Source organism: Elephantulus edwardii, unplaced genomic scaffold (assembly GCF_000299155.1).
Source record: "Elephantulus edwardii isolate Elephantulus edwardi_28Jun2011 unplaced genomic scaffold, EleEdw1.0 scaffold00001, whole genome shotgun sequence".
Classification (NCBI taxonomy): domain Eukaryota; kingdom Metazoa; phylum Chordata; class Mammalia; order Macroscelidea; family Macroscelididae; genus Elephantulus; species Elephantulus edwardii.
Genome location: NW_006399751.1, coordinates 1,478,209 through 1,546,652, shown reverse-complemented (window position 1 = coordinate 1,546,652; position 68,444 = coordinate 1,478,209). Strand labels below are relative to the sequence as shown.

Genomic DNA, 68,444 nt, shown 5'->3' with positions numbered 1-68,444 from the left:
CACCACCACCACCATCGTCTTCTCTGATGTGACTCTGGTGGCACAATCTGTAGAGAGTTGTGCTGCCAGCCAACAGCTGCACTCCTCTGCCTGTTTAACTGGACTTGTGGCTCTGTAGGAAAAAGATAGCTAGTACACTCCCCTGTGATTTGCAGCCGTAGAAAACCCACTGAGGGTCCACTAAGAGTCAGTTCCAACTTGATAGCGGTGAATGAGTGAAGCTCCTCTGACATGGAGTGGTTACCTTCCCTAAATAACCATATCATTAGGATAAAGGCATTAAAGGGAACCTTGGTATCTTTTATACCTTAAAGGTTTTTCTTAAATTCCCCAGAAGACTTGTGGGCAATCTTTTATGTTAGGAAAAAAGAAGCCAGCATAGCTATTAAGTCATTAAAGAGCCATGGTGGCTAGTGGTTAAAGCACCCAGCTGCTGACCAGAAGGTTGGTTACTTGCATCCACAGCTGCTCTGGAGGACAGTATGGCAGTTTGCTTCCATAAAGTTGGTAGCCTTGGAAACCCCAGGAAACCGCTTTCTGCCCTGTTTGATCTCCATGGGTCAGAATTGACTCAGTGGCAATGGGATTGAGTCCTTGTCATCTATCAGTATTAACGCTTACTCTGGTTTTTACTTAAGATTCTTGAGCCTTCTTTCATTGTGTCTTCAGTGAACAAAGCCAATCTCAGAGCCTTGTGGAAAGTGACAGGGCCAGGTATGGTGGACCCTTTCTAAGAAGCAGATTGTCGAGTATAGGCCTTCTGGCTGCCATGCTAAGATAAGAGTGGACAGAGCTAGGATCTCCAGGGCTCTCCAGAAGCCTTTGGCTTCAAGAAAGAGGATTGCTCATCCAAGTTCAGGCAGAACAAGAAGGGTTATATTTTTGTTGTGCATGGAACTTCACCATAGTCATGTTTTAAGGTGGTGTTAAGGCTGCTTCATCTCATTCAGGGTCTCCCTCTCCTGTGCTATCTGTCTACCCTTCCGAGCATGATGTCCTTCTCTAAGGACCGATCTCTCCTGGCCATGTGCCCAAGTAAGCGATACATAGCTTCAAAATCCTAGCCTCCAACGAGAGACTTTGGGACAATGGGGTCCAGTGTGTTAGAATTAATGAGACTGTCCCAGGACAGGGAAGGGTTCAGAGCTGCTGTACGTAGGGTCGCCATATATCACAGGTGACCCAATGGCATTATTACAACAGTAACATACTATGACAGGTTTGGAAGCAGGAGTGGCATCCACTTCCTAAATGACACGCCTCCAGAAACTTTATGAACTTTGATAAAATGTCAGTAGTTGTAGAGGGGCTTCAGGCCTTTTGTTCATAGGATTGCTATGGGTTGTGCTCGACTTGAAGGCAATCAACAAAAACAATGCTGCTTAAATGTTCTACTTTCTAGTTGGTAATATGTGGAAGCCTTTTCTTTGAGTAAGTGATCTTAACACACAAGAATTTAGAAGATTTGACTTTTGTAAACCAAACTATTTTTAGTTTACAATATTAAACTCTTTTGAATAAAGCCTGATATCATGTGCAGTGGTGTCTTGTGACTTTCAATTGCATTTCCCTGGTTGCTAACTAATGCTATCAAGCATCTTTATTGTGTTTATTTGACATCTGTGTATCATCTTTAGTGGTCAGGGGATAAAATTTTATTGTGAGAAAAATTGTAAAAAATTTGCCACTTTAATTTTTGTATGACAGAATTCATTGACATAAGTTAAATTTTCTATATTGTGTAATCATGTCACCACTATGCAGTTCCACATGTTTCAGTACCCTTTCAGCAATGATGCCCCACTGTTGTCTCCTTCAGAGACAGACCCTTAACATTCTGAGACAAGGTTGATTTTAAAAGGGCAGCAATGAGGTCATTGTCAGAGGAAGCGGTTCATGGATTATCAATAACAGGTAGTGGCATTCCAATCCTCAGATTATCCTTGGTAGCTGGCTGAGAGGATGTGCAAGTACTCAAAAGCTTTGAGATTCCAAGTGGCTGAGGGATTTTGTTTCTATGGCAACAAAATGAATTTAAAGATTTTGGAGTCACCTGGTTTCTTCTTAGGGCCCTAGAGAGCACAAAGGGGTGGGGGGAGAATTTCAAAGCTGGTAACATACAAGTAAGAACACACATGAAAAACTAGAAAAACCCTAGTAGGGCTTTGAAGAATCTTTCATCTGTAGTGGTTGCACGCCAGGTATAGGGGAAGACTGAACCTAGGTAACAAGAGAGTTGCATATTTGAACAGCCAGGCTATTTACAAAGTACCATTTACAAAGTAAAGGTACTGACAGGGACAGAGCAGAACCCTGGGACATAAGGGAAGAACATTTGAGAAAACATGATAATGGAAGAAAATTAAACCCCCAGTTTCCTCTGAATGGTCTTTTACCCCCAAACTAGTCCCTCCTTCCATCCTGTCACATCCATTTCTCATAAACTTTTACAGTGCTGCACATTAATGGTCATCTCATTTACAAATGCCAGCCCCTACCTACAGCCCCTTTTGTGATTCCCTTACATCTACACCTTTGTAAATAGTCCCTTTAGGGCGATGGGGGTGGGGGGGAAAATAAAAAAAAAATAGTCCCTTTAAATTAATGTAAACTGTTCCATCTGTTTTCTCTTGGCATCCTAAGAGACTCCTTTTTCCCCCCTCCTTATTCATCTTCATTCAAACCTTAGCAAATAATTTTTGACTCTTCAAAATAGACCATGAATCTGATATTAAATATCAGCTCCTCTACTATTTATCTGATATATGTCATCCACACTTATAAGCTGTTGTAATGCATCAGATTCCTAATTAATTGGCCTCACTGCACCTCTTCTGTCTTCTACAGTTTGTTCCAGAATCTGGTGGTGGTTGCTAGGTGCTGCCAAGTAGAGGACAACTCATAGCGACCCTGGGAACAACGGATCTGAACTCCGTCACATCTTGTGTCAGCCTCACTATCTGACACACCAGAGCCCATTGCTGCAGTCTGGGTCGATCCATCTGGTGGAGGGTCTTCCTTTCCTTTGCTGTCCTTCTATCTTTCCAAGTATGATGTCCCTCTTCAAGGAACAACCTCTTCTAGCAAAATGCCTAAAATATGTGAGATGAAGCTTTATCATCTTTGCCTGCAAGGAACACTCTCCAAGACATATCTGTTTGTTTTTTGACAGTCCATGGGATATTTGGGCATGGTGCAAGGAGGGACTGGTCCTTGGAGAGGGACATCATGTTTGGCAGAGTGGAGGGGCGGCGAAGGAGAGGAAGACCTTCGATGAGATGGATCGATTCTGTGACTGGAGTGGTGGGAATAAGTGTGTTTGAGACGGCGAGGTTGGCACAGGATAGAACAGCGTTTGGAGCTCTTGTACATAGGGTCGCTATGAGTCGCAAACGACTCGATGGCACAGAACAACTCCAACACCACAGTTCAAAAAACATGTTATTCTTCTGAAAAATCTTTATTCATTGTCCAACTCTCGAATGTATAGCAAATGATCAGGAAGACCATGGCCTGAAATCAGTGACACCTTGTCCTCAAACTGATGTCATCGTTCCTTAGTAATTTGGAGAGGTCCTTGACTGAAGACTTTCCCAGTGCAATATGTCTCCTGATCTCCTGACTGCTACTACTAAGGGTGTTGACTGTGGATCCAAGTAAGATAAAATCGCTGGCAGTTTCAATCTTTTTTCCATCTGTCACGATGTTGCTTATCAGTCCAATTGTGAGAATTTTTGTTTTCTTGACACTGAGATGCAATCTGTATTGAAGGTTGTACTCTTTGATCTTCTGCAGCAAGCACTTCAAGTCCTCTTCACTTTCAGCAAGGCAGGTTGTGTCGTCTGCTTGATGTACATTGTTTATGAGTCTTCTTTTGATCCTGATGCCACATTCTTCTTCATAGAGTCCAACGTCTTGAATCATTTACTTAGCATATAGATTGAATAGGTTTGGAGAAAGCATACAGTCTTGACTCAAACCTTTCTTAATTTTAAACCATGTAGTGTTCCTTTGTGGTTTGTACAACAGCCTCTTTGTCTAGGTATAAGTTTCACATCAGCATAGTCAAGTGTTCTGAGATTATCATTCTTCTCAATGCTAGACATAATTTGTTATGATCCACACAGTAAAATACCTTTGTATAGTCAATAATGCGTATACAGATATTCTTCTGGTATTCTTTGCTTTCATCCAGAACCATCTGACATCAGCAGTGATATACCTGGTACCATGGCCTCTTTTAAATCCAGCTGAGTTTGGTAACAAAATGGTAACATTATTGAAAGGACCTTTTGGCCATGGGGTCTGGGCCACTCCTGGGGTGAACCTCAGAGTCTTGAATGGAGCATTCTGTGCTTCTCTCAAATATAGCTCTATGCAATTGTGCCTGGTTTTAGAAGGTGTATAAATCAAGTCTATGCTCTGGAGACAGTTGCCTTTAAGGGTCCAATTTCTTGTCTCAGTGTCGTGCTCAATTCCCTGTCAGGTCCCAAGTTTCTGTTTGGAATGAGAGATACTGCAATCCTAACCTTTGGAAGGCATGGAACCTGGGGGATTTTTCCTCTTAAGATTTCTGTTTGTAGTTCCAGGAACAGATGAGCATGGACTCCACTAGGAATTAGGTAGCAGCAAAGTATGGTGGTCGAGGGATAGAAAACGGCTACAATAATCACAGATGCCACCACGTGTTCCCAGTTACCTGGGTCCTATTCATTGGCATCGCCTCCTTAGCACAGGAGACCCTGAAGGAATCACTGATGATGGTGTCGTGATTGTGGGATCGCTCTCCTCTCTCCCTTTGTCCCAGTGAACAAAGCACTGCTACCTGCCTGTACTCAGAACAAGCTAAATGAGCCCATTCAAAGGACTGAGTCTTCTTTGGGGCATACGTCTCCCCGTCTTCTGACTGGAAGGTATGCCTAGGAGAAAGGAGTCTAAGAAACTGTACCACTTAGGGAAGGACCCAGCTCTGCCCCAGCATGAATCCCAAACCAAACCAAAGGCTCGCTCCTCACCCATCTTACCTCAGGAAGCTTTTTCTCGAAGCACAGAAAAAGCCTTGAAAGGGCAATGGTGGAGCCCAGACTGGTGGCAAGGTAGTTTTTGGTTGAAGAAGACTAAGGATGAAATGACCCCCTTGTCTCCTAGCATGTGGAAGCTCTGTTTAGTGAAGAGAGACTCTCGCCAGCTAGCCTAAGTAAGCAGCAGAGATTATTGTGAGAATTTAAGGAAATGAGCATTAGAAGTGGGTAGGGTTGTGTGGGGGCTTGGTTTCATTCAGATGTCTTCTCTGTCTTTCTGTGTATGCCTCTGTCTCTTTCACATTTAAGGTGATGTTTCGGTGTCTGCCATTCATTCTCTCTCCCCCTCCAACCCTTCCTCTCTCTTCCTCACGTACGTTCTTGATTTCTCTGCCTCTGTCATGCTCTCTATCGAGCTCCCTTTCTCCCTCTTTTCTTCTCTCCCTGTCTGCCTCCTCCTTTCTCTGATTGTAGTTTCCCATCTGTTTTTTTTCTCTGAGCATCTTCTTTACTATTATCTGACTAGCATCCATGTAAGGATCTTAGTTTCTGCTCCTCCTAGCAACAGTTCGGGCCTGGTTTTCAGTTGCCATGGTACCATTTAGCCTCCAAAGCTGTATTAACATCCAGCTTCATTGTCACATCTCTGCCCCACGATTCCAAGAATCAACCCCAAATTCCAGTAAGGAGGATCTTGTTACCTTTTTCCGGCCCAGTCAGCTATGTCACATGTTGTCTGGGCTACAGCGTCTAGGCTGTGAGCTGGGTAAGCCTCTCAAAATGAAATGTGGCCAGTGAACAAAGCTGAATCAGGTGACTAGCACTCTCATGGTCTACAACTGCAGATAGACTCCTTGATAGCAGACTCAAAACTCATGGTCATCACGTTATTACAGCTTATCGAGACCCTCTATTGGGCTTCTGAGACCTTATGTTTTTAGTGGGAGAGAGTAGTCATCTTGCTCTTGCAGATTCCAACTGCTTGAGAAGCTCAGCCTTTCTGCTAGCACCACAACCTGCTCTACACTAGGCCTCCCTGGATGTCAAACACGGGGTCTTTCCAAAGGTGATTTTGGAATCAGATGAGCCTGAATTTGAGTCTTACCCTGACAACTAAGGACTTTATTTAATGGATTTGAACCTTAACTGCTTCATCTGTAAACTAATATTTGTCTCGTAGCATTGTTGTTGGTTTAAAGGGGATAATGTAAAAGTGCATCATGTAGACAGTCAATAAATTGTAGGACTAAAACCTCCCCCCCCCAAAAAAAAAATCAGTGATCTGTCTATCAGAGGATCTCAAAGAGCTCTGTTGATCCAAAGGCTGATCGAGCTCAGAACCAAATGTCCTCTGATAGATGTGGGAGAAGTTAAGGTTGTGGTAGTCTAGAATTCCTAGCTAAGAGTCCCATAATTGCCACATGCACTGATATCCGTGCTCTGCAGGAAGGCTGATATGGGGTTCGTCTCCTGGATTTATACCCTGGCTCTTGGGTATTTATAGCTGGCTGTGGAAGTTGGAGCTCATCCTGGTTGCCACTGACCCTCAACTCAGAGTGACCTCGTGTGTGCACTGACTTGTAATTACTGACTTTTAGGAAGTAGATTGTCAGGTCTTCTGAAGCTCCTCTTGGTGGACTTGAACCTCTAAGTTAGCCATCAAGAGGGAATGAGTAAATTTAGGTAATCATTTGTACTATTAGAAGCTCATGCTAGAGTTCTTCAGTCTCCATTCTCCTTATCTGTACAGAGGAGACAATTGAACATTGAAGCCCTTTTCTCAAAGAAGTCATAGAGATGCCCCAATGTAAACAGTTCACCATAGTAATTGAAACTTAACTTTGAATGAATTGGTAAGTGTTGCTAAAGTCTTGGAAATGTAGAAAGAAACACAGGTGAAGGACGTTTAACTTTACATGGGACTCAGGTTGGTGAAGAACCAGCAGTGAATGTGGGGTAAAAGCCACAAAGCCTAGGGGTCTTCTGCTTCCCTTCTAGTGACTGTACCCCAGTTGAGTGGTCTTGACTGCCTCTCTCACCCACATAAGGATAGGCCCCTTCTTTGTCAGGAGCTATTAACTGAAGAGAGAAGTTGACAGGCACTGGGTGAGCTTTCACAGCAGAACTTTTTCATTTTATTTATTGTCTGTAAACTCATATTTGGTAAACAAGAAGACAAGAAACCAAAAGAGAGGAGGAGCACAAAGAAGGCAAGGAAAGGGCCAGTGCCCTCCACTGACAGGAGCTCTGAGATGACAGCCACACCATTAGCAAAGTGGTCGCTGAAACTGGGAAGTCCGGGGTGAGTGGTGGTCTAGGGGGAGGGCTGAGGGGAGTACAAGGGAAGGGTTCACTCTGTTGGACAAAGAAGCCTAAATAATACAGCGAATGAGCTCATGCATCACAGCGAAGAAGGCAGGGAACCTCTACTCGAGCCCCACGCCCTCCCATGCAGTTGGTGATCCAGGCTGCAGTCTGAGCAGTATCTGCCAGGTTCAGGTTAAAGGGCCTCAGAGGAAGCCCGCCAAGTGGCCCGTCCTCCATCTCTCCTTCCCGGCTCTGCTGGCTGGTGTGTGCAGGTTGCAGGGGCGGGCAGGGCACTTACGATTTCTGGTGTGAATACAGTGTCAGGGCAGCAGGGGCGGGGTCTGAGGGAGGGGAGAAGCAACCCCTGTCCCCCTTTACACAGGGGGCTCACTGCAGAGCACAATCTCCAGGTCCTTTCGGTAGAGCTTCCCTGCCTCTGCCAAGGACATGACGCTCTTCCTGTAGTTGGTGAGCTGTTGGATGTTCATTTCCTAGGAGACACAGGGAGAGGTGAGCCGCTTGGTGGACGGCCCCAGCAGTGCATTCACACACGTGCTTGAGTCGGTCTCTCTTCCCATCTTGTTTAGTGGTACAAGGCATGGGCCTTGGAATCAGACACCTGCATTAAACCTGCTAACCGCATTGCAAAGTCGTTGCTCTTTCTGAGACTCAGAAGCCTAACCTGTAAAATGGACACACAAATAGCACCTACCTCCTCAAGGTGTTAAAAGGAGTAGATGAGGGAATGAATGAAACAGCACTCAATACCTAACACGCAACAAGCACTTAAAAAATGGTCGCTTCTGTCAAGATAGCATACTGTGTGTCAATTTTTCTGCCTCATTTGGTCACAATCTAGTGAAAGCCAATTTGGGCCCCTGCTGGTGATGATGAAGACCACGGAGGCTCCCTGGTCTTGTCTCCAGGCTCATACGCCTCATCTGTTTAAATAAGGAATTCTAAACCCTGCTGCCTCTGGCAGCACAGCTCACCAGGCTGCTTCTGCTGCCTGTCTTCCTGAGGCCCATCAGAGGGAGGATTAGATGCTCTCACATGACCTGGGAGTAGGATGCCTGTGTCTCCATTTACAATGGATGCAATATTAAAACGCCATCAACATCCAATATGCCTTATGTTAAGTATATGCTTTATAGTAATTGCTTTGAATGCACATAGTAAGTCCTAAATAGAGCAAAGTCATCATCACCAGGAAATTATTTCAATAACTATGTCCACCTCCTTTCTTTCATATTTTTAATTCTTTCAGCCTCCTTCTCTTTCTGTATTGAAAATGGATAGATCATAAACACAGTGTCTAAGGGGTCAGTTTTAAAAACATTTCTTCTTCCACGGCGAGGAGTCATTATCCTCATTCTAATACTTTTAAAAACAGGAGGTATAAAGAGGTCTGTTCACTGAAGGAGTGGTCCAACTCACAGCCATAAACATCTCTAGTTGTCCAAGTAGTGAAGTATGTCTAATCACCTGCCTGGTTTGCCTGTCCCTAGTGATCTCTTTTTCTGTGTGTAAAGATTCATTCCCCCCCCCCCGCCCCCGTGCTATGAAACATTGTCTCATACTACACTTACTTCTCACCATCTCATAATCCAACAGTTTACATTTATGACTATACAAAACCACTTACTCTCAGACTGTCTTATGCGTTTATGACAGGCAGTAATGAATGCTGAGGTATGAGGCAGGAGTAACGCTAGCTGTGATGGTTAAGGTTATATGTCCACTTGACTGATCCATGACTCTCTGGGTTTGCAGTTATGCAATGCTGTAGCTGTCCTTTCTTTTTCTTTTTTTATTATTAATTTTAATGAAACTTTACAGAGACTTTGCCTTTCCATTCATTCATTGTTGCACTTTTCTCCCTACCCAATCTGCCCCTGTCCCTTTATTTCTTGATACGATGTAGTCATTCTCCCTATTGTGATTGGATGTACTCTTCCATTTTTGCATGACATCAATTTTCATACACATCTGGTCTTTGGAATCTAGCCATGTAAATAAATGAGGGATGAGTGTCCTAACTTCTAGCTTTGTGCCACCAGCCAGTGTAAGGACATTTTGTAAACATTCTTTGGGAGTATCGTCCATAAAGTCATGAACTAACACTAACGTGGGCCTGAGCTTTCTGCAAGTCATTTAGCACAGTTTTTTTCCCAGTTTCGCCCGAACCTGTTAGGATTCAAGAAAGGGACCCCAGGTATCAACGTGAAGCTTGTGAAAATTACCCACAGTATAGTCAGGCAGCGAGAGGTTTAGCAACTTGGAGATAGGGGGCTGCTTGCTTTCTCTGAATGTTTTCCTTGAAGCTAGGGAAAGCCTTAGGGATTTGCAGTTGCCATAGGAGTGCTAAGAAATAGTGAAAGCCTGGCTTTGCAGGGGCACCAAACATTAATCTGCTGCAAAAATCTTCTCACAGTCCATGCAGACACCATACAAATGGAATGTGCATCTCTCTTTGCATTAATCGCCAATGGCCTTTCCATTCTCAATACAGGCGTTTGTTCACAGACATGCAACTTTCTCCTGATCCATCACCTCAATTCCCAGGTGCCAGATTTAGAACCTGGGTCAAGTAGGGGCCTCCCAGGTAAACAAGCTTTATTAAATCCTGTTCGCGAACCTTCATAATTGCTTCTGGATTCCAGGATCAGAACCATCACTTTTATTTACATATATGAAGCCAACCTTTGCAGCTCTAGGAGCTGTCCTTTGTGTTAAATAAGGATGAGCTTAGTTAGTTGGTGACCATGTATTTCAGGTCACTCCAGAGATTATTAAGTACACTCCTTCAGGAATTATTGGCCTCAGGTGGAAGCAGGGTCATAAAAAGACAAATTATGCCTCCTTAATGCAATTATAGTTAAAGACGTTCTTTATTATGGTGCCTGATCTTCCTTGGACGTATAAGAATACATGAATAACTTTCTCCTAGAATTATGTACACAGAAAAATTTTGCCAAGTTCAAACACTGCAGCAACTACTTCCTTCTTCCCAGGAAGTGTTTATTTACTAATAGTTTATTTTCTGTCCCTTTCAGAAAATCAATTTTAGTAGCATGAAGAAAAAAGAAATTTAGGATAAAATAAATGAAGGATGATACTTAGGATAAAGACATGAGAAAGCTCTTGGAAAAGGAGACAGATAGACCTGGAGGCTGCGATGAATTTATTTCTGAAATTGAGCATTAAATTTAGCTCTTGCCTGGCATACAAGGCAATTAGGCAATGCAAGGAATTACAGAGCTTTCATGGTCTAATTAAAGAAGCAGACAGAACCATTTGCTGACACATTCTCCAGAGTCAAAGAAGTTGGCAGCAAAGCCTTGTTTCATGGTTCCTGTCCCACCTCTTCCCCTCCCATGAGTGCACCCAGATGAGCCTGGTGAGGGTCTGCTGGGGGATCAGAGGCAATATGAGAGGCAAAGTGATGAAGTTCGGCACTCCACCTGTTCCTGAGGGGAACAAACATCCATGGTTCCTCTTAGCCATTCTCTAACTCCACATTCTGCCGTTAACCAGTTTAGAATAGCCCTTTCCTCTCACTGGCCTCCAGCTCTACAAAATTCCCTTCTTGTACAGAAAGTCTTTTCTGTTGTCACTTTAGCTGCTGATTCCATGAAATAGCCCTTGTCAAAGCTGATCAGAGTGGGGAGCCCACAGCAGCACCAGCACTCTCCTCTCCACTTCCTCCCTTCAAGCCTGGAGTGTCACCCAGACCCTGAGGCCAAGTTGCTCACCTTCTTGTTTTTCTCATACAGGTCCTTCAGAAGGGCATCCAGTTCATTCTCATCAATGTAGCCACTCCCATCCTAGTCACAAGGAATATGGAGAATGAGCACAGAGCTCTGAGACTCAGACCCAGCGACCCTGACACTGCTTCTTGATAGAATCTGCCCATCCCAGGAGAGTCCAGATAGCCAGCCTCCCTTTTACTAGATAAAAAAGGTGCTATCAGACTGTGCAGTGTCAGATTAACACACTAGTCGGCAAAAGCGCAGGACAAGGAGTCTTCTGGTAGCCTCTAGTTCCAGTGTCTTTCACTTGTATTGAAAATGCAAATGAGATCTAAGAAGTATTCTGCTAACTCCTTGAATGCCAGATCAGAAGTAAGATATTACAGAGAGCATGGCACGTGAAAGTCCTCCTCCAGACCTTGGGTGGTAAAGAACCACAGGAATGGGCAAGAGAAGGGTGAAAGGGTAGGCAATGGGGTCAGCTTACTTCTGACTTCCTAGAAAAAGAACTTGCGCTGGTGCCAAAGTGCGACCAGAGGAGCAGTGGCATTGAACGTCTCCTTCTGTCCCAAACAATGAATGTGATCACACTCGGGCTCTAAGCATAATTCTCTTCTTCTACCAACTTTTGCTGCATTTTTCAGAAACCCAAATCATGAATGACGTTTCTCTTCTTACATAGACCTAGGTACTTCGGGGCCTTCCTGGAGGAAGGAATCAGGTAAGCTGGAGCTGCCCATCTAACCTCCTTAATGAAGAAGCTGACCCTTTCTCTCTGGGGGCTCCCTTGTCCTGCAGCCTTCAGAATTTTCAGTCTGCAGTGTCCTCTCTATTACCTTGTCGTAATATGTGAAGATTGCGTTGAACTCCTCTGAGGTCAGCTTCATGCCCTGTAAGGACCACGATAGGGAAGAGAGAAGGAAAAGACACTGAGTGGGTCTGTTGTGATGATGCCGGAGGGAGGGAAGAGGGAGAAGAAAGCAAAGGGATATTTTACCTGGAATTTAAGCAGGAAGTTTTCCTGAACAGGCAGGAGTCTGAAAAGGAAACCACAGAATAGATATAAGGGGGCAGAGAGCAGGCCAGGGTAGCTCAGACCTGGAGGGGTGCAGAGATAGCCTCTGAAGTTATACAAAGTGAGCACTTAATAATCAGGAGTTCACAGAAAGTTGAAAAAAGAGAAAGAAAAAGGCAAATTGAGCTATTGAAGTCCACAATTCCATCTGACTTTGTCTTGAGGTTCTGGACAACTGATCGGTCCCTCCTCCCAGCCAATGACCTCAGAGCTAGAGACAGGAACACAAGAATGACAGCAGGAATCTTGTTAAGAGATAATCTAGGGGTTTGTGGAAATGTGCTTACCGAGACATCTCAGAGAGACCCAGTTTGCCATCCCCATTCAAGTCAAACATCCTTAGCTGTTGGGGACAGAGAGAGATGTCTGGATTATTTGCTTTGATCTTGCAGTGAAGGCTCTTAGGGGGAGGAGAGGAAGGAGGGCAGAGGTTGGGGGGATCTTTTGTGGTCTCTTCAGGTCATCTGGGGACCAGGGACAATTGTAGTCTTAAGTGCCTGCTTGGAGAGGTAGTTGGACTTGGTTACTGCAACTCTCCCCAGTTCCCAGGGAGAGGAGGAACAGAGGCCAGCACCAAAGGTTCAGCCTCTCCAAGGTTATCTTTCTGGAGTTAGAGGTTGTAATGGAAACATGCTCCATAATTTCAGCTCAGTGGAGATCTCAGGGAGAGGAGGTATGGGGCCATCACTGAGCTCTTTGCTCGGTGCTACCATGGGGCACCTGCCCCCAGTCCACTCACTATGGTCTGGGTGTACTCATGGAGCTTGGGTTCATCATATGGCCGGTTTGCCTTCTTCAGGAGGTCTGACAGAAATCCCTGGAACACAAAAGACGGCTTTCATTTACTCATTCACTTATTTTCTGAGCCTTGCTGCCAATATAGAGCATGATTTTCTAAGCCCCTGGCCTTTATGTCATGACCTTGAAGCCCCAGAGGTGGCTCTGGGTTCAACTTCACCTACTGGAGAGGCAGTAGGGACCAGTTCTGCCTATTCAGAAGGGCAAAACATGGGGTTAGGGCTAAGCAGTGTCTGAGGATTAATGATTGGCTAGAGAAATTTGAGGGGAGAAGTACAAGCTTGAAGGCTAGCAACCTACAATTAGCTGGACATGCCTTAAGCATGCCTGTCCTCTGGACTGACGTGCCAGAGTGTGGTTGGGGTGAACTCTATGGCCCTAAAGCTCTGTGTCACTGATTTCATATGGCTTCCCTGAAGACGTTCACTTTAGAGCCAGGCATGCGTGTTCCTCAGGAGACCACAAACCTCTGTTTCTCATCTGCCTACTCTTAACTCCTCAAGTTCCTTAAAATCTGCCACTATGACTCCCCATTTCTTATGCGTTCCTTAAAATCTGCCACTATGACTCTCCATTTTCCATGCCTTCTGTGCAGACTACAAACCTTTATTTTCTCACCCAACTTCTTTCTCTTCTCCAGATTCCTTAAACCCACTGTCACTCAAGATTCCTTCCATTTTCCAAGCCCTCCACACCCCCCCAAGGCTCATCCTACCTTGAGCTCATTGGCTTCAATGTAGCCACTTCTGTCTGTGTCATACTTCCTCCAAGCCTGCAATGGAAAAGCCAGTCATTTTGCAAAGACATATTAAAATCTATACATCCTACATCTCATGTTGTTCTGGGGCAGGCCTTGATTTTCCAGAATTAGAGAGGTTGGGAAATGTAGAGATGACCTAATGCTTTAATGTAACAGATAAAGATTAAGTCTTGGTTAAGGTCACATAGAGAAGGAGAAAGACTGCTGAGACTCGGATCAAGGCCCTCTCTTGCTTTAATTTAATCCAGGTCTGGGTCTCATTTGGATCAACTTGTAATCAGAGGTGAAGTTTTCAAAGGTGTTAACCAGTTTCTACCAAGGCTAGGATGAGGATCTTGTGGGTTTTTCCCCCTGTGAGTAAATGAAGGTATCTTTTCATTGTTCTGGGAGCTTGTTACTCCAGACGAGGCAAGAGGAGGAACCCTCTGGAAATGGAAGGAATGGGCTTTGGTTACTCTTCACTGTCCTCCCCAGTGCATCCCATTGCATATGGCAGCCACATATGGTGCTGAGGCAGAATTGATAGTGTTATAAGGTTTTTAGATGCCCCAAAGCCACTCCTCTACCTTTAGAATAATAATAATAGCAAAAAAAAACCCACCCCAAATTCTAAGCTCCCACTCTCCATCTAATGGTCTCAAGGCAGAGCTGAGCCATCTCGAGAGACAGACCAATCAGATGTCTTCCTGGACCCCACCCATACTGGTTCTAGGCGCTAATCAGAGTCCTGGTTACTAGATGCATACGTGTCATCTCTGAGGAGCCAGGGCACAGTCTGCTGACTGTAACATCAGGAAGCTCAAATAGAAGTCAAGTTTCAGCAGATGATACGTTTCTTACTGCCTCCTTCCTATCTTTCCTCTATATCTGAGTCAGAACAGACATTACACAGGAGAAACAAGGAAAAATACGCTTTATCCAGTACTCCTGTCAAAAGTGTCTAATGTAATTTGCCTTTCTTTGAATGAGGGCTGAGTGTAATGAATCATTTCTAATGAATGGCAAATGTCACTGTGTGACTTGTGAGTTGAAGTCATACATGGCATTGCAGCTTCCTTCACGTTTTCCATGGATCACCTACTGTGGAGAAACCCAACAGCCACGTTGGAAGAATGTTCACACAGCCTATGGAGAGGATTATGGGTGAGCAACTGGGCTTTTCTGCCAACACCTGTGTGATTGAGTCATCTTGGGAGTAGAGCTTCCAGCCCAGTCAAGCCTTCAGATGACTGCAGCTCATCTAAGCTGATCCTAAACTGCTGATTCACGGAAACGATGGAAAATGAGTGTGCACTGTCCTCAGCTGCTAGACTTGCATGCATTTATACATTAATGAAAGGATCTTAGTGCAGAGGCACTGTCCTCTATTTAACAACTTGGAAATATAAGCTTTTTTTCACCCAGAAGGCCCAGGGAACCTCATTCCCCCAATCTTTGGTCTATTTTAGTGTTGGGTCTTATTTATTACAAGAGTAATTGTCTCCCCACTGTATCCATGTTTTATCGTCAGGGATTTGAGAGCTCATGGCCATTTTAGGATCTTGATTCCACACACGTGAACTAGACTGCAGAATGCTCTTGGTAGGGCAGCGTCAAAACCCACTGCATTAAGTCTGTTTTGATTTATGGCGACCACATCAGGTTTCTGAGGTTGTGAATCTGGAGACTGCCCATCTTTCTCCTGAGAAGCAGCTGGTGGATTCAAACTACCAACCTTTCAGTTAGCAGTGTAACACATAGTGCACCTCACCTCTAAGGTTCCTTAGAGAAGTGTCAAGGCCCAGACTTTTTTAGTTATGAAACAAGAGAAAGTTCCAGCAAAAGGGAAAGCAAACTCCAAATATAGCTAGTATTGGATTAGAGGAGTATCTTTTCCTCAGTGAAAATAAAAATGTCTTGGGTTCCATCACAATACTCCTTTCCTGGCCCAGAAAGCACAACCTTGGAAAGGTACCAGGAGTTGAGAGAGAGAGAGATGTGCAGGTCTCTAAATCTACCTTCACTAACCACCTGCGTGAACCTAGTGCATTAGGATTTTATTCAGCAAAGCTGAGGCTTGGTTTGACAAGAAGACAAGACCCCCTAAGTTGCCTAAAAGCAGGAGGATAAAGTGGATCCCAGTCCAGTGGCTGCCTCTCAGAGGAGACTGCGCCCCACCCCTGAACCCACCCCATTCCTCCTGCGTGCTGGCTCCTGCCCTGGAGAGCTCTACACCTCCAGCACTTTGTGCTCAGCCCCCACTGGGTCATTATTCTCTCCACATTCAAGGAAAAGGGTTCAGGAGGCTGGGCTTTTTGAAATCCCAAGGCAATCCTGAGGCCTCCCTAAAATTAGAAATTAAGATGTTGGACTGAGCAGTGGGGTGGGAGAAATCTGAGAGCACAGGGCTTTGGGGGCTACTGAGGGACCGTTTCATCTTTTCTGCTGATACAAAGAGGACACATGGACTGTAGGAGGGATGGCACTGCAGGGGCGTTTGGTCCCGGGGAACTTGGAGGGGAGGAGTCTTTGGCTCTGTAGATAACACTGAAAAAGGTCAGGCACATATGAATAAGGAACCATGTCAGCCGCACACAGAACACCTGCGAATGTTGAGAGAGGAGAGTAGATAAAGGAGGGACAGAGGAGAAGGGAGGGAGGACCTGGGAGGAGGGAGGAAGAAGAAGGGACAGTCTAAAGATTGATGCTGGTAGGGAGAGGAAGGAAGGAAGAAGGGAGGGAGGAGAGAAGGGTCAACTTAGTGTGTGATTGAGATGAGGAGGGGAGGGAAGGGAACTGAGGGGGAAAGGAGAACCAGGGGAGAGGGAAAAAAAGTGTGGGGGCAGAGAGACGGAGAGGGCTGTCCTTTGCTTCTCTTTAAGCATTTTGCCCCTATGGGCTCTGGTCACCCCTACTTTCCAGCCCAGCTATGGAGCAGATGTCAGCCTTTGGCTGCCACCCTGTCAGGAAAGAAGAGGTCAGACATGGCCAGAGAAGCAGGCACCATAGATAGCACCCTGATAAATGGTAATTATCTGCAGGATCTACCTCCACCCCCAACCGACTCCCACCCCAGGGAGAGAAGAGAAGAACCACAGTGAGATTCAGAATATCAATTACCAACTTATGGCGTCTTTCCACCCTGTGAAAAACTGGAGAAAATCCTTTAAAGCACCATAAAATGAAATCCATATCTGATGCTCAGCTGCCATTTGAGAAACGGGCCCTTCCTGTCCTGAGAAATGGTTCTTTCCAAAGGACTTTGTGTCAATGAGGGAGCACTCACTGCCCGATGGGTTTCTAGGCTGGCTCTTCAGTCGCTTTAGGCAGTGAGTCACGGAGAAGGGATTACCGGTAGCTGAGAAGGGATTTAACAAGAAGGAATGGCAATATCGGTGGGTCATTATTTACATGGGGCCATATGTGTGATGATGGGTTGGGTTGAGTTTCACTCTGAAGGACTCTCTTTTTTTCTCTCAGCTCTCCTCCCTCTCTCCTCTCTCTTCTTTCTCCTCCCTCTCTCTGAATAGCCAAGTTGAAGAGCCCAGAAAAACAGCAAGAAATAATTGGTAGTTTGCTTAACATCAAGATTGACTTACTTTGAGCCATATAAAATTGCCATGAGTCCAAAATGATTGAACAAAAGTGATTCCATATAGTTCTATCTAGTACTGATTTAAGTACGACATGGTGAAGAAATATTACTCAAAAGACACTTGAATTTGGATATCATATTTCATTCACATAAGCATCTTGGAGAATGTGTTTTGCAAAGTTGGTCATGCTCATTGTAAAGGGAACACTGAAGCCCGAACTACTTTCAAAGATCAAGCCTGGAAGGTACTGGGAACTGAGAGGCTCATGGGTCATTTGTTGTTTCTATGTGGCGTTGAGTAGAGTGTAACTTGTAGGGACCCTGTGGACAACAGAGCTGATCCTTGCCCTACCCTGCACCATCCTCTCATTTCCCAACATGCCTGAGCCTGTTACAGTCACTGCTGTAGTCACTGTTACAGCCTGTTAGAGTCACTGTGCCACTCTGTCTTGTTGAGAGTTTTCCTCTCTTTCTCTGACATTCCATCATTTCTAGGGAATAGCATTCTGTCTTTTCCCAAGGACTAGCCCCTCCTGACAACACACCGAAAGCATGTGAGATGACGTTTCACCACCCTTGCCTCTAAGGAGCGCTCTGGTTGTATTTCTTCCAAGATAAGCTTGTTTGTTCTGTTTGTCATAGGACGGTACGTTTTTCCGTCTTTGTTATGTGGTCAAGGAGAAGGAGGTGGGTATTGGTAGAATTCTTGTTCCATCTGGGAACTCTTTGAGGAGCAGACAGTTTAGACATGTTATCGGGAAAGAGATGTCCCTGAAGAAGGATATCATGCTTGGTAAAGCAGATGGTCAGTGAAAAAGATGTGAGGATGTCACAGGACCAGGCTGTGTTTTGTTCTTGTTGGGACCAACTCAGTGGTACCTAACAACAGTGTTATTGAAGAGTCTCAAGGTGGTGCATTTGAGTAATACAATAGGCTAGTTAATATATTTGGCTGTTAACTGAAAGGTCTTCCCAAAGGTGTCTTGGAAGAAAGTCCTGGTGATCAACTACTAAACCCCCTGCCACTGAACACTCTATAGAGCCCAGTCTCACTCCTATACACATGGCTATTCAACTGACTGAATAGCAACTGGTAATCTACACTTTGGAAGGAAGCATGGCAGTTACTGGAGCCAAACCAAGTGAAACAGATTTCTTTACTGCAGGATTTCAGAGGCTGGAACATACAAGTGTCTACAAAAAAATCTCCCAAAGAGAGAGGGTGTGTGTAGACACTCCACGTGCATGGGCCTCAAGCTTCCTCCTCACTTTCCTCCCTACACTTTAATGTGTACACCAGTCCCTGGGCTCTTGCTGAAATGCAGGTTCTGAATACTGGCTGGGAATTCTGTATTCCTAACAAGCTCCCAGCAGATGCTGATGCTACTGGTCCACGGTCCAGCCATGGACCACATGTGAGGAGCTGAATTCTGAGGGTCAGTGTCTCCCAGAGACCATTGTTAGTCATTAGGGTGAGGCTGGCTGCGACATGGGCGGAAGGTAGGTCCCACATGCAGAGAGAGGGCTGTGCCTTGGCCTCACCTCCATGAACTCGGCGCTGGAGCCCACGTGCTGCCTGAAGCACAGAAGGAAGTTCTCCTCGGTCGGCAGGATCTGCGCCAGCTGTGGGGACAGAGACACTTGTATTACCTTCCAGGGAGCAGTGGAGTGTCCTGTAGGAAGGATGGCAACAGGACAGGGAGACAGCGTGGGAATCCCATTTTCTTTGTCATGTGTGTCACATGTATGTAGACAGATGCCCATGCCTCATTTTATTGCACTTTGTAGATATTTTTTAAATTTTATTTTATTTCATTATTTTTTGCCTGTACCGTCAAATCATATCTGACTGGTACAGAAGGATATTGTTCCTCCTTCTCCAGCAGAGCATCTGGTGGATTCGAACCATGCACCTCTGAGATTGCAGTGCAGTTTCTTGCCACTAGGCCACCAGAGCTTGCCTGTAGATATTTTTTAATTTTAGTTGTGTGTGTGTGTGTGTGTGTGTGTGTGTGTGTGTGTGTGTTTTAACCAATTGAAAGATTCTGGCATCCAGTGTCAAGCACTTCTGTGGGAGGACCATTTTCCCAGTAACATGTCCCACTCCATGTTTCTCTGTTATGTTTTGGTCATTCTCACAGCATTTCAGGCTTTTTCATGGTGGCATTGCATATATATGGGCTCCAGTAGAGTGTAGATGTAACTTACATGCACTAAGAAAAAAATTAATATTGGGGTGACATGGAACCAAACTGCAAGGCACGCCTGTGTGATATATGTGTGCATGTTCTTAAAAGGACTCATGGCACCTTTAGAGTACCTGTTGCATCCTGAAGACATTTTCACTCTCCAGCTGTTCTAAGAGATTATCATTTGCTTCCTTGCCCCTTTGAGGTGGTGGTGGGGTACCCTTGAGTTGGAACCGAATCAGAACTGGTTCTTCAAAGGCTTTCAATCACATGGGAGGAGATTGCCTATTTTTCTCCCACAGATCAGCTGGTGGATTCAGACTGCACACCTTAGAGTTGACAGTGCAACTTCTTACCACTATACCACCAACCTCCCACCAGAGCTTCCTGGGGAAAGTAAATTTCATTTTCCACGTGATATACAGGAAAAGACCCCCCCTTGCTTCAATGCTAGTAGACAGGAGGAAAGAGCAGTTTTTTAAGAACCTCTCTATTTCCCCTCCTCAACCCTTGGGTAACTACTAATCTGTTGTTTAAATTTTTGATTGATTTACCAATCCTAGAAATTTCAATAAACGGAGTCATATTGGTTTTGACCTTTAGTGTCTGTCTTATTTCACTTAGCATAATATTAATTCATGTGGTGGCATGTACCAGAACTTGATGTATCTTTTAGATGCTTAACTTTCTGTTTGTAAGGATATAGCATTTTTTTAATCCATCCATCTCGAGAGACACTTGTATTATTTCTTTGGCTATTGTGAATAATCTTGCAGTGAATGTTGGTGTACGTGGGCTAGTTTGAGCTGCTGTTTTCTATTCTTCTGGGTATATATTTAGGAAAGAGCATTTTAAGCCCTTCTTGGACCCTCTGGAAGGATGCCTGGGGTCTGCGAGAGGCACAGGAGTGGAGGAGCCCTTCGTACAGAGCTCTTGACCAGGACAGCCGGACTTACCTCTGCCATCTCGATTTTCCCATCTGAGTTCTTGTCATACTTCTGCATGAACTCCTTCATCTTCTCCCCAAAGTTGTCACTCTTTGACACCTGCAACAGGACAAAGGGTGCATATTTTACATCTGGATCCCCGTGAGTCATGGGTCTCACACCCCATCCCTGTGATGATGGCAGGGAGAATTTTGTGTCCTGAGTCCGTGGCCATGGAGCCAGACTGAGCTGAAGCTCATCTTGTTTCCATCCGAGACCACATCAAATCCCAGCCATCACTTCTTCAAGACTAAGCACATAATTTTCAAAGGGGGACAGGTGTAGAGGCAGAGTGTTTACCAGGCATTGAACCTGCTCCGCTGCCTTTGAAATGGATTAACCCACCTCTCAATCAGAAGGCTGGGCACTTAACACCCATTTCTCAGATGTGAGAATGTCACTATCGCAAGGTGAATTTGCTCCTCTTTAAAGAAGAAATTGCCATTACACAATATTTTTTTCACCCAGATTTTATGCCAGAGAAAATAAGAGTAATTCAGTTAGTCTTTTTTTAGTTATTATTGCAATTAATGAAAAGATAATAAACTTGAAAAGTACTTTTGGTTCATTGTTGACCTATCTTGAATCTAAGACTTCCCCCCCAATTTCTTTAAATTCTTTTTTTTTAATTACACTGGTTTACCAAAAAAGTTTGCATACATTGCCCCTCATACAGGCTCCCCCCTCTTTCCCACTTCCTCGTCCACCCATCAAACCATGCAACCCCATGATTATCTCCCCTTCCTCGTCCCCCCCCCTCCGCCCATCTTGAATCTAAGACTCTTGAAGTTTAAAACCTTCTCTTGGCTTGGGATTCTGCTGATTTTCATCAACAAACTCTTGTTTATCCTGAAGCAAAGATTCATCCATTGTTGACAGCTCATCACTTACCTGGTGACCCTTGAATGTGTGCTTATTCAGAGGCCATGCTTAGTCTTTTCTGCATCCATTCTATGCTTTATTGGAATTGGTCTCACTTTTGTTAGTGATTATATATCAGTATTTATTGAGTTCCAGTTCCTTAGTGCTCACAGTGGACCTAGGCATTTATCACCAATGTAGTCATCCTGTTTAATTTGAGATAGCCTCATGAAGTTATGGTCCCTTCACTGTACACACAAATGGAGACTAAAATGAAATGATCTTTTTCTAGGGTCACACAGATAGTTGAGCCAGGATTTGAACTCATGACTCGAAATTCCAAGTCTGACAAGCTTTCTGCCATATAACAGCTGCTCTGGGCATCAGTCCTAGCTGGTATTAGTTGGGATTTTCATTGATGAACTTGGAAAATAACCCCTGATGCTGCTGTCCCACGAAAGAGATGACTAAGAGAAGGGTTTTAGATTTGAAGCACTTCATGAAAACAAATTCTTGTGACTACTGATGTGATCCCAGGACCAATTTTGAAGCCTCTGTTTCTGAGATCCAGGCTTCATTATCTTGGTAATGAGGGAGTGTGAGGGGGCTGTTGATAAACACACCCATGAATCCCTTCAAAGTCCCTTAAGCCGCAGCTCCGACCTGTCTCTTGGTGAGCCATGCCTCTGAGCGTGAACCAGTGACTCACCCCTTCATTTGAGACTCATCTCCCAAACTATTAATAAGCATGAGATTGATGGACAGACACACAGCAGGGAAGAAGAGAGACCTCTAAAGGCCCCACAGGAGCTGATGGGCTGGACTGAGTCTAACTCCACATATTCCAGTATTAGGCAGGGGAGTTTCAGACCAGCTCCAATCACCTTCATTTTCCAGCATTTCAAATGCCTCCCAAAAAAGATTGTAGCAAATTTTACAGTATAAAGCTTGGTATTGGGGTAAATGCCTTCACTGCCATTAAGGGGCTGGGCTGTGTAAAGAAGAGTGATCAGAACAGCATGCCCCTCCACAGATGAGGCCAGCCAGGGCCATCAGATTCAGCCTGCTGCGCAGGTGAAGCCAGCCAGTGCCATCTGGTGCAGACACTGGCTCAGAACAACCCTGTCTCCCTTTGGGTTCTTACTGAGAATGCCCATCCTTGCTGGTCTAGAACATCATCCTCAACTAGGCATTCCCTTGGCATTTCCTGCCTGCCAGGGACATTGGCAGTGTCTGGAAACATGCTGGATTGTCACAACTTGGGTGTGTGTAACCTGTTGTCACCTAGTATGTAAAGGCCATGGTTGCTTCCAAACAGCACAAAAGATTCTCTACCCTAAACACCAATCATGCTGAGGCTGAGAAACCAGCTCAGGCCCTTGGCCTTGAGATGGGACCCTCTGAACATCTTAGGCAGGCCGTGGCCTCTTTCCTAGGACAACCCTCAATATTCATACATGCATACACATACATAAAGTTTTACACTATGTTTATGAGCATCCCCTGACGCCCATTCTTGAATATCGCCAATCCCAGGAACCTAAGATATTGAAGTAAGATACTCTTTTTAGAGACTGTTCTATTCTTTTCAAAATCCCTGTGAATCAAAGGGAAACTCCAGGTGTCCAGGACACTGATGTCAGGTCCACAGATGTGACACATATCTTGGGATAGATGGTGCCCAAAGACACAGGTCAGGGGAAGAGACAACTGTCAGCAGTGGGGAGGTGGGCTTACCATGCCAGAGCCTTTTCGTGCCTTCTCCAGCTCTTGGAAAAAGTTTTCTAGTTCTTTGCCTTCAATATACCCATTTCCTGCAAAGATAACAAAGGTGGGGGAGAAACATGAACCTCAGAGGTAATAGAGAAGGCTGATGTGGGTGAGATGAGAGGAGAGCTGGGACTGGAACAGGAGTGTCGTTCTCTGCAGTAGCATGTGGCAAGGGCAGCTCTGGACTTTGTAGTGCTAGGGATGTGGCTCCTGCTCGTGGGAGCCTGTAACCTTCCAAATCCAAGAAAACTAGTGGTGTTCTTGGAGTGTCCCCTGAGAGTCAGGATCCAGGTAGTCATCACCATCCAGGAGACACTGGCAGGCACTGAGCAGGTGGGTCTGACCCTCACCATCCAGGAAAGCAGTAAGTCTGACAGGAGACAGTAAGGCATCAGCATGGATGGAGTTTCAGCTGCAGGTGGCAAGGCCCTTTCCCAGGTGACTGCAGTCAGGGACAGAACGTGGTCCCAAGGTGGAAAGGGAAGAATGAGAAAAGAAAAGCAAGGCCTCTGTCCTACGGGGTGGGGACAGGGGTACCATGGAGACTCAGTCGTGGGTATCAGGTGACGGAAGGCAACTCCAGTGCAGGTTCCAAGCCTGGTTCCTCTGCACTCATCAGCTGTGTAACTAGAGGCCCAACTCCTGGCTGTTGTTTCTGATTCCTACCAACCCTGTAGAAGGAAAGGGAACTGCCCCATAGTGTTTCCTAGGCTGTAACCGATACAGGAACAGACTGCTACAGCCTCTTCCCATGGAGCACTTGGTAGGTTTGAACCTTCACCCTTTCAGTTAGCAGTCATGCGCTTAATGCCTGCCAGCATGGATCCTGACTCTGGGCAAGTTACTGAGCCCATCTGAGCCTCTTGTGTCCTCACTGGAAAATGCAGGGATACATATAGAAAGTAGTGGAGGTTCAGTGGTAGAATTCTTGCCTTCTGTGTGGGAGACCTGGGTTCGATTTTCAGCTGATGCGCCTCCTGTGCAGCCTTCACCAGCCTGTCTGTGGAGGCTTGAGGCATGCTGATACGGTGCTGAGCAGGTGTCAGCAGAGCTTACAGGCTAAGACTATGCAGAAAGGGCACCTCTCTAGCAGTTCAAATCTACCAGTTGCTCCTCTGGAGAAAGATAGCCAGTCTCCTCCATGTGTAAAAAACATCTCTGAAAACCTACGGGATGGTCATTTAAGAGTCAGTTCTGACTCAGAGGCAATGAGTTTGAGTTGAGTGACCCGGCTGGTCAGAGAACTGCCTATAGAATTTCCAAGGCTATAAATTTTTACAAGAACAAACTGCTTCATCTTTTTCTTGTAAAGTTCAAATCACCAACGCTTCTGGGTGTCCGTCGGTTTACCCGCTGCAACATCATGGCTCTTTTCTCTTGTACTAAAGAAACACTAAATAGGGGAGCTCTGGTGGCCTAGTGGCAAGGAACTGCAAATACAATCCCAGAGGCGCACGGTTCGAATCCACCACATGCTCTGCCGGGGAAGGAGGGACAATCTCCTCCTGTACCAGTCAGATCTGATTTGACGGTACACACACACAAAAATAAATAAATAAAAAGAAACACTAAATAAAAACATAGCCACCCTTTCCAACTTATCCACAAATCCAACTTAAAAACAGATTTAGGAACAAATCTCGTTCTTAACCTGGGACTGACAATCAATACTAAGAGCTCAAGCCTCAAGACTGGATGACCTAGAGGCCAGGGCTGAGCTGAGTCCTCGTCCAGGGGTCACTGGTCTTGACTGCAGTGGTGATGAGGCATCTGTGGGAAGGGTAACCAGGTAGGGCTTACATCAGTGCTTCTAAGTCATGGATGCACTTTGGACCTTCCTGGAGATCTTTAATACATTTGGTTCCCCCTCCCAGATATTCTGACTTTGTTAGTCTGAGGTACAGCCTAACCATCATGATTCATGATCACAGGTGATTTCAGTTGTGGCAAAATTTGGAAAGCATTATCTTGAAGTCAAATTCCAAATCTGGTCCAAAGAAGTTGAAAAAAGAATGATAATAGTGGCAGCTCTGTTTAGGCGAATTCACCATGACCACTGGTTAGGGGAGAGTCTCTTTTCTTCTTAGTCTTCTCTGAGAATTTAAATTCTGGTTAGAATACCAGCACACAAGGGACTAGCCACTGCAGCACCTTTAGAAGTTAAATTCTGAACAAATTCTGGACAAATAGCCTTGGAGGGGAGCCCTCTAGTGGTGAAGACTCCAGTATATGGAGAAAAATCACATGATAAGAAATTAAATATTTCTGTATGACTGCTCTGTTCACACAACAGCCTCTTAGTCTAAGTATAGGTTTTGCATAAGCACAATGAAGTGTTCTGGGATTCCCGTTCTTCTCAATACTAGCCATAATTTGTTACAACTCAATAGACAAATGCCTTTGCATATTCAATGAAGCACAAATAGACACTCTTCTTGTATTCTTTGCTTTCAGCTAAGATCCATCTGACATTAGTAATGATATCCCTGGTGTGATGGCCTCTTCTAAGTCCAACTTGAACTTCTGGCCGTTCTCTATGTACTGTTTTAGCCATTAGTTTGTTGTTGGGTTTTTGGCTTGCTTTTTTATGGAGAGAAGTATGTGTGAGGGTTATATCCTCTCTCTGTATCTATTCAATCTGTATCCCAAGGAAATTATTTGAGAAGCTGGACTCTGTGAAGAAGAAGGTGGCATCAGTATTGAAGAAAGACTCATCGATAACCTGCATTATGCAGAGGATACAAACTTGCTTACTGAAAGTGCGGAGGACTTACTTGAAGAACTTGTTGCAGAAGATCGAAGAATGCAGCCTTCAATATGGATTGCATCTCAATGTCACGAAAACAAAAACTCTTACCACTGGATTGATAGGCACCGTCATCATAGATGGAGAAAGGATTAAACTGTCAGCAACTTTATCTTACTTGGGTTCACAGTCTATACCCTTGGTAGCAGCAGTCAAGAGAGCACGAGACATATTGCACAGGGAAAGTCTGTAGTCAGGGACCTCTCCAAATTACTGAGGAGCAGTGATGTCAGTTCAATCACCAAGGTGCACCTGATTCAGGCCATGGTCTTTTCAGTCACTTGCTATGCATCTGAGAGGTGGACAGTAACTAAGGATGACAGAAAAAGAATTGAAGCCTTCGAACTGTGGTGTTGGAGAAGAGTGCTGAAATACCCCAATATCTATTTGAAAGAACAAACAGATATATATATTGGAGAAGGTGCAGCCAGAGTGGTCCTTGGAGGAAAAGATGATAAAGCTTTGTGTCACGTACTTTTGGGCAGGTTTCTAGGAGAGGCTATTCCTTGGAGGGGGACATCCGTGCTTGGAAAGGTGGAAGGTTATTGAAAGAGAGGAAGACCCTCAACCAGATGCATTGACACAGCGACTGCAGTAATGGGCGTGATTGTGTCAGAGATGAATGATGCACAAGATAGGATAAGTTAAATACATTGTTCATCGGGTTATTATAAGTTTACTTGACTCGATGGCATCTAACAACAGCAACATCTGTCAGAAAAATATGTAATTGTAACATTATAAGGAGGTGGAGGTCGGGGAGTCCCAAATAGTGTTAATGCTGGCTAACACTCAATTGTTAACCAAAAGTTGGCCGTTTGAGCCAGCTAGAGGCTCACTGGGTGAATGGAAGAAAAGTCCTGGTGACTTACTTGCAAAAAATGCACCTCTGAACTCCCCCTTTAGCACAGTTTTACTCTTGTTTGCATGGTCACCGCAAGACAAACTGTGCTCATAGATGGGTTTACTGGTGAGTGAGGTCAGACTTGTGCGCCTCTCATTCCTGGGGTGGGGTGGCTGTATTTCTTCTGAAATGTCCTTTAAGGTGCTTGAGAGAGTGGGCATTCCATAAGTGGGTCCCCAGAATTAGGCAAGAAAGAGGAGGAGGAGGAGAGAGGAAGGAAGGGAGGGAAGGCTTTCAAGGTAAGAAGGTAGTTGTCTAGTTAATGCTGCCTTTAATTTGGAAGAAAGAACTTCTCTCTCTCTGGTCACTGTCTGGTGGAGCAGTGTTTAAGCACTTGGCTGCTATACCAAAAGCTGGTTGTTCAAGCCCCTCAGTCACTCTGTGGAAGAAAGGCAGGGCCTGCTGTTTGCAGAAGATTTACAGCTTCGGATGCCCCATGGGTGGGTCAGCTTTGGCCTGGAGGGTCCGAGGAGTTGGAATCGACTACGTGGCAGTGATTCGGGTTTGGGCTCCCATGCCATGATCTGACTGTTCCCCCATATCTTCAGTGGAAATTGCTCTTGACTTGAAGGCAAAGTCACCTTGGCCTACATGGTGGCATTGCCGGGTCAGGATAGGAGTTCAGCTCGGGGCCGTTTTAGGAGGTGGGAGGCTTGGAGCTGACATTGTGGTTCAGTGAGGTCGGGATCGCAGAGCGTGGGCACGGGGACACCTGAGGTGAGTGAGTGTATGAGTGTGAGCAAAGCAGGAGGCAGCTGGAAGGCCCTCAGAGAATCTCGCTGGACTGCCTACCTGCCAAAAAGCCTAGCCACACAGCCCTGAATAAGTAGCTTGCCCTCCAGTCTTTTGGATCCTTCCTTGTACCAGACCCTGCTGCTTTGCCTTCTCTTCGGCAGCCCCTTCACCTCCCATTGAGAGGCTGACAGAGTTAAGAGCTGCCATCTGTCTTACCAGCCTCAGTCACACACACTGTGGGCCGTGAACCGATCACACTGCCTCTCTGGACCTCAGTTTTCCCATCTGTAAAATGAAGAGGATAGCACTTTCTTCATAGATCTCAAACGTCGGCACACAGGGAGTTCTTCCAGCAGCGTGGCCGTCACCACCATGAACACACGGTTCCCATCTGCTGCCCAAACCAAGGACACCGTGACCCTCAGTTCCTCCTTTCGGCTGGAAAGATATGGGAGGGCAGGGGGAGGGCAGCGGGAGGGCAGATCAGGTGGCCTGACTGGCAAGAGGAAAAGCAGAGGAGTGCAGACACAGGAGCGACTTCTCCCATGGGATTTTCTGACACAAAGAAGAAGTACATTTCTTTTTATTCTACCTTGTTTAAGGTAATTTAATGGCCTCAAAAAACCACAATCAGCCAGTGCCTCATCCAGCAGGAAAGCATAGATGTTTCCTAATGTAAAAAAACTCTTTTATCAGTAAACCAACTTTCATTTCCTTTTTAAATTGAGGTAGAATTCACGTCAAATAAACCATTTCAAAGTTAACAATCACTGGCATCTGGTACATTCACAATCTTGTATAAGCACCACCTCTGTTTACCTACAAATATTTTCATCACCCCAAAAGGAAACCTCTCATGCATTAACCTGTCGAGCCCCACTCCTCCTTCCCTGCAGTCCCCCAAGCTACCAGCCTGTAGTGTCTCTATGGATATAAAGAACATTCCTGATATTCCATATACATGTTGTTGTTATGTGCATTGAGTCAGAACCAACCCATAGCTGACCGTCCAGCAGGTTTTCAGGGGCAGCGGATTGTACAGGAGGAGGCGGTTCCTATTTCTCACGTGCAACAGTTGGTGGATTCAAACCACCTTTTTTGGAGTTGGTAGTGCAACTCCTTACCCACCAGGCCACCAGAGCTCCTGACCTAAATGAGATCCGTGACCTTGTGCATCTGGCTTTTTTCATATAGCGTGACATTTTTAAAGTTCACACACACACACACACACACACACACACACACACACTGTAACATTATCAATACTTTGTTAGCACCTTCAATCTTTCAAAGTGTTTTCACTCTTTCCTGACTCTGCAGATAACTGGAGGCCTCCCTCTGCATCAGGCCGTGGGGAGCTGTGGAGAATACGAAGATGCACAAGGCCTAGCCCACCATCTCCCGGGTCACAGTCCTTAGAGTCATGCAGGATCACAACGTGCGAGCCTAGAACTCTCTCCTTGTGACAGAAGAAGAAACCGAGGCACAGAGAAGGTAAGAAACTTTCTCAGGATCACACAGTGAAGCAGGGCCCAATGTATAGTGTCCTAAATGTGATCAGTCACGAATCCGTTCACTTTGTGCTGAGCTCGGTGCTTAGAAATGGTCTTCCTGTGAGGCTTGAGGAGGTGGGGGCGAATGGTAAACAATGACATGCATTTTAACACTGTATTTGCATCAAGTCTGAAGAAGGAATGGGTATAATTGATTAGAGATTGCCTGGAGAGGCTAGGTGGACTGGGTGAAAAGGGGAGGTCTCTCTGAAGCCCCTGTCACAGGACAGAAGGACAAGAAGGGGCAGGGAGAGGACAAGGAAGCTAGAGCTGGGTGGCAACACTGTAGAGCAAAGCCCCCAAGGCTGTGGCCCTCAGTCACCCCTCAAGCCTGGAGTTACCGTACCCCTTTGGTGCCTTTTCAGCCGAAATACAACACCAGGGAGGTATTCAGTCCTTAGATCTATGAAGCACGGGAGATCAGAGTGGCCGCATTTGCACAGGGATGAGGCCCAGGAAGCAGGAGGAGGACTGGGAAAGGAGGATGAGTGGAAAGGAGAATCAGTGCGGAGCTGGAAGAGTGCTGTGCCAGTGTGGGAACCAAAACGTATGTCACAGAGCAGATACGGTTGAAGGGAAAACCAGTTTTCTCTGTAAACTTTAACCCAAAGCACAAGAAAAAGTTTTTTAGAAAAGCTCCCCACTTTTAGAAGCTGGATGAGCCCCCTCTGTCTATGTTCACTTCCTCTCTGTTCACCCTCAGCAGAGGGACAGAGATGTGGTTCGTTTTCAACAAGCCTTTACTTGAACAGCAGTTAGACATGTGCCCTGGGCTGCCACGTCTTGGAGATGACTGCTCCCTGAGAGCATTTAATGAATGGTCTCCTGAGGGGAGGCAGACAGACAGAAATGGCCAGAACCAGCCAGCTCAAGGCAGAGGGTGAAAAGGAGGGATGATATAAGTGGGCAGGGGCAGCAGGGACGGGAGGGGTGCACCTCTCCACTGAGGGGAAGGCCTTTGCTCCCCTGCCTCTCTCAGAGCACCTCCCTGCTGCCCTGTCCCTATTATCTAAGGCTGGGGAAGCACATGGCATGGGCTGCATCCTTCTAAGGAACATCTCAGTGTTGGAAGTGGGGTTTGCTTTTACTCTTACTCTCTTCGGGGAGAGGGGTAACTGGCCACCAAGAAAATCTCAGGTGGATGGGCATTGATAAGGATGTGGTTACTATAGCAACCATCACTCCTCCTCGCCTAATGAAACTACATTCTGAGAACCTCAGGGAGAGGGGGAGGGGACGGGATCAGGACCTTATACAGCCTTATTCCACTCCTGCTACCATTCTTCACCACATCTGTGCCTGTTTCCAAAATCTGAAGTGAGACGATTCTCCCTTTCCAGTTAATCGGATCACTCATTGACTCACTCATCATCGTTGCTGAGGTGGAACCAACTCCTAGCTGACCCTCTAGCAGGTTTTCAGGGGCTGTAAACCACACAGGAAGAGACTGCCTATCTTTCTCCCATGAAGCAGCTTGTGGATTTGAACCTACCTGCTTGTGGGTTGGTGGCATGACTTGATACCCACTAGGCCACCAGAGCTCTCTAATTTGACCACAGACACCTGGAAAGCCATGACTAAAGGCTGCTCTAACACTTGATTGGCTGCCCTCTGTCCTCTCTTTCTACATACTTGTTTTTGCCTGAGAGTGGCGTCTGCAGCTCTTCTGAGAGTTGAACAGGTTGGAGGTTTATCTGGTTAAGAGGCATGATTCTGGGGAGCTCTGGTGGCCTAGTGGCAAGGAGCTGCAACTACAATCCCAGAGGCACACGGTTCGAATCTACCAGATGTCTGCCGGGGAAGGAGGGTCAATCTCCTCATGTACCAGTCAGATCTGATTTGACGGTACACGCACACAAAAATAAAAAAAAAAAAGAGGCATGATTCTACCCTCCAGCTCCATGATCTTTCCTGTTGTGCTGAACACACCAGTCACTCAGAGCCTCAGTTTCTTTGTCTCTAAAAGGGGCATTAACTATGTCGCTTCCTGCTCTACTTCGCAGGGTTACTGCGAGAGCCTTACAAGCAATGCTGTGCAGAGCCGTTGGGAAACATAAACTCTCACATAAATAAATGGAAAGAAAGCCTGTCCTCTTGAGGTCCTCTGGGTTGATCCATGAGAGAAACCCTTCAGCCTGCAGAGGTCCAGCAACAGTGCTTTCTCGGGAGCGAAGGTTCCCAGGCCAGGCGGCATGAGAGAACCACCTGAGCCCTGCACCCAGAGCTTCCGGCTTCTTGGACTTTTGGTGTTTTTACAGAGTTCCCCAGATGCTTCTCTATGTAGTCAGGGCTAAGAACTGCATTTGTACAGCACATCTAAGGTGCATGACAGTGACCCAGGGTCTGGGTAGAATGAAGATTCTGATCAGTTATGTTTGGAATAGAGAAGCTTTGCTGCCCAATGCAGAATCGCAGGTCCTTCCCCAGACCTAGTGAACGAGAATCTGCAGAGTAACAATGCATGGACATTAGGGAGCTCTGGTGGCCGTGTGGGTGGGAGTTGTGGTGCCAACCCAAAGGCAGGCAGTTCAAATTCATCAGCTACTTTGTGGGAGAAAGACCAGCAATCTCCTGTGTGATTTACAGCCTCTGAAATCTGCTGGAAGCTCCGCTATGTGTTGGGTCTGACTTGAGGACAACAGGTATTTTGTTAGAGTCAATAGACTTACTTATTTGGTTGATAGACTTTAAAGTTAGAAGAAGGATGAATTGGAGCACGTGGCCAAGTCTAACCACTGACCTCCTGGCTGGAACCCAATAAACCTATCAGCCCTTAAAAAAAAAAAGGTTCGGAACTGATGTGTCAGAGTTTATCTTAGGGGCAGAATTCTTAGGGGTTCCAATGCAAATGAATAAACAGTGGAATGTGGTGTCCTAAACTCAAAACCCCTCACTGCTGTTGAGTCAGCCACACCACCTTGTTGGAGTTCCGAGGCCATGGGTCTTTCAGGAGGAGACTGCCCATCTTTCTCTCTTGGAGCAGATGGGGGTTTCAAACCACTGACTTTCCAGTTAGCAGCCCAGCACATCACCCACCCTGCCAGGAGCGTACCCAGTCATATGGGTTCTGAGTCTCACTGTTTCCTTGGGAAGTCCTTGCTTGGACAGGGACCGTTACTTGAGCAAAGCAGCTGACAGCCAGCAAGCAGGCTGGCTTCTCTACAGCATTGATGAGCTTTCGGTAAATCAAGTCCAGAGTGGACCCACTGCTGTCCAGGCAGTTCTCCTTCATGGTGATCCTCCACGATAGGCTGTAGGTTTGAGTCTCACTGCTGACCAGTCACGGTACCTGGCTTAGCTCAGGGCTTCTCTGAGTGTGGCCTGCGGCCCACAGCATCAGCATCACCTGGTACAGTAGCTCATTATAAAGGCAGAATCCCAGGCCCCACGCGGAGCCCACTGAATCGAACTATCTGGGGCTGGGGCCCAGCAATCTGCGTGACGTGACCCTTTCTAGGGGACTCTGGCAGGCTGAGGTCTGAGATGCACTGACTTGGTAGCTCTCAGGGTGTGGTCCAGACCACCTGTAGCATCACTTGAGAGAAACGCAAATGGTCAGGCACCACCCCAGATCTGAACCCGAATGTGTGGGTGTGGAGCTCAGAAATCTGTTTTAACAAGCCCTGCAGGTGATGCTGACGCATGCTCAGGTGTGAGAGCTCAGGCCCAGGTGTGGCTCACCAGCCGACAGCAGTCCCTCACCCAATAGGGCTCCCTCAGCCTATATAGAACTCTCTCAGCCTATACAGAACTCCCTCAGCCTATAGCACTTCCTCAGCCTGTACAGTGCCCTCTCAGTCTAAAGCACTCTGCTGTGCATAGCTCAGAGAAGACCATGCAGGGGAGGTCTGCATATGTTGGGCATCCTTGTTCAGCACACAAGAAGGATTTCTGGAGGCCAGGCCACTTGGCTGACTGGCTGGAGTCCAGACTGATCAGAAGGCAAATAACCCTCTAACCGTCAGTCCGAGCACCCCCTGGGACACCTAAACCCCAGCTTTTGGGGCAAAGAATCATCCTCCTCAGGCTCTGCCCTGACATTAATGCTGCTTCGAGTGGTGCTCCCCATCGACATAGTTTCCCACCTTCCTCCTCATCTGAGCATCACACCTCAACAGGTAAACAAGGCAGGTGCTATGGACCTCGTTTTAGAGTAGAGGAGGTTGGTGGGATTGAGCGTCAGAGGGTACTACTGTCAGCATGTTTTCCTTCTGCCCATCCACGGGATGCCCTGTGTATGTGACAGACCTTATCAGATGAACATTCGGACACTTGGATTCTAATCTGTGTTTCTGGGCTGTGCTGTTTCTGAGCCAGGTTGGAGCCCAGGGACATCTGACAGCTTTCTTTCTATTGGGCTGGTTCCCAAGCCTGGGGAGGCCAGAGGCTAGCAGATTGAACGAGGGAGGAGGGGAGACAGTAGAAAGTCAAGGCGGAGGAGAGAAGGCCCAAGCCAGAGGCCCCAGATGGGGGCGTCAGGCAAAGGGAGCCCATGATGCAACCCTGCAGAGAGCCACCAGGCCCGGCTGTGCTGTTCTCCGGAGCCACTGCCTGCTCAATTAATTCTCGCTCTCTGGGGTTGGAGCATATTTCCCCAAGGGGTCTCCTTAACCCTGGAAACCTCCCCAGGGGTGAGGCTAGTCAAACTACTGAGGTCTAGAAGGAGAGTAAACACGCGAGCTGGCTGGATCAGAGCGGCTGGCGGCAGCCCTGGCGAGGCGGGCTGAACAGCTTGTTTGCAAAAACATATCCCCTCAGCTGCCTCCCCCAGGGAGACCCAGTGCTTCACAGACACAGCCACCATCCCCTGGCTGGTGCCATCACCAAAAGAGAGGCTGGACGGTGGGTCAGCACAGGAGGGTCCGAGCACAGGCCAGCACAGTGCAGCAAGGGGATTCCAAGGCAAACCCAGACCCGCTGCCGTGGATCTGAGCCCATTCCGAATCACAGAAACTCTCCGTTGGGTTTCCTCGGCTGAAATCAGAGCATCACTGAGGGCAGTGCAGGGCAGGGCAAAGTTCTTATCTGTTGTTCAAAGGATTGCTATGAGGCTTAGTCAACTTGATGATATTTAACAACAGTAACAGAGTTTAGCAGGAGACCACATTTTCTCTCACGGATTGGCTGGTGGGTTAAGATACAGACCTTTCTTTTAGCAGCCCAACATTTAACCTATTAATGGGAAGACCCTCAACAAGATAGACTGACATAGTGCTTGAACACAGTTCCTTGTTCATAAGGTCACTACGAGTCACCGTCTACTCGATGGCCATTGTGACACCACTAATTGAGAATCTGAAAGCAAAAGGAAAAATAAACGCACACTACTGGCATCTCTTCCAATGCACAGGATTTGTAAGGCTGTACATATGTTTGGAAGCAAATTGCCATATCCAGCCGCCGGTGGATTTGAACCACTAACTTTCTGGTTAGCAGCCGAATACTTTTAAACACTATGCCCTAGTGGGCACTGAGGGTTGGGGGAAAGAGGAGGTGGGCAGAGTATGCAACAGTAACATACTACGACATGTTTGGAAGCAGGGTGGCATCCGCTTCCTAAACAACGTGCCTCCGGAAACTCTATGAACTCTGAATAATGTCGGCAGTTGTAGAGGGGCTTCAGGCCATTTGTTCCTAGGGTCGCTATGAGTCGTGCTCGACTTGAAGGCAATCAACAACGACAACAACAACATCCCTTCCACAGGATGGATTGATTCTGTGGCTGCAGCACTTAAGCGCAGTGTCAGGATTATGAGGCTGGCACGGGGTTAGGCAGTCTCATTCTGCTGTACAGATGATCACAGAGTCTGATGGGACCTGGCCTTAACAAGAAATCTAGGGGTAGGCAGGACACTGCCCCCAGAATACTGTCCTTACTCTTGAAAGGGATTTGTATGGAACCCTAGGAGGGGACCTGGGTAGGAATGAAAGAAAGCTCTTCTCAGACAACCTTAACCTTGGTCCCAGCTACCAGACTCCACTGACTCTCATGCTTAAAGATGCAATCATTTTTATCAATCCTATAATTATCTTATGAACAGCACAGTCATATTGCACTGTCAGTGCTGGAGTATTTATACAAACATTTCATACAAACTCTATATTCTCTAGCCCTGTCTTGGCATGTCTCCAGGCTTTAACACTCTAAGAGCCCTCGCTGAGGGCTCCCATGCACGCTGCCCAGGCCTCTCTCCACCTCCCAGTCCTGGCGACAAATAATTAGCAGTGATCAGCACCCTGGTTTATAAGCACTGGAAAGTGGCCATTAGTGGATGAGTTTGAAGAGTACTTCCCCCACCCCTCACTGGGGTGTGGAAGGGGTAAGAAGATAGGACACAGCATCCTTTGATCATATGTGGTCCTTCCTTCATTTAATTTTTAAAGGGCTCAAGTTCTGGAGTCTTCAGTGGCCCTCAAAGATCAGGGACAGAGATTCAGTCCTGGGAGAGGCTTGGAGAAACCTTTGATACCAGGTCCATTGAGAGGTGGACAAAGACCGAGAAGCATCTATAGGCAGAGCTACACACACATGCGCACACTTTTTTTAGGGGAAGAATGTTGATGAAATGATTTTCTTCTTACATCTCTATTGTTTTGCTGATTCTTAAAGCAAGACTTTGTTCTTGTCAAATTCTCAAACACTACAGAAATTAACTTAAAAAATGAAAGTCTGACCTCATCTACTTGGTAGAGCATCTAGTCAGTCCTGCTCAGTATTTGCACTGAAATATTTTTCAAGATACAAACTGTGCTAATAATAATAATAATAATAAAGATGTGCACATGCCATTAACAGTGTTCTGCAACCGTGTTCTTTTCTCTGCTACATCTTCACCATTTTTTTCCATGCCGGTGTAAAAGCGCCGTCATTTTTTGGTTCCGTGTGTTTCATGAAGGAATCACTACAGTGCCCTCGTGACGGGCATTCCCAGTACCCAGATTGCCAGTCTTCACAAGCCCTGTAACAGATCCCCTCATTCGTAATGCGTTTCCTACAGTCTGTCAATTCATTCTCAGAAACCAGCACGATTCTCTGGCTGACCTTGTACCCCTTGTGAATGTTTGCTGGGCTCTGAGTGAGAACCCACTGCCCTCTCTGCCCTCTTGCTTGAGTCCCCAGGGGCAGCAAAGGTTAAGCTATTTCTCTTTTGAATCATAACCTGCCCATGGGTGGGTCTCCAGTCGGTGGCCCTAAAGAACAGGAGCCTTGTGGCAGCCTGCCAGGACCCTGGATCTTGCAGAGCAAGATATTCTAACAAAGACAAGAAATAGCAGATCAACAGACTCAGACATAGAAGGACGGGTGAGGGTCATTCAGGAGTCCTGGCGATGTAGCAGTTGTTAAGTGCTTGACTGCCAAGTGGAAGATTGGTGGTTCGAACCTACCAGCTCCTTTGTGAGAAAAAGACGTGTGGGTACACTGCTGTAAAGATCATAGCCCTGGGGGCAGTCCTACTGTGAGTTAGAACTGATGTGACAGCAACAGGTCATAGCATGGAGGTGACCCGTGGAAGGGTCTCAGTCCCCAGCCTGGTCACAAGGCAGGCTGCCACCTTCTCTACTTTTGCCCTTGAGAACCACATACTCATTCCCAGGGGTTTAAGTGTGGCTGATCCCTGAGCCAGAACCCATGGAATGGTCTAGGGGCTGGGAGATAGGCTACCTGGACCCCTTCCTGTTTTCTTGGTTTTTGTGAGAAAATTTTTGCCCCTTTGAGTCCCAGTTCCCCACTCTCAAAATGCTGCTCCTTCCTTCCTTTGCCAAAAGCCTGATGACCATTTTGTAAACCATCTATCGCTTTGGGTAGAGGTGCTAGGTTATAACCTGGCCGCCTGTGTGGAGTGGCTTCAGGCTGTACCTCCTTCCCTTCCAGGTCCCACTCCTTCTTGGAGAGCAGCTTTCTCCTAAGTCTCCTTTGTTTACTACGGTGTGTGGGAATCCAGGGGGTGCTCCCTCTCACAGGTGTCTGTGGTTAATTGGGCTCCTGTGAACTTACCCCAGGGATACAGCAAGCAGCCAGGGTAAGTTCTCCTCGAGGTTTTTAAGGTCTCTGAGTGACTGGGGCACTCTTCGAAATGGGGAGAAGGCCAAGTAGAGAACAGAAGCCAGCGTTAGTAACCAAGGGGCCCAGAGTGAGGCCTGAGTGCAGGTGGTGAGGTGGGCAGCCAGTCAGTGTGTGTTCAGGGCAGAGGGTGAGGAGGGCAGGAGGAAGCGCAGAGAGAAGGTGCAGAGCAAAGTGGCTGAAAGCCCTGTTTTGGATCCTTTCCTGAAACTCCCATTTGCCTGTGTCGCATTTACCTAAATCGCCTTTCTCTTCTACCTTCTTGGCATGTTCACCCTCTTTCTCTGCTAGTCCCCAGTCCTTTCTTGGGGCTTCCCTAAGCCTGTGACCCAGAGAAGGCAATGGGAAGCCCACTTGGCAAGGAGGCCGGGAGGGAGAAAGGTGGCCTCCTGTAAGGTTCTACAGCCTTGGGGACCTGATGGAGGGCCACTGTGCATGGGGATCAGCTTGACGGCAGTGGGCACCATGGCTTTTGGAGTCTTTGAAGACTCTTGGGCTTCTTCTTCTAGCTAGCTTAGCCATGGCCTAGCCCACCCAAAGACCCCTCTCTGGGATGAAAGGAACAGCTGGTCACCTCCAGGGCTGGGCTGAGCAGCATGACATAGAATGGAAGGAAGATGCGGACCTGTCATCATAGAAAAACCTTCCTATCCAACCAGATGTCCAGAATCCAGGGTGTGGGAATGAGCCCTGGCTGGGGACCAGCCCCACCACTAACCTGCCTCATGACCTTGGACATGTCACTTCCCAATCTGTTCCCTGGTCTGTACAAGAGAATCATACTCTGCCAAGCAGCCTCACCAAGTGAGATTCAAGAAGGTGCGATTATGTTGTGAAAAGTATGGTGTCTCAGGGAAATGTGGGGATTTGCATGATTCTAGGCCTTCCCTCTGAGAGCAGAGGAAAAGTCAAATTGTGGAGTCCTCTGTTTCTAGCTGACTCATCTGGCAGGAGGCCGGTGGTATAACCTTGGCCACTTGGTAACTTTCCTTGATCATGCGAGTCTCTGGTGCAGATAAATGGGCTGGAGCATCCTTAGGGAATATGCATGTCATCTGGAATACTAAAAGGCGGCAAAGCCCATTATAACCTTTCCATATGAGCAGGGGATTGGAAATACAACCCCTCCTTGGCCCCATTTTACAGATTGAACCGCATCCCCAGCCTCCCTCAGTAACTCACAGGCAGTTTGGGGTCTTCAGCCAGGTGCCAAGCCACCCAGTGCTCCACCCCTTCAGTGAACTCCAAGGGATGAGGCTTCAGTGAAGAGTGTGATTAACCCATACTTTCCCATGGCGCTGTGAGCAGGAACCTTCCCTAAGCCACCTCCACACCTCGCTCAGGTGAGGAAGGGTGGCAGGAGAGATAGAGGCGCCACCACCTCGTTTCCTCTCTTCTTCTCACCCCCCCCTCAGCCTCAGGATGCAAACTCCAGACCACCCCCCTGCCTGAAATCGCATCTGTAATGCCCAGATGCTCACCCCTAGCTGAGAGCTCTCAGAAGAAAAGCAGAGCACTTATTTTCTGGGAGTGATGGAAAAAGTCTCAAGTGATATGAGAAGCCTCCAGAGGTGGGGGCTGGGGTGGGGTGGGGGGAGTGTCTCCTGTGCCCTAAATTGAAGAGTGATAAGACTCTTGTAATCTCAGTGCTGGGAGACTCTGCTCAAAGGCTCTGGGATCCAGCTTCTGGTTTTGTGGGTGAGCCAGTCAGCCCCACCCAGACCAGAGAGGTGGTCACTGATGACTCTAAGATCTCGCCTCCCGCTACCCAGAGAGGGGGCTACCCAAACCAAGATCATCACTATGGGGTGGAACCCTACCTAGCCCTGCCCCCACCATACCCCCTGCTGCTATGCTGCGAAACCGAAAAGGTTCATGAGGGTTGGAAAATGGGCAAAGAGGCCGAGGGTGCCCTTCCTCACTCTGCTTGAAGCCGTCCAGGTTGGGGAGGCCAAGGCTTTCCTTCTCAGAGCCCCCAGCGTGGCGCCGGCTTTAGGAGGGCAATGGCTAACCTGCTAGTTAACAAAAAGGGGACGCGAGGGAAGGGTTGAGTGGGTTTCAGAAACCTGTGGCTGCAACAGCTGAAGCCAAGAAGTTGCCTTGAAGAGAAAGGTGGGGAGATGGCAGGGGCGTCACCATCTCGGGAACCCTCCCAGCCCAGCCCTCTTCTCCGGGAAAGCTCCAACTTGCCCGGGTGCGGCTGCAAGAATGGGTGGCCTCTCCAGTAGCCTTAATCAGAGGAGAAAAGTTGCTGACAGTTGTCGCCTGAGCATCTGTGTCTCCCAAACGCGAGACCCCGACTCGGGCTGACTCTGCGTGCAGCAGAGAGGTACCCCAGCCTGCACTCAGCACCACCCCTGCCTCCACCGCAGGTCCCTGGGGACTGACGGGCACAGAAGTTGGGCGCTTTACTGACCGTCTGCGTCAAAATGCTTCCAGATTTCCAGGAACTGGGATGCCGTCAGCTCAGCTAGGTGCAGGTAAGGGGGCTGCTGAGGCGGACCAGCCATGGCAAGCGGCGTGGGGACCCGGGGCCGGCTCACGGCGCACAGCGCTCCTGCTCGGCGGCGGCTCTGCGCTCTGTTCGCGTCCTGGTCTTGCGCGCCACGCTGCCCTTATATACAGTCTGGAGGCTGTGCCTGCCGCCGGCCTCCAGCAGGGGGCGCGCGGGCTCAGAGAATGGGGCTTGGTCAAGGCGGGGCAGGGGCAGCCACGGGGGTGGACCCGGGTCGGTGGGGGGCCATGCACAGCTGCTTGGAGACTGTGCACGGCCCGCCCGGAAAACCCAGAGCTGATGGGGGGGCGGGGGAATGGGGAAAGAGACCACCCTTCCTCTCCTTTCTCCTACCACATGTTGTTGTTGTGTTTTAGGTGCCATGGTGTGGAGTACTTCTCATAGCCACCTTATGTATGACAGATCTGAACCCTGGCCTGTCCCGTGCCATCCTCATCACCTCTGACATACTGAGCCCATTGCAGTGGTCACTGTGTTAGTCCACCTGGCTGAGGGTCTCTTTCGCTGACCCCTCTACCTTTCCAAGCATGATGCTCCTCTCTAAAGAATAGACCATGCCCAAAATATGTGAGGCAAAGCTTTGTCATCTTTGCCTCCAGGAAGCTCTCTGGCTGTGCCTTCTCCAAGACATATTTGTTTTGTTTTGTGGTTTTTCTCTCAGATCATGTGATATTCAGTACTCTTCTCAAACACCACAGCTCAAAGACATAGATTGTTCCGTCATCCTTACTTAGTATCCAGCTCTCAGATACATAGCAAGTGATTGAAAAGACCATGGCCTGAAGCAGGTGCACCTTAATTCTCAAGCTGACATCATTGCTCCTCAGTAATTTGGTGAGGTCCCTGACTACATGTGGAGTACCTAAAATCAAACCTACTGCTGTGGAGAAAATTCTGACCCCTAAAAGCCCTTACAGGACCAAATAGAAGAGCCTCGCGAGGTTCTAAGCCCTGTAATTGTCATGGAAGCAAACAGCCACGTCTTTCTACTACATCTTTCACAGATGAAACTGTTGGTGGGTCCCAACCTTTTGTTTGGCAGCCAAGTCCTAAACTCTGCACTGCCAGGGCTCCTGGTCTTGAGAACAGCTACTGCCTATATGTTGTTTTATATTGCAGAAGCAATCATAGCACCAGCGACGATGAGGGTGACAGAGGTAAGATAACATGACAAGCATTTTGCAGCCTTGCTCACTGGGCCCCCGGCCTCCTCTAATCTGACCCTTCCATGGCAGGAAGAAGAGAGAGCACTCTTGTGACCTGAGTCTTCAGATACCTAAATGACTTAAAGTATCATGGGAAATAAGTGGCAGACTGGATTTGAGCCCAGCTATCTTTCCATGGGCCACAGGAACCTTAATAGGGTCTTGGGGAGAAACTGAACCTTCTCAAGATTTTGCTGAAGAATGTCTGGAACCATGACTGCCATGGAGGGGCATCTGGATGGTGGTGGCCAAGAAGCTTGTATTTCTCCTGTGTTGTTCTGCTGCTTTCCCCTGGGATCTGCACCAGCACCTGCTCTGAGGTCTTTGCAAGGACATTTGTTCAGGGATGGCAGAAGGATTCCTCCCCTTAACCCCCATCTGAGGGCCTCGCAGTAATTCACCCAGCCCCGTGGGCAGAGAATGTCCAGTTCTGAGCAAAGGATGTTCTGAACTAGTTTGGAAGCAAAGAGAAGCAGCCACCATGAGGAGCACCTCCTGAGCTCCAGCCCTGCAGAGCAGGACTCCCCAGGCGGCACTGGGATGCCTGCCCAGCTCCTGGCCCGGGCCCTGGGGCGTGTCCTGGCCTTGTGGATGCCTGACCCGGAGTGGCAGCTTCATCCCTCCAGCTCGTCTCAGCAGATGGTGGAGAAAGGAATTGATGCTCATTAACATGTGCTAATGAGTGTTAGCTGAACTGCCTTCCAAAGGGAGAGCGAAAGGGAAGGAGGTAAGTGAGAAACAAAAAGAGGTCGCCAGAGAACTCCAGGAGGAGGGAGGCAGGTTGTCCCTCAGGTGGGGATGGGGGCCCACCGAGGCCCAGAGAGTGTGAAAGGGGAATCTCCAGTGGTGGTTCAGGGAGGGATTGCCTGGTTTTAGAGGGGTCTTGCTTTCAGTATAGGAAGTACAGTGCTGCTGGGAGGGGAAATTTCTTCGTGCTGAGAAGTAAACCAGAGCACCCAGGCTCTCTTCCCAGATTTGGTGGCACCACGTTGGTTTTGTTCGTCCTTGGCAGGTTGGGTCCTGTTCTTGCTAAGTTTACTTAGAACAGAATGAAAGAGTCTTGTGGCATCCTCACGACCAAGGGTGTGAGGTGTCCATCACTGCAGCTGTGCACTGCCTCCTAACTGATGTTCAGGCAGGGTTCTGCTGTGATCCATACGGTTTCTGTTGGCTCGTTTTCACAGGTAGATTGCCAGGCCTTTCCTCCTGGTTTGGAACTTGTCCCCCACCACTGATCCTGCTGATATTTTCAATGTCTTTGGCATTGATTTTCATTTCTTAGCACCACACAAACCTCCCCAGCACACAAACTGACCAATGGGTGGCAGTCTGTTTCCAGAGCGGTCGAATGCTTCTGAGGATTAGAATCACAGAATGAACTGTGTGACCTTAGGAAATTGTGTAACCTCTCTGTGCTTCAGTTTTTCTCTTCTGCAAAATGGGAGTGCAATGTGAGGTTTTTATAACATAAGATTATTCTGAGGATGAAATAAGTTTATGTGCTCATTCATTTCATGATCTCTTGGGCTCCTGCTGTCTTTCTGAACCAGCGATAAATGAAGCAAGGAATCCTTGCCCTATATCCTTCCCTGGTGCAGGCAGATACGGTCTCTGCTGTGCCACACAGCCTTGCAAGGGGCCAGGCTCACCCCTTCCAGCCCTCACACTAGTCATCTGGGCCTCTTCAAGCACTTCCTGCCCCAACCTTTGTCCTAGACCTGAGGGCAAAGAGTTTATCCTCGACTCTCTCCAGACCAGAGCCAGTATCTCCTTGCTGCTTGGCTTCTCCTTTGTGGAAAAGAGAATGAGATTCCTGCTTTCTGTTTTCCAGAGCTAAGAAGACCAAGGGAGGAAGTCCCTGGCTTGATGGGTGAGGTTGTGGGCATGACTGCAAGGCTAAGAAGGCTTTTCAAACCTGTGTCATTTCTTTTAAATGTGTGGTTGGGATCTCTTTGGGGAAGCCCATTCACTGGCTCTCTGGAACACAGGATCCAGGAAGGCCTCAAGACTCCAACCAATTCCCTCTTCTGGCCTTTGGCTTCATGCTGAGTCCTATAGACACAGACAAGTTTAGGTGTTACCAACCTCTTGTTCCGGAATAAAAGAAAACCCACTCACTTGTTGGGAGACCTTGGGTAAGACATTTAACTGGTGCATCTTTGTGAAAGTGAAGGAAGTGATGACACAATGAGTCTCACAAAGTCATTGTAAGAACCCAAAAGAATATAATCAAAGGGTTCCTTAGCAGAAGGCGGCCCTGGCAAGTGCTTGATTAGACAATTACGATTAAATTTCACCTAACTAGTGAAAAAAAAGTCTGCCTTGAGCATTAATGCCCTTTTAAGAACTATCTATATGGGATCACATTGACGCAGTAACTGGAGATGAGACGGGAGCCTGAGGGAGCAGTGAGTTTGTATTAACGTGAGAAGAACCACTCAGCAAAGCAGGGAGAAATCATTGCACAGCTCAAAGAATGCCTCTGAACTGGACCTGCAGGAGTTGTTGGGTTGACTGTTTACGTTTGCAACCATAAGAGAATAAAAGTAATTGTTAATTAGCACTAATTATTATTAGTATATATTTTATATTTCATAAAGCGTATAGTTATATATCAATGTGTAATATAAACAAGTGATATAAATTTACTTATGAAGATAATGAATTCCTATTGATAGTAACTATGGTTATTAATAGTAGTGATTGTTATTCATAAATAAAAAGGAAAGATAGTTATTACTAATAACAAAATGCTGAGAGGCGTTTCTTACTATTCTGAAGGTGGTGGCACTTGAGTCTATACCGGGAAACAACGGGACTCTGGATCCCACTTGTGAAGCTAGTTTTTTTGAAGCAACTGAGATCCTGTTTGCCTGGCTTGCTAAGCCAGCCCTCCATGTTCAGCTGTGGTCTTGCTCTAGACTAACAGAAGAATGCACTGCAGGATTACCTGGTTCTGGAATAGTGGAGGCCAGGTTGAGCAGAATTCTCGGGTGTGGATCATGCGTGAATATGGAACTGTCTCTTATTTCTGTCTCAGCAATCTCTGAAGACTGAGGGGGCATCCCATGATAATGGGGTTTAACGAGACTGTCCTGTGCCTAAAAGGAAGATGGGAAAGACCCTGTCCCATCCCAGGTCTCTGCAGCCCTTGGACAGTGCTGTGTCTCCTCTGGGACAGCAGGAGCTCCAAAAACAAACAGTGGTCAGTCGGATCTGTTGATGGCTATGTTGAAGGAGATTAGGCTGAGGCCCATGGCTGCTGGCTGCTCCGAGGAAGCCTCTGCCCCACTGTGCAGAGACCTTGCCCATCTCATAGCCCCAAGAAGTGTCTCCAGCCAGCTCATCTCTCTTCTGTGAAACCAGGCATCCTGTCCCATTTGCACTCAGAGAGAGAGGAGCTTTTTGTTGGAGAAGAGAGTATGGTCTTCAGCGAGAGAGGACCAAGTTTAAGTAACTGGATGTGAGAGGAAGAACATGGAGTCAGATGAAGAAATCATTAAGGGATAGGAAAGAGAATCAGTGAGCATATTTTAAGTCTTTCATGTTTGTCTCTTGATAACTTGGAGCTCCTGCAGTGATTTTTAGATATCTGAAGTTCTGCTGTTTCTCCGAGACCTCTCCCTTCCATCAGTAACATTGACATCAAAGATGATGTCACCTTCAAGGGCCTTGTAAGAAGGCTTTCATGTATCTTACCTTGCTTGTCTCTTTCAATCAAGTCTAACAACTAATCTCCCAGAATTTAATCCACTTTAAATATGAGGAAACGAAGGTCAGAGAGACGGATGTGCAGTCCAAGTCCTAGCACAAGGACATTGAGACCACTTTAGCTCCTTCAGGCCCCAGAATAGATAGTGTCCTTGTAGGCCAGGTGCCAACCCCTTGAGTAATAAGAGCAAAGTTCATTTAGATTCTGGCCATGCCAGAGTCCCACCACCCTCTTAATAGTTTTCAAGATGACCAGGACTGTGATTCCTCTTTTCCCTAAAACAGAAAAATTAGATACCCCATCACTTTCCCATTTCTAAGCCACCAGCTGCATCCTGAGTGCTGTGATCTAGTACCAATGACTGCTGAAGACTTGTCCTCTGTCCCCCAGAGTCACTCTTTCATGAAGTGGGGAGAGCCCTGGTGGCTGGGTGGGGACTGGGGACAGAGGACAAACAAGTTTCCAGCCACTGTCCAGTGGGTCGCAGTAATTGGCAGCGCTCCTCAGAGCACCTGGTGTTATTTTGGAGCACATCAAAGAAAAAAGCCAGAAACCCAACCCAGTTCCTCTCTCTGCCTGGCAATGTTTCTTCTTCAGAGTGCTTCTTTAGTCTTTATAATGGTCAGACCTGGCTACCAAGGGTGCCAGAAAGCTGGCCTTGCTTCCCAGAAAGGAGGATGAAAGGGATGCAGGAGCCCAGCAGTTTCCATGGAAACAGATCAGGGAGGGAGAATTGAGAGTCCAGAAGAAGCCAGAGATGGAAGCAGGACTTTTGAGTAACTCATCTGAGGCTTGAGGGCTTGTGGAAAAAAATACCTCCCTCTGCCCAAAGGCTTTGGGTCTCCAGGATAGCAATAGGTGGGGTGACAGCATCTGGGATGCTGTCCAGAGACCACTTCCCTTAGGAGACAGGGTGTAGTTGGTAAGAGCTCACGTTCCAGAGCCCCACAGGCTTCCAGTTCAGCTTTCAGGTCCACTGTTTTCTTGGCAGTTCTGCCACCTGATGGTTGTGTGATCCTTGAACAAGTGTCCACTCTCTGAGCTTTGCTTTCATCATTGGTAAAATGCAGGTACTACTAGTAGCTACCTTGTGAGGCTTTTGTGATCATTAAGAGAGAAAACACATCATATGTGACCCAGAGCCTATATCTGGAGATTGTCAAATGACAAGGTTAACACTACAGTCTTCCAGATTTCTGACGCCCACTGCCAGTTCACAGGAGTTACTCAAATTGCTTTTAGATCTAACAGTTCACTAGCAGCACATCTCCTAGTTTCCTGACTGCTAGTACTGAGGACATTGATGGTGGATCCAAGTAGGATTAACTCGGCAGCTTGAGTCTTTTCTCATCAATCACGATGTTGCCTATTGGCCCAGTCAGTGGGAAAGACCTTTGTTTTCTTGATGTTGAGAAGTAATCCATATTGAAGGCTGTGTTCTTTGATCTGTAGCAATTGTTTCAGGTCCTTCTCACTTTCAGCAAGCATGGTAGTGTCATCTGCATAACACTGGTTATTGATGAGTCTTCCCCTAATCTTAATGCCATGTTTTTCTTCATAGAGTCCAGTTTCATGAATTATTTGCTCAGCATACAGATTGAATAGGTATGGAGGAAAGATACAACTCTGACACACACACACTCTTCAGGCAACAGTTTCTTGGTGTAGATTTCATATGAGGACAATTAAATGTTCTGGGGATTCCCATTGCTCTCAGTGTTAGCCATAGTTTGTTGTGATCCATACAGTCAAATGCTTTTGCATAATCATTAAAACACAGATCATGATGTTGCCGATTGGCCCCATGGTGAGGATTTTTTCTTGATGCTGTGATGTAATCCGTAACGAAGACTGTAGTTGTTGATCTGCAGTTAGCGTTTCAAGTCCTCGTTTTCAGGAAGCAAGGTTGTGTCCTCTGCCATAACTCAGGTGGTTGATGAGCTTTCCTGATGCCACACTTTTATCCATATAGTCCAGCTTCTCGAATTACTTTTTTCAGCATACAGATTAAATAGTTACAGAGAAAGGATACAACCCTGACGCACACCTTTCCTGGTTTTAAACCATGCAGTGTTTGGTTCAAACAGCTACTTACTAATCTGTGTATGGGTTTTGCATGAGCGTGATTAAGTGTTCTGGGATCCCAACTCTTCTCAATGTTACCCATAATTGTTATGATCCACATAGTCGAATTCTTTTGCATAATGAATAAAACACAAATAAACATCTTTCTGAGATTTCAGCCAAGATTTATATGACATCAGCAATGATAGCCCTCATATCATGGCCTTTTCTGAATCCAGCTGGGATTTCTGGCAGTTTCTTGCTGATGTACTATTCTAGCCATATCAGAGTAATATTCAGCAAGATTTACTTGCAAGAGCTACCAATGATAAAATTTTCTGATTTCCACATTCTTTTGGCTCACCTTTTTGGGGAACAAATATGGATCTCTTCCAGTCAGTTGACCTGGTCTCTCTCTCCCAGATTTCTTGGCATATTCTAGAAAGCACATCCAGGGCTACATCTGTTTGTTGAGAAATGTCTATTACTGTTCCATCACTTCCTGGGGCCTTATATTTTTTTGCCAATGTCTTAAGTGCAGCTTGAACTTTTTTTCTTTATTAGTGTTGGTTCTTGATCATACGCTACTTCTTGAAATGGCTCAGTGTTGGTCTATTATTTTTGGTGCAGTGACTTTTTATATTCCTTCTGTCTTCTTTCAATACTTGCAGCATCATTGAAGATTTTGCTCATAGAATCCTTCAGTATTGCAACTCAAGGCTTGAAGTTGTTCTTCAGTTCTTTCAGCTTGAGAATGCCTCGTTCCCTTTTGGTTTTGTTCTTATCTTTTACTTCAATATTTCTTTTCTTTGATTTGGCCTTTCTATGTTCTAGTGAGTGCAATTATCAGAGTCTTCTGCCATCCATTTTGGTATTTTCTTTCTCCCATCTTTTTGATTGCCTTTGCTTTCTTCATGGATGATATCTTTGATATCATCCCACAACTCTTCTGATCTTCTGTCATTTGTGCTCCGCTCAGTTCATCACATCTGTTCTTGAGATGGTTTTAAAATTCAGGTTGGATCAACTCACGGCTATATTTTGCTTCTCTAGGACTTGTTTTCATTTTCTTTACTTTCAATTTGAACGTACACGAGTTATTACTGGTCTTTTCTATAGTTAGCCCCATGCCTCGTTTTAACTCCTGATACTGAGATACTCTATTGATTCTTTCCATAGATGTAGTCAGTCTGATTCCTGTCGATTCCACCAGCTAAAGTCGATGTGTATAGTCATTGTTTATAGTTTGTAAATAAAGGTATTTATTTATTTATTGAATAAACCCGTGTTGCACACGATTCTTTCCTTCAATCTCTAGCCTCATTTAAATCATGATAAATGTTCATGATAGCTGTGCTCTGCTGTTTATGGTTTTGCGTTCTGTTTCTTTCCTTATTCAATGACTTAACTCGGAACCCCAACTCTAATTTTCTGCTCCGTGGGCAGATGATACACTGTCCTAGGCCAGGCAATTTGTTGTCTGTTTCCCCTAGTGTGCATGGTTTTTGTTTTTTTAAATAATATTTGTATGCTTGCTTAGTTAGAAGTTTGCTCTTATAGGTATAACACTTACCTGTCAGTTTGCTGTATTGGGGCTTAACGTGTGTTGCTGCTTATTTTCTAGTATGTATATTGTATTCTTGCTTGTTTGTAGTTTGTTGCTCTGAGTACAGCACATGTTTGTCGGTTTGCTGTACCAGGGTGACTTTGTGTGTTGCTATAATGCTGGAAGCTATTCCACCAGTATTTTAAAATACCAGCCAGGTTACCCAGGGTGGTACATTCAATGAGAGAAATACTCTCCCAGCATGTAAAAGAGGGACTGGGAGTCTTCTTGCAGGAAATCTGGTATGAAGCTGTGATGTCTGGAATTATTTAAACCATCTTAACACCATAAAGGAAGATCTAGAATTGCTATCAATAGGATAGGGCACAGAGGAGAGACTGAAGATGGAGCTGATACGGCAAAAGGTAGGGCAGAGAGTGAAAAAAACAACAACAAACAACCCCAACCAAATCAGTTCATAACTTAACTGCTGCATCAAACTGAACCTGAAATACCTTTGTACCTTTCAGTTACATAAACCAGAACATACTCATTATTGTTTAAATCTAATGGAGTTGGTTTTGCTGTCATTTTCAACCAAAACGTCTTAGTGAATAAACCAAGAAGAGACAGTTGTTTACAAGCGAGCTGGGATTGGGAAACATGTAGGAAAGAAGGCTTCTGTCTTCCCTTTTCTGTCAGGCAGCAGAGCCTCTGTCTCATATGTTTTGTCTCCACCTGCATGATTCTTCCTTCTTCTTTTGCCAGCAGGCACTCCCACAACTCAGCCTTTTCCTGACCTGTCTGATCTCCCAAGTTCACCTTGTTCTCCAGGTTCTAGAGCTTTCGTTTCCACTAAGTGTCCCTCTTCAAGTCTCTCTGTTTCCTTACTCAGACCCCCAAGCAGGGCCTCTGGTTGGTCTGTTTCCATCTTTTATGTCAGACCATTCAAATCCTAGGTTGCTGTCCAGTTGTGTATGCCTGTCTAGCGTCAATACCACCCCTTGATCCCTCAGCTCTGACCGGTGGTGGGGCGGAGGGGTGAGGGTATCAGTGAGGACCATTTCTTCTAAGGTTGTGGCCACTGCAGCATTAATTGATAACTCTTAATTGATAATTAATGCCTACCCTGGAGAAAAGTACTGAATATCCCATCAACTGCCAAAAGAACAAACAAATATGTCGTGGAGAAAGTCAGCCTTTTGAGGCAAAGAGGGTCATCTCACCTAATTTGGCCGTATTGTTAGGAGAGGCCAGTCCTTGGAAAAGAGACCTCATACTTGGAAGGCTGAAAGGTCAGCGAAATAGAGGAAGCCCCTCAGTGAGATGGGTCCACACAGTGACTGTAGCAATGGGCTTGAGTTTATCAGAGATGCTGAGAATGGCACAGGATAGGACAGAGTTCAGATCATTGTTCACAACAGTCCCAGGTGCTCAACATGGAAACCTCAATCAGATGGTGCAGTGTGTATCCTGTAAACCTGCACGAACATTACTTAGAACAGTGAGTTCAAATGTAAAAGAAGAGCCCAGTGAAGGATTACCATCTAAATAAAACCGAGATTGGCAAACTTTTTCTGCTAAGATTTCTATATAGTATTTTTTCCCCAATGTATGAGTCTGAACAATTATGTTCTACCATTATAACACAAAACCAGGCACAGATAATACATAAATGAATGAATGTGACCCTTTTTCAACAAAATTTTATTTACAAAAAGGGAGAGTGGGCCAGATTTGATCTGTAAGTTTGCTGTCCCGTGATCTAGTAAAATAGATCCTAATTTCCCTTCAACCTTTCCAAGCCTCCTTTTCTTCAAAGTGTGAACACGGACAGATACATATCATATATGAGTTATTATGGGGTTTTGTGCTGATTAAACACAATTATGCTTATAAATTACTGAGCACAGTAACTAGCCCAGTGGATAATATTGCCTGATTTTATTCCCTTTGCTGTTGAGTTAGAACCTGGAAGAACTGGATTCTAGATCCGGCTTCACCACCAATTTCCTTTGTGAGTTTAGAAGATTCCAAGAGAGAAGCTGTTACCTCTCTCTGTGGAGTATGACAAAGGTCCCTAAAGAAAGAGAGTGGAGGAGCTGGGGAAAGACAGGGCTCAAGCAAGGAGAACTCAGGGGGAAACAGGAGCAAATGAACCAAACCTTCAGAGCCTCGGCGTAAAGCTGCCTTGGCCTCCGCCTGGGGACCTGGCAGTGAGCTCTGGGCTTGATTGGCAAACCAGCCTGCTCTATTTCCTACCGGAACAGGACTTCCTGGTGGCCAGGAATTTGGAAATCTTTCACCAAGAATGGAAAACGGGTCCCTAGAGAGACAATGCTCCACTTTAAGGATTCCCAGGGACGAAACAGGCATGTGGAAATGGGAAAGGCTGCATTTTCATATGTTCATTCATTTAACACTTTATTCATTCATGTTGTGAAAAAGATATTTACAGACTGTATACTTTACAGCCACTCTACTTTGTGTTTAGTCTCTTAGTGTTTAGTGGGGTCTCTGTCTTTGTTGTTGTTATTGAGTCAAGTTGGAACTGAGTCACAGCTAACCCTACAGTAGGTTTTCAGAGGCAGTAAATCATATGGGAAGAGAATGTCCATCCTGCTGAACAGCTGGTGGATTTGAACTATGTGCCTTTGGGGTTGCAGTGCAGTTTCTTACCATTAGGCCACCAGAGCTCCCTATCATGTCAACATGTCTCTCTCTTTAGTAGTTTAAAGTTGAGTGAGGGGGATATATTTTGGTCAAACCATTCAATTGAGTCTTTAACTACAACCTGGTCTTACTTAGAAGTTTTGGGAGGCCTTCTTGGGGATTCTTGTGTGTACTGGGGGAGCTGTTGTTATCATTAGGTGCCCGTGAGTTGACTGTGAGTCATAGCAACCCTGTGAGCAAAGATGGATCTGAACCTTGCCCTGTCTGCACCATTCTCCCGATCTCAACTACGCTCCAACCCATTGTTACAGTCACTGTGTTAATCCGTTTTGTTAAGGGTCTGCCTCTCTTTTCTGACTCTCTACTTTCCACGGCATGATGTCTTTTTCCCATGACTGGTCCCTCCTGACAACAGGTCCAAAGTATGTGAGACCAGGTTTCACCATCTGTGCCCCCAGGGAGCACCCTAATTGCACTTACTCCAAGACAGACTTGTTGACTTTTTTGGAAGGGCACAGGATAGTTGGTCCTTTTCTTGAACAATTCAAAAGCATCAGTTTTTCTTTTTTAATGCTAGTTTATCTACAAAATTAAAATACATTGTTTCTCACACCAGACCATTCCCATTTCCCTCACCCCACCCCACCCCACCCACCTATCAAATTGTACAACACCAAGATTAATCAATCCCCTTCCCCTGCACATCCTCACCCCTCTGCTTCCACCTCCCCAATTTTTGGATCCTCACACTCATTCTACAATAATGATTTTATATAGTATTTGTCCTTGTGGGACTGAGTTAGTTCAGTCAGCATAATGCCCTTCAGTCCCTCTCAAGTTAGGTACTAATGTTATACTAGTTTACATATAAACTTCATATACATTGTTTTTCACACCGGGCCTTTCCTCTTTGCTTTACCCATACCTCCCTCCACCCATCAAATGGTGCGACCCTGTGTTTAAGCCCCCTCTCCCCTCCTTGGATCCATGTCCATGCTCCAAAATAATGGCCTTCTATAGTATTTGTCTTTATGAGACCGAGTTCGTTCACTCAGCATAGTGCTCTCCTGTCCCTCTCAGGTTAGGTGGTAGCTTACAGAATCATTGCTCCTGCGTGCGGCGTAGTATTCCATTGTGTGAACGTGTCATAATTTCTCAATCCATTCCATTATGGTTGGGCATTTGGGCTGTTTCCATGTCAAAGACATCAATTCTGGCATCCTAATTCATCGTCCAACTTTTAGATGCATAGATAGAGAGTAATTGAAAAAAAAAAATAAATAAAACCAACCCCACAACAAAACAAAAACCAAACAACGGCTATGACTTGGTTTCGGGCAGTGATGGGCATTTCTGAGATTGAGATCCTATATCCAAAGTCTTAGTCTTAGAGGGCTGTCAGAAGTCCACTGTGACTAGAACCCAGAGCAGAAGGTGTTTGGTGGGGTGACCCTGGAAGAGCAGACAGGAACAGATCTAAGAGCTCCCTGGACCCAGAGAGTTTTTGATAGGAGTGAACATGATCAGAATCACTTTAGGAAAAACTGTGATTTAAGTAAAAGTTTAGAGAGCAAACTGATTTTCTATCCAGCAATTCATACACATTCTATTTCCTGACACTGGTCTCTCGTCCCACTTTGTTGCAGTACTCTCCCCATGTCCTGGGAGTGCTTTCCTTTCAGAACTGCCTCGTTCCAGGACCGCTCAAGGCTCCTGTGCCGAGTGACAGGACAGGGGCCCAAGTGGGCCCCCGCTGGCTATCAGGAGCCTTCTGCGGTTAAACAGGAAAGAACCTTGGACTTGGGAGGTTGCAGCTTTATGTGGAGAGAAGTGGTCAGAAATCATTTGAGCAGTGTATTAATTTCCTAGGACTGCTGTAATAAATGATCACAAATTGGGTGACTTAAAACAAGAGCATGTTTGTTCTCTGTAGAGGCTGCCTGTCTGAAGTCAAGGTCCAAGGGGTTAGAGTGGCAGAGACTTGAGTGGATGCAGCGCCCCGTGCCTGGATCTAAGTGAGCAAGCAGGGCATATGCTGCCGTGTCTGCTGCTCGTGCAGGCTCAGGTAACAGGCGTCCTTAAGACACGACTTCAGGTCCCTTGCATGAGCTGAGATACTGTTTTAGATCGTGTCACTCTTGAGTCCAGCTTCCAATCTTCCAAAGATAAATGGGAACCTTTGTGTATAATATATGAAAGGTTGGCAGTTTGAATCCACCAGTGGCTTTGGGGAAAGATGGGCAGTCTCCTCCTATAGAGATGTAGAGGCCTGGACACCGAGTGGGCGGTCCCTTGAGTCCGAATCAACTTGATGGCCTTGCTTATGGTTTAAGTGCTGCAGAAACCGTTCAGAGGACATTTCTGTTGCTTGCCGGTAGGAACCCTATTAGTTTTTCATTTGAGTGAAGGTTTATAAAGCACATTGATTTTTCAAACAATCATCCACAGAATTTGGTTTTATAGTGTTAATGACCATTGATTAATGTGATTGAAAAGAGCCCTGGTGGCCTTTGAAGGAATTTGTAGAGACTTGCGCTGCCAAGCCAGAGGTGTGTGGTTCGAATTCACCAGCTACTTTATGGGAGAAAGATGGGCATTCTCCTCCCTGCCTCTGAAAGCCTGCTGGAGGGTCAGCTGTGAGTTGGTTCCAACTCAGTAGCAATGAGTTGTTGCCATTGTTTGTTTGAATGTGATTAATTAATGTCTAATCAACTCCTAGGGAACACTGGTGGCCTAGTGGCAAGAAGCTGTGCTGCAATCCCAAAGGCCTGCGGTTCGAGGCCACCAGCTGCTCCGCGGGGAGAAGGATGGGCAGCCTCCTCCCGTGTGATTAACTGCCACTGAAAACCTGCCGGAGGGTCAGCTATGGGTCAGTTCTGACTCTACTGTACACAGCAACGATAGCAATCAACCCCTTATCTGGAAGGTCAACTATGGGTTGATTCCAACTCTATAGCAAATACCAACAGTGACCACCCTTTTATTGTATGTGGCCTTTCCTTTCACTCAACTTATCTACTTAGTAATTTTTACTCCCTTCTCATTCCTATTAACCAGCCAAGATTACTTTTATTTGTGCTATACATAGTCTTGTCTGAGTTCTAGTGTTCCATAAATGGCGATTTTATCTTCTTTAAAAAAAATTATCTTCTTAAAGGGATGGCTACTAGCTCTACAAATAGTGAAATAGGGACTTGTTACGTATGCACTGGCCATCACTCTTTTCTATGTTGTCCGCCGTCGACTTGTCGACTTCGTCAATCAATACAGCATTCTCTCCCCTCCATGCTGGGCCCAGGAGCCGTTTTCAGGTGAAGTCTCAGGCAGCCGTTATCAATCAGTTGGACTTACCATGTGAATCAGAGGTGGTTTCTGCACCTGGCTGGTCGGTGCCTGTCTGAGAATCCCTGCGACCCAGCACTGGGTAGTTTAGCAGGATCACTGTGTGCCGAGTGTGTGCACGGGTTAAAATATGCCCATGTTCATTTTAACCAAGCTGGGCTGAAATAGCAGGGGTAAGAAAATCTATCCTCAAAATACAAAGATAGGGCATCTCCAGCTGAGATCTCTTGCCCTTTTCTTGATGTAGTTGCAGAAGTGGCCTGGCATTTGGTGGCCAATAGGGCAGCCAGTAGCGAGAATGGGGGAAAGGACCCAGCACCAGTCAGCAGCAGGCCAGACGCATGAGCAGCTCAGTCACCCCTCTCTGCAGGCACCCCAAGCCCAGCCACCGTGAGCCCTCCCCAGGATGGTTATGAGAATGACTTCACATACGAGGAAACTGGACCAGCATGGACGAAACAAAAGGGCTTTGTCCTTCTCACCCAGCAAGGAGTCTGGTGCTGACTCAGAAGGTCAGCTTCACCTGTGGCCAGCAGGTCCCCATCCCTCAGGGCCTTTTTTCTTGGTTGCAAGGTAGTTAATCCACTTCCATGGATCCCAGCTACACAATACTTCCTTCTGTTACCATTCTCAGGAGCCTTTCTCTTAGGCCACGTCCCCAGAGATGAGGATTCTTGTGTAAATGATTTACTGGGGGTCGGGAGCAGTGCTCAGGAGAAATCTTGAAGAGAGGATAAAGCAGGGTGGAGTGAGGTGAGGAGGAGGCCAGGCAAAGGCATGGGGTCTGCTGAAGTTGAGGCTCAGTTGGTCCTGCAGAACCCTGGAGCACAGAGAAGTTTCGCTGCCCAAAGGCAAGAGAGTTGAGCTATTGTGCCCCATTCATCCCTGATAACCACCCTCTCTCTGGATGGTGAATGGGCTGTTGGCCAGCATCCCCAAGGATAGAAGGGCCTCCTTTCCCCCAAGGACAATCCCCTGGACAAGGGTGCAGGTGGTAAGTTAATAGTCAGCCCTGCTGGAAGTGAGTTCTGGGGCTCCAGCCACTAAAAGGGGTTTGGGTTGAGGGGCTACAACAACAGAGGCTACATCCTCAGATGGGGCTGGGTGTATCTCACCAACAAAGGTGAGACAAATGGCTCTGGAGCATCGGCCAGTGAGGAAGGCCCAGGGTGCCTGCAGGTGACCTCAGTCCCTGCTCCTAGCTGTCTCGTAGTCCCTGTCCCTGTCCTCCCCCAGACTCAGACACTGTTGTGGAGAGGAAGACCAAACATTTAACCCAAAGACACTGAAGAAACCCTGGAGGCTAAATAACACTGTGAACCCCAAAACTGGCAAGTTTAAAGTGTGCTTCTCCACCCCCCACCCCCACTTCCCAGCAGGATTGGGGCCCTGGAGGAAGATGAGACCAATTATGAGAAACAAAGCAGCTTTCTTTTACTTGCACATCTGAGCTGCCTGGGTGACCTACTGTACATTGTTCTTGCTTGTCTGTTCATCCCTTTTGCCTGGCTCTCTGCACTGTCCGTGGCCCTGAGCACTCAGTGGGTAATGATGGGTGAATGAATGTGTTCAGGGCAAAGGACTACAAAAGGATGTTTCTGCTTAAGGAGTTGGGACCACTCTGGACCCTCTAGAAATGGCCACGCACATCGACCTTGCCAGCCCCACTGCTGGCAATCAAGTGCCAGGCAGTACGCCCACTTGGGCTGCCTTGGGAGGGCAGCTGCTCGCCCTGCTGGGGGCCGCAGCACCGGCTGGTGAGGGGGAGCAGCCTGGCTCGCTGTCTCTCTGCTCATTCATTATCCACCAGGTCTGGCTCTTAGCTGTTCCCGGCCCTGCCTTCCAGGCTGCGTCAGTGGGAATCCCCTCACAGGCAGCCCACAGGATGGGGTGCAGAGGACACAGGTCTGGGCAGGAAGGGGCCACTCTGGGGTGCTTCCTGGAGTTATCAGCTCTAGCTGTGATCACTGATGACTTCACCTAGGAGCCAGAAGCCTGGGCTGAATTAGGCCCCGCCAGTGCTGGAGGGTGCAAAGGAGAAGGCCCAGAAGGGGGTAAGAAAGGAAGGAAAGGGTAGGAGATTGGGAGCAGAAAGGGAATAGATTTCCAGGAGGTGCAGGGCCAGTCAGTGTTGTCTGGCCCTCTTGGGTCTCGTACGCCTCGGTGGTGCCCGTGGTACTCATGGTACCCAGCCAACATCCCCTCTGTCTTGATTTTCTAGTGCATCTGTAACAAACACTGCAAGTAGGTCATGTTAAAGAAGAGAATTTTCTTTTCTTGCAATTCTGGAGACTAGATGTCAGAGTTTGGTGGGCTTTTTATTTTTAGCAGAGGGGATAAATTTTGGGGGAGGAAGGAGTATTTTTTTCCTTTTTCTTTCCCCATTCAATGCATAATGTATGTCCTCAAAAAGTTGGAAGTAGAAATACCATTTGATCAAGCTATCCTACTACTAGGATTATAACGAAATCAGAACTGAGACGCAAACAGATGTAAGCACACCCATGTTTGTTGCAAGTTATCCACAATAGCAGAGGTAGCAACAGCCCAAGTGTTCATCAACATATGAATAAATAGAAAAAAACTAATACTTTCACATAATGAAGTGTTACTAGCGTTAAAGCATAACAACCTTGTGAAACACTGCACGACATGGGTGAGTCTGGAGGACATTATGCTGAGAAATAACTCAGTCCCCAAAGGACAAATACTGTCTGTATAGGACAACAGTTATAGGGTGTTTGGGGGTAGGGAAAGATGAGTGATAGGGAGAGCAGGAAAAGAATGGATAGATAATTCCTATATTACAGGAAGTGAAGGAAAGGTCAATCTGAAATGAATATGATCAATTGTTATGTATGTTGCAGATAACAGTCTGGCACTGAATGTGGCATTAGCGGGAGGCCCTTCTTATCTCCTTTAGCTTCTGGTGACTGGCCATCTTTGAAGTTCCTGGCCTTGTAGACGCATCTGTCTCCGTGGTCAGGTAGCTTCTGTCTTCCCCCATTTGTACTACCGTGTCTGATCTGCTCTTCCATAACTCAGAAGTTATGGCTACAGAACGCCCTCTTCTTGTGTAAGGGAGCCTGTGACCTGTGGTATGGAGCTGCACTGCTTAATGACTGACCCATGGTGAAGCCCAACCTTCAGCCACCCTCTGAGGTCAGACAGATACATCTTGGTGGTCTTTTTAACCTGGTCAACCCCTACCCACCTCATCAGTATGAACACTGGTGTGGTCTGCAGATTTGCTGGATAACAGATTCCAATTATTGGGAAAACTCCAAGGTTTTATAAGGAGCCAAGGACAAAAGATATTGGAAACCCAAAAAAGAATTTTCTAAAGTTCTAAGCAGACATGGATATTTTTTTGGGGGAGGGGGAATGCTGTGCAACCCAGTACTAGACATGGCAAGTTTGAATGGTACCTGACACAGCATGAGCACTCACCAAGAAGTGAGTATTATTGGAACAAGATATGATGTGTCTAAAGTCAGATAACAATAAGATCATATGATTAGGTGCTGTTGACAAACCCTATGGACAACAGACCTGAGCCTTGTCCTACCCTTACCATCTGCACCATCTCTGACATGCTTGAGCCTGTTTGTACCGTCCCTGTACTAATCCATCTCACTGGGCATCTTTTCCTCTTGCTCTGACCTTCTCCCTTTCTCATCGTGAGGTCCTTTTCCAAAGACTGACCCCTACTAATAACATGCCCAAAGCATACGAGGCAAAGTTTCACCATCCTTGCCTCTGAGGAACAAAAGAATGAGATTCTAAGTACCCTAAAAAGTGCCCCCAAAGTGTAGCCGATAGAAACCTGATCCATCAGGTGTGGGGCTGAGGAGGAGGAGGAGGCAGATGGAACCCACCCAGTCTGGAGTCTCAGTCTGCTGGCATGAACCCCAAGGCCACTGCTCCTGCCACCCAGTGACTTGCCTGCACGCCAGCCCATTTGTCACCCTGTCATCTCCTCCACACTCGAGAGCACGTCCCTAGAGACCGTAGACAAAGCACACAGAACAAGGAGCTCCCATTATTCTTCAGGCCAGAGAAGGGGAGGCTGCAATGAAAAACAACAAAGAAAGATCAAGGGCATGTCCTTGCAGGAGGACGACTTGATGAGTGGCAAAGGGCCTAAGCGCTCTACTGCACAAAGAATAGGGGTCAGCAAACTGCACTTGAGGGCCACGTCCTGCTTCCTTCCGGTTTCCGATGACCTGCAAGCGAAACTAACATGTTTTTCACATTGTAAATTGTTGAGGAGGGGGGCAAACAAAATGAGATGAGGAAGTATGTGAAATCGTAAGACTCATGGAAAGGATTTGAAATTCAAATTGTTATGTCTAGAAATTAGGTTTTATTGGAACACAGCTATCCCTGTGCGTTTATTTAGTGTCCACGACAGCTTTCGCCCTACAGTGCAGGGTTGAGTGGCTGTGGCAGGAGCTTGTGGCACACAGAGCCCGAAACGTTTGATTTCAAGCCATGGAATTCAGAAAAGGTGTCCCGACTCCTGGTGAAGGGCATCAGGCTGCCCGAGACTGAGGAGAGACAAGAGTTGCTTCTCCCTTGCTGAATAACACCCCTCACTATTCCATCTCTTTTCAGCAGCCTTTCTGTTCAAATGGTCCTCGCTTTCTTGACACCTGGCTAACGCAGCGGGAAGAATCTGATAAATCACAGTAAGGTGTTGGTGACTTCATGATTGCACCCTCCTTCTCCTAGGAAGTAGGACTAAAAGCATGAAGCTGAGTGGTGGAATTTTAAGAATTCCGAGACTTGTGTGTGAACCCAAGAGAAAAAGGATTGAAAACGTGGAGGCAGAGTCTTGGGTTTCTAATCCCAAAGAGTGGGAGGCTGCAGAGCCTTGGCCCAAAGGAAATAGAGAAACAGATTCTTCGGGGGTGAACAAATCACCAGGAAATGAACGGTGAGCCCAGCCTTCACTAACCCTTCGAACCTTAGTGACAGAATTTTGCTCTAAACCCCTAAAGTGCAAGGCTTCATTATAACCAGGCGGCGCTAGAGACTGTGCAAATAAATTGAGACAGTGGGGCACCATTTCTCTCCCAAGGTGCCAGCTTGGCCTCTGTTCTCTCAGCCTTGGTGCTCTGGGTACCAGCTGCTGGCCTAAATTTAGGGAGCAGCACCTTTATCTTTCTGGCCTCTCTGTGTCTGAGTCTGAAGGTCAAATGCACCAGAGCAGGAACGGCCAGTTCAGCCCCTCCACAGAGTGACCTTCTGCTAAGCTTGTTTCAGACCTTCCTTGTCCTAACAGCTTCCAGCAGCTTCCTTCCCACAGCCAAAGCCAAGGGGGCTTTGTGACATGCCAGCCTAACCTGGGAACCCCCTGCTCACACTCGGCAGAGGCTTTCCATCATCTCTGTTGGTTCTCCGCACAGCCCCCCAACCAAAGAGCCAGCCTGCCTGTCTATCTGGCCTCATCTCTGTGTCCACCCCTCCGACACCCCAGCCTCCTTGTGGCTCCTAGAGTGGGATGCGTTGTTCTTTGTTCGCTGTCATCATGCCTTTGCTGTTTCAAAAGCATTTCCCTTCCTGATACAAAGAATCCCAGCTGGGGCTCTGCTGGAAGTCCCTTCCTCACTTGTCAAGGAGCCTAGTCACTCCAGTAGGACGAAGGCAGGGCTTCCTTTATCTCCTGGTCCCCAGAGCTCAGCATGACCACACTCATGGCACAAAGAGCTTCCTGTGGGAGAGGCTTTCCGGGAGGTGGTGCAGGTCTTCCTCACCTGCACTCCATTTCATTCTGAGCTGCAGGGCACCCAGCATTCACATCCCACCTTCAAAGGCTGTGAGGAGTGAATGTTGTCTTGTCTGGGAATTTCTCGGCACCTGTCTGGGGCACTTAGGAGCGCCGCAGGCCTGTGACAGTGTGCTTTATGCCTCTGCTCACCTTGACTCTTGTCCTTCTAAACTTCGACACTCTGGGTGGGCATCATGTTCACGTGTGAAGATGGGGCGCTGCAGGGAGGACTTTGGATGCAGCAGCTGGCTCTGAATCCTCTGCTGGGCTGTCCTGTGTAATAAGAAAAGCCAGTGAAAGGCTCCGGGTGTCTTCCAGGTGGTGGAAGAAAGGAGGGTGCAGGTGAGAAAGTTCTGGTTGCTTGAATTCCCAAGTGTCTGGGGTGGGGGGATGGGAAAGCACCTTTCCTCTAAGGTTTAAATTGTTTTACCAAGGTGCTAGTGGACAGAGAGGGACTCCTGGAATCCTATGTGAACCTTAGGTGCTGGAAGGACTTTAAAAATAGTGCCTAGTCACATGCTAATTACACTGATGCACAGGCACCCTGGCCAGTGTGTCCCCACGCCCGTGTGGCTCTCTACACCATGTCACACCATCAAATCTTAGATGTGAGGGGAGGCGAGGCTGCCAGGTGTGCATGAGCCCAGGAACTGCCATAAGCGTCTCCACCATGGACAGGTTCTCATGGGGACACGGCACAACCTGAAATTCCACACACCTGTAAAGAGTGGATAGGCGACGAGAGGTGCCCAGGCCTGTCCCTCCATCTCAGTATGTGTGTGCACATGCACTTTTTTCCTGGCAAAACTTATTTATATTCATTGTAGAAAATGTTGCTAAGCTAAAAAAAAAAAAAAAAAGAGGTCCCACTGTTATTAACATGTTAGTGTATTTTCCTTTCTGTTTTAGGCCTATGCAAATATCTGTTCGCTATTTGTTAGAAAAAATGGGATCAGACTGCGCAAGTTGTCTGATTTCAATGACATATTTCTGGCTAGTTTGCTATTATAAGCAAAGTAGCTCCATCTTTGTTCATGTCCTTGGCGATGCTTTTATATTTATAGACGCGGAATTGTTGGGATAAAGCGTAGCCGGGTGCACTTTGGGGAGGCTGGAATCGGACTGAAAGGCTCTTAATTAAGCTCAGCTCCTTGACAAGAGCTGGAGTTAACCATGTAAGAAAGATGCGAAACATGTTCTAGAGAGCTTGTTGTAGCAACTTGAGTAGCCTGGCTTGGATTCCAGTTTTGTCTAGAAAAAGGCTTGGCATTGTGAGCTTTTACTACTTAACCGTGTTTTCTTCATCTTAATAGGATTAACACTAGTGCCCAACTTTGTCATGTTACTTTGATAATAAGAAGGCTCCTTACCATCTCTCTGACCTCATGTCTCTCGTTCTCTCCTTTGTTCTCTGAGCCTTACTGGCCCCGTGACTATTTCTGGAGCACATCAGTGGCGTGTCTACCCCAGGGCCTTTGTACTTGCTATCTTCTTAGTGGTTGACACTCTTCCCCAAGATTTCCATGTGGCTCATGTTCTCTCTTCAGGACTCAGTTTGGATATTCTCCTTTCTCACTACCCTGTATGAAACAACTTGTTCATCACTACTTAATGATGAGCCCTGGTGATGCACTGATTAAGGGTCCCGCTAATAGCCAAAAGGTCAGTGGTTTAAATCTACCACCTGCTCTGTGGGAGGAAGATGAGGCAGGCTGCTTCCATAAAGATTCACAGCCGTGGAAACCTAGGGACAGTCTTCCTCTAGCCTGTAGGATGGCTACCACTTAAAATTGACTCAGTGGCAGTGGGTTTGGTTTTCATTCATCAATTTTTATTTTTCCTCAGATCAGTTATTACCTCCTGACACATTACATATATATATTTACAGAGTCGCAAACGACTCGACGGCAAATAACAACAACAACAACATACTCCCCCAAAGACTGTAACTTCTTTGAGAATAAAGGATTTACTATTTTTGTTCACAGCCATATTAAAATGTTTTAATTATATGGTTTATTTCATAGAAATGACCCAAATATGGTTTTCAAATGAATCAAATTTACATCTAAAACATTGAGCAATCACAGCTGTTTATCCTCAGTGCTTTCCCTGACACGGTAAGTACCCCAAACTGTTGAATGATACATGAAAGAATGACCAAATTAATTCTAGTGATGGATTAGAAAGCATCACTGGCAGTGGGAACCTGGCAGGTGGGACACCTGCTTGCAGTCACGTGGTGCTTCAGTGCCAGGACCTGGGGTCTCAGGTTTCATCTGAACACATCCTTCTGTAGCTGGGAGAACAGCAGCCTCCACCCGGTGCCTGGCCCTGTCAGATGCCTTCAAACCATTTTCTATAATTGGGAACATTTCAATCAGGCAGCAGCTGCCATGGTAACTGGCCGGATGGTAGGGCTGGAGGAATGGGGGACAGACTAGAGGCCAAGTAACTCTTAAGAGGCTCTTTTCAAACTCTGTTGGTGTTTAGAAGGTCTCTGATGAGATCTCCGGGCTCCCATCCCCACGCCAGTGCTCAGGTCTTCACGGCTTTCTCAGGTGTTTGTGTGGTGTCTCCAGCATGCCCTCTTGGGTTCCAGGGTGTTTGCGCTGAGCTGGAGCAGGCTGCGATGTTTCTTTGTTGTTGAGATATAAAAGCTGGAGAATAAGAAAAACTGAAGAAGAATTCATGCGTTAGAATTATTGTGCTGCCGAAGGAAATCAGATCTACAAAAGACTTGCAGATGAATGATAAAATCTGTCTTGGAGGGAATACAGCTAAAATGTTCCTTAGAAGCAAGTGGGGGAGAGGATTTTTTTCCACTTACTTTGGACATATTATCTATCAGGAGATTCCCGTCCCTGGAGAAGGACATATCATACTTGGTAAAATAGAGTCCATGACAAAGAAGGACTTCAATGAGACGCACGGTGCTTCCAACAGTTGGGTCATCCATACCGACGGCTGCGAGTTTGGTGCAGGACCAGGGTGGGCACGTTTTGTTGTTTTGCACATGAGGTCCCTGTGAGTTGGAGCGGACTCCACGGCATCCAGCAGCAGGACTGTGATGACAATGTGGGCCTGGTGCACGGTCAAGCATCAGGAATGAGGAAGAGCAGACTGTGTGTGGGTTTTTCCACTGGAGAGCCCCATCAGCTTCATTTTATTTCAAAAAGATGTGTGTTCTGCGGTGTCACTGATAACAACTACCATAAACACACAGAACTCTATATTCATATGTACGTATATACACACACATAGACGATCTATTAATGACTCCTTTCAGTAATGCCTACTGACTATGTTGGCAATCTCTAGACCTGACTTTGTAGAGATTAAGTACACCATCAACTAGCTGGGCAACATGGAGCTATTTAGTAGCAGCGTATCTTGGTCTAAGTAGAAATCTCTAGATCATTTGTGTTCTCTTCCAACCAGGAGAGAACCACCCAGGCTCACAGGTATCTTCTCCTCTTAATCCTTTATGAAGAGTCAGAAAGTTATTTTTGCATGATTGATACAGCTATTTGCACAATTGCTATAGCTTCCCCCTGGGCATTATTTCCTTTTTGCTTCCCATTCAGACTCTCGAGCTGCGTGGTGGCATCACACACAGACATATACAGCTGTTCAGGTTGTGCACTGCGTAATTTCACTCAGGCCATGTACAAGATGATCCCTGGAACCGTTTACTGTAACAGTCCTGAGAAGAGATTTAGTGACAAGAAAAGGGAGATCCTTGCTAACTTTTCCACACCAGCATCTTGGAGAACGAATAAAAGGACAAGAGAGTTTTGGATACAGTTCTTGAAGAACAGATATTCATCCCCAGGCTAAATAAAGACACCTTGGACTGTCAGAGGGAGAAATGACAGGACAATAGAGGCCCTGCACCCTGCTTCTTGGGACGAGCCTAGATTCGGCCTGGAGCATCAGGCAGAAATTCTCAGCTTGGTTTGCAGAATCCAAGAGACCCAGTGATGTTGCGTAGTAGGGTTTGGGGCAGCAGCAGGATTTTGACGCAGTGAATATGCTGTCAGAACCAGCTTGGGAGCTGCTGAAATGGAAAGGCCCCTGTGGCCGGGATTATGGCTTAGCAGCCTTCTGTGTGAACCAGCAGCAATGAGGGCTGGACGAGACGATGGTGCATTGGAGGACTCAGAGGGCAGGCAACAGCCAGAGTTAGACCTTCCTCCAGCCTCCAGTACTCCTTGGACTTGAGGTGCAAGTACGTGGGAATGAGGAGACCTGGAGGGACTGTCTTGAATTGGCTAAGATTATTTCCTGCGATTCTGGTGAAGTCCTAGTGGCGTCATGGGTAGGATATTATTAGGTCTGCAGTATGAAGCCACCAGTGGCTCCTCAGGAGAAATGTGGACAGTCTTCTCCTGTGAAGATTTACATCCTTGGGGACCCCAAGGATGGTTGTTAATAGTTGGAACCCCCTCAGTGGCACTGGTTTTGGTAGTGTGGACTCTGATGGGAGGAGAGATTAGAATAAAGATTATGTCTCATTGACAAAAAAGAAGGTCATGTTTCTCACAGCCTTGAGTCTATGCACAAGGTTTGTTCCTGCCACAGCAAATTGCTTTGAGATTCTCACAAAGAAGCGTGATGGTCTGTTGCTGCTTTATTAGTGGTTATTCACCAGAAGCACATGTCAGAATCACTCAGGGGTTTAAAGTAAGGGCCTTTAGATGTAGAGAAATCAGAATGTCTTGTTTAGGGCAGGAGCAGGGGGTGAGGGGAAGTGGATGTGTGCATTCTAGAGGGGCTATCAGCTCTCAGAATGAACCAGGGAGAGTCTTGGCTGAATTTTCTGTGTTCTTGATGAAATCTTGCTCCTCACTCTCCTCTTGACTCATAAAAGCCTCGTCTTCTTAATTAAAAGAAAAATTCCCTCTCTTCATGTGAATGACTCTGAAGACTCAGAAATTCTCAGAGGAAAGATCTCAAAAGACAAATATAATAGCAATACTCATTAAAACTTTCCGTGAGTATTGTTTAGGAATGTGTCTTTGCCATTTAGAAATGCATTGTTAGGGTTACCAGAGATGAGAAAGAAGTTGCTGTTGTGTATCATCAAGTTGGAATGGACCCATGCTGACCCTCTAGTGAGTTTTCAGAGGCAATTAATCACATGGAGATTGTCCATCTTTCTTCTGTGGAACAGCTGGTGGATTTGAACTGTGTGCCTTCAGGATTGCAGCACAGCTTCTTTCTACTAGGCCACCAAAACAGCTAGTGACTGAAAAGACCGTGGCCTAAATCAGACACACCTAGTTCTCAAACTGTCGTCATTGCTCCTCCCTCAACAATTTGGAGAGGTTCCTGATAGCAGACTTTCCTAGTGCGGTACCTTTTGATCTCCTGACTGCAGGTACCAAGAGTGTTGATTGTGGATCCTTGGATTGTGGATGAAATCATTGACAACTCATTATTTTCTCCATCTCTCGTGATGTTGCCTCTTGGTCCAGTGGACATTGAGATGCAATCCATATTGAAGGCTGGCTACATTCCTGGGTCTTCTGCAGCCAGTGCTCCTCACTTTGAGCAAGCGAGGTTTTGTCTTTTGCATTGAAAGGTTATTCATAATTCTTCCTTCAATCCTGATACCATACTCTTCTTCATAGAGTCCAGCTTCCCGATTAATTTTCTCAGCATATGGATTAAATAGGTATGCAGAGAGGAAACAACCCCAACACACATCTTTCTTAATTTTAAACTATGTACTGTTCCCTTGCTTTGTTTGCACAATAACCTCTTGGTTTCTCACGAGGACAATGAGATGTTCTGTGATTCTCATTCTTCTCAATGTTAGCCATAATTGATTAATTCCTAATAGTCAAATGCCTTTGAATTGTCAATAAAGCACAAATAGACATTCTTTTAGTATTCTTTGCCTTCAGCCAGGATCCATCTGACATTAGCAATGATATCTGTGGTGCCATGGTCTCTTCTCCGTCTAGACTCTTCTCTGTCTAGACCTAGGATATCCTAAGGACAGAAGCACTGAAAACAAATTTTAAACTGTTTCAGTGAAAAAATGGAATCAAATATAATAGTGGTACTCTTATTATAAACCCATTTTACACACACAAATGCACTGTAAAATAAGGCAAGTAGTGATGTTATTACAAACGGAAAGAAAAATACATATCGTTACATCAGATACAAAGGTAAAGGCTACTAATAGAAATAGGAATTCTGACCATTAAATGGTAGCTGTTTTTCAAAGGAGATCTTACCTTTTAATTGTATATACTAAAATAGTTACAGGGGATAGATCTGGATTTGTTCCAAAATAATCCAATCGGGATGGAAGAAAAAGTGGATTGGAGTAGAGGAGAAAAAAAACCCAACAGATTAGTTATGAACTGGTCTTTGTTGAATCTGGATAATAGTTATGGGAATTGGGGGCTGAGGTTTATTATGCTTTTCTCCTGGTTTATGTTTGAAAAGTTCCATTTAAAAATATTTACAGAGTAGAAAGGGAGGAAAGATAAAAGATGAGAGATGTGGGAAGCTTTCTGCAGGTCTTCCAAGTTTCAGGACCTTTACGTTCCCAAAGACACAAGTCCAGGCTCCTCAGAGGAGCACCACAACTTCCCTCTGCCCAGTGGATCTAAAGGCCTGTGTTGCATGACCTTGATTACTGTCCTCATATTGTGACGGCAACTTTCTCACATCTCCCTTGTGCTTCTCATTTTTGTTCATCCGTTTCCCCTTTCCCTTCATGTCTCCTGACCTTTATCTATAGGCAGATGCTATGCGTTTGATCTTGAAGCCTGGTCTTTTCTATGGGTTTGAGATCCCCCCTCCTCATATTTTTCTGCTACTCTGTAAGTGACTTCCTCTTGAGTTCACTTTCAGAGTGATGAGCAGGCACCCTCTAGTGCTTCTGGTCTCAGGGCCATGGGTACTTAAGTTCACATGGTCTTTTATATATTAGACCAAGAGTGCTTTATTTTCACCACTCTTTCATTTCCTCATGGCTCTCAAGATGAAGGTCCTGAGCTTGCAGACCCAGCAATTTATTCTCTCAAGGTGTTTGGTTATGACTAGGAAGTTTTCATAATGTTGCCCCCTATTTCCTCTGCTATACACATACATTTGTCTATCATCTATCTATCTATCTATCTATCTATCTATCTATCTATCTATCTATCATCTATATATCATCTCTCTCTATCATCTATCTATCTATAATCTGTCATCTATCTATCTATCTATCTATCTATCTATCTATCTATCTATCTATCTATCTATCTTGGTTTTGTTAGGTTGTTGACCAGAAATGACTAGCATGACCCAGAAAACATAAAAAAAGAAGATGGAAGGAATACTCAGAATCACTGTACAAAAAAGATCTGATGGAAACGGAAAAATTTCAGGAAGTACCACCTGAGCAGGAGTCAATGATAGTGAAGGAGGAAATAGAAACTGCATTGAAGGCATTGGCAGAAAATAACGCCCGAGCAATCAATGGGATTCCAGCTGATTTGTTTCAATGAACATGTTTCAGTGAGCCCTGGAGGCGCTCACCAGTCTGTGCAGTCATTCGTGTAGTCTCAGTCACACACCTGTTCTTCTCTGTGAGCCTGTATGTCTACTTGTAAATGAATGTCCGTTATTACTGAAAATGCTAGGTTATCTGCATAGTAGTGTTTACCTTTGTTGTCGGTAACACCTGTGAATCTCTGTTTATCTATCTTTTCTTTAACAATATTGTGCAGATCACAGCAAATTATGGATAAGAATGCGAAGAGTGAGAATTCTAAAACTTTTAATCGTGCTTTTATAGAACCTGTACAAAGACCTTGAAGTAGTCATTTGAATAGAACAGAGGGTTTCTGTTGCTGTCATTTTTATTTTGTGCCATCAAGATACCTGCAACTCATAGGAGGCCACTTTAATGTTAAGGAAAATTGTATGTCACTAATGTGTCTTTTCACCATACTTACTCAATATATATGCTAAACAAATAATCTGGAAACTGGATTGTGTGAATGAGAAAGTGGCATCAACACTGAGGAAAGACTTGTTAAATTATCTGCAATATGCAGATGATACAAGCTCATTTGCTGAAAACAAAGACGACTTCATTTTACTTGGATTCATAATCAATGCTCATGGGAACATCAGTCAAGAAACCAAATGATGTTTTGCATTTGGTAAATCTTCCATAAAGGATCTTTTTTTTTTAAAGCAAGAGTGTCATGTTGAGGTTCCAAGTCATGTTGTTTTCAGTTGCCTTATATGCATGTGAAAGTTAGACCATGAATAAGGAACACTGAAGAAGAATTGACGCCTTTGAATTGTGGTGTTAATGAAGAAGATTGGATATACCAGCAACTGACAAAAGAGTAAGCAATTCTATCTCAGGAGAAATGCAGCCAGAATGAGTCTTAGAAAGCAAAGACCGTGAAATTTCTGTGTCACGTACTTTGGACATGTA

At 46.2% G+C, this 68,444-nt stretch overlaps 1 protein-coding gene across 2 annotated transcripts; it reads right to left on the bottom strand.

Annotated features, from left to right (window-relative positions):
* Positions 1 to 7,702: 7,702 nt before the first annotated feature.
* Positions 7,703 to 39,663, bottom strand: CALB2 (calbindin 2). Of its 2 annotated transcripts, XM_006878626.1 has the most exons (11): positions 39,570 to 39,663; positions 23,061 to 23,137; positions 20,433 to 20,522; positions 18,830 to 18,910; positions 13,669 to 13,725; positions 12,895 to 12,972; positions 12,443 to 12,498; positions 12,078 to 12,117; positions 11,917 to 11,970; positions 11,084 to 11,155; positions 7,703 to 7,819 (listed from the first exon to the last, which is right to left on the bottom strand). In XM_006878626.1, exons 1-11 carry the CDS (start codon positions 39,661 to 39,663, stop codon positions 7,703 to 7,705), a joined length of 816 nt encoding a protein of 271 aa, XP_006878688.1. The 2 variants fall into 2 exon arrangements, with proteins under 2 accessions (XP_006878688.1, XP_006878689.1); XM_006878627.1 differs by lacking the exons at positions 7,703 to 7,819; positions 11,917 to 11,970; positions 12,078 to 12,117 and having other exon boundaries at positions 11,110 to 11,155.
* Positions 39,664 to 68,444: the final 28,781 nt, after the last annotated feature.

Excerpts from the sequence above, each read along its gene's own strand:
- CALB2 (XM_006878626.1), bottom strand. The coding sequence starts at position 39,663 with ATGGCTGGTCCGCCTCAGCAGCCCCCTTACCTGCACCTAGCTGAGCTG. Across the intron at positions 12,973-13,668 it reads TTGAAGCCAATGAGCTCAAG|GGATTTCTGTCAGACCTCCT; the intron begins GTAGGATGAGCC and ends TTTGTGTTCCAG. Across the intron at positions 12,118-12,442 it reads GGTCTCTCTGAGATGTCTCG|ACTCCTGCCTGTTCAGGAAA; the intron begins GTAAGCACATTT and ends TTTCCTTTTCAG.